The following is a 72,089-nucleotide window of genomic DNA, read 5'->3' on the forward strand; positions in this document are numbered from 1 at the left end:
CTACCCCCCTTTTTTCCCCACTAGGGGGATGTCCTGCTGGGGGGGGTCTGATTGCCGCCGGCTTGCTGCGTTTTGCGGGGGGCCTCTTCAAAGCCCCCCTCCGCAGCGTTTTCGGCGCTCCGTCCCTCTCCCTCCCTCTCCCTCCCCCTGTGAGCTGCACAGGACGGATTTCCGTCCTGCGCATTGAAGGATAGGCTTCAGCCTATCATATGCCGGTGATCCCCGGCCAATCAGAGGCCGGGGATCGCCGATCTGCCTTACGGCGCTGCGCAGCAGCAGCGCCGTATGATGTAAACAGCGGGGATTTCTTCCCCGCCTGTTTACATTTTGCCGGCGAGCCGCGATCGGCGGCTCTCCGGCTGTTTTCACGGAGACACCCTCCGTGAACTGACATGGAAACCATGGTAACCCGCAGACGACCAGTTTACGCCAATCGGCGTTAGCTGGTCGTCAAGAGGTTAAAATACATATACATATATATATATATATATATATATATATATATATATATATATATATATATATATGTGTGTATGTGTGTATGTATGTATGTATGTATGTATGTATGTATGTATGTATGTATGTATGTATGTATTTTTTTATGTGCTGAGTGTGGGAAATAAATGAAAAGAAAAATGACGTGGGGTCCCCCCTCCCGAGCCTCTGTAACCCCTTGTCCCCCATGCAGGCACCCTGAGCTATACCAGCCCGCATGGTCCATGGTATGGGGGGCTCCGGGGGGGGAGGCGCAGCCAAGCCTCCCCCCCCCCGGAGCCCTTGTCCAATCCATGGACAAGGGGCTCTTCCCCACCTCCGGTGCCCCAGGAGGAGGTGGGGGTGACGACTCCCTGGGTCGGGGTTCATGGTGGCATCTGGGAGTCCCCTTTAAGAAGGGGACCCCAGATGCCCACCCCCCTCCCAGGAGAAATGAGTATAGGGGTACAGTACCCTTTACCCATTTCCACAAAGGGTTAAATGAAATAAAAACACAACCACGAGAAAAGTATTTTATTATTCTAAATTAACCATAAATACTTACCTGTACCTTTAAAAAAGTTTTCCCACGCCAATATCCACGGTAAACGATCCAACGAACTTTATCCTCTTATGTTGCGATCTTCAATTAAGTTGATTGAAGATCTCCGACGTCCCCCACATAGCAGACAATGCGTCCTTTTGGACATAGCTGCCGGCTCCTGCTGTCTCTCCCCACCTCCTCACCTGTCACTCTCACCTAGCCTGGTACCCATGGGTGCGCTGAGTGCCAGGCTAGGTGAGGGTGACAGGTGCAGGCAGGTGGGGAGAGACAGCAGTGAGCCGGCAGCTTCACGTCCTGCTCAGGACGCATTCTCTGCTATAGTAACAGTTCTTGAATCATCCGGTTCTTTTTAATGAATCGGTTCTTATTTTTATGAATCGGCTCATTTTACTTTGAAACTTTAAAATTGATTTTCTCAAAAAGTATAAGGTCTTTTTGAAAAAAAAAAATTTCCTCTTATTCCCACTATTCCACTTAACATTCCCAACAATTTTGGTGTTTCTACTATGTAAGGGAACTTTGCTATTAACCGTTAAAGTCGGCGGCCATTAAAGTCTATGGAGCGAATCGAACTTCCGCAAAAGTTCGCCTGCTGCAGGCGAACGCGAACCACCAAAGTTCGCCTGAAACCGGTCGCCAGCGAACCGTTCGCTACACCTCTAATAGCCAGCAACATAAATATGCAGGATTTTTTTTTGTTTTTTTTTTAATGAGGGTAGTGTGCAGGTGCTGTATCCACTAGGTGGGGTAGCTGGTAAGTGAAAAAAGGGTGTGGCCAAGCACTGGAAAATAAACATGGTCATGTAGAGGTGTTATTTAAAGACAGTGGGCCTGCCAAGAAAAACTTTGGATGAAGCCCCCTCTCCTTTCATAAGAAGAAAGGCCAATGTTAGCACACATATGGCAGGGACTAGATCAGTTCCTCATAAGATGTCAGTGTTATATAAATACATAATAATAATATGGTAGGACATTAGACTATAACTGGGGATTAACCCTCCTGGCGGTTCATTAAATCTGCCAAATAGGCAAAAATGCATTTATTTAATTTTTTAATTTTTTTTGGTTTCATGTAAAGCTACCAGAGTGGTAGCTACATGAAACAACACTAGAGGGCGCATGTGTCCCTCTAGTGCGATCGTCGCCAGCATCAATAGCAAACAGGGGAAAGCTTAAATAACACATTCCCCTGTTTGCCTTTTCCTGTCGCCATGGCGACGATCGGAATGACGTGAGGAGGTTCTGACGTCAGACGCCTTCGATCCAGCCCTTAGCGCTGCCCGAAAGTCATTGGTCCGTGCAGCGCAGGGCTCTGGCGAGGGGGAGGGGCCTCTTCCGCCGCTCCGTGCGGGCGATCAAGCTGTACGTGCAGCTAGCAAAGTGCTAGCTGCGCGTACAGCACTTTAAATGGGGCAAATCGCCCCACCAGGGGCTGAGATATCACCTGCGCGGCATAGCCCGAGCTCAGCTCAGGAAGGTTAATTTGTGAGCTCCTCTGAGGACAGTCAGTGACACGACTATGTACTCTGTACAGTACCAGTACTGCAGAAGATGTAAGTGCTATATAAATGCATAATAATAATATGTAGGACATTAGACTATGACTATGGTAGGATTAGAATGTGAGCTCTTCTGAGTACAGTCTGTGACTTGACTATGTACTCTGTAAAGTACTTCAGAAGATGTCAGTGCTGTATAAATACATAATAATAATATGGTAGGACATTAGACTAGGACTATGGTAGCATTAGATTGTGAGCTCCTCTGAGGACAGTCAGTGATATGACTATGTACTTTGTAAAGTTATGCAGGAGATTTCAGCTGCATTTCAGGCAGATTAAAGACTTGTAAAGAGATCTGTGTAGTAGTGCATGCATCTACCAGGTCTCTTTCCACATGCTTGCAGCATGCAAGGAGGCTATCATGCCAATATGGACCAAAATCTCTGAGGAATTAAGGTTGTTCTGAAGGCAAAAATGTGGCTAACTAAGTACTAGCAAGACATACCTAATAAAGTAGCCAACAAAAATTAAATTATTTTGTCAATATGTGTTTGTTTTGGCTCATGCATTAGCCTACCATTTAGTAATCATGAACCCCCCAAAATGGCAAATGCTGGAACAATAACCTCAAAACACTAAATACAGCAATCATGACTGTCAAATAATAAATGCAGCAGTCATTGCCCCACATGAAAAACACAGTAGGCGTTACCCAAATATGAAATGCTTTATCCCACATAGCAAATACAGCATCCATTACTGAGAAGGTCACAGGGCTAATCGAAGGAACAAGAAGATCATGGGGCTAGTGGGGGGAGGGAGAAGGTCACTGAACTTTGGGGAGAGGGAGAAGGGAGTAACCGTCCTGGTCCAGATGTTGTGGACTTGAGGTGTCCGACGTGGTGCTCTACGTGTGCTGGATGGCGTCACGACGCGTTTCGGCGTATCCCCGCCTTCGTCACCTGACGCGTCGTGACGCCATCCAGCACACGTAGAGCACCACGTCGGACACCTCAAGTCCACAACATCTGGACCAGGACGGTTACTGGCCATTGCTATCCTCGAGGTCTCCGGGTTGGTTGCTGATGAAGGGGCTTTTCTAGTCCATTTTATACGCCTGCTACAATTTGTATCTAGTAAGTGCAAACTTGTAAGCGCATTGTTTTTATATATTAAAGGGTAATACACTACGGAGCGCTCCTCCGTCTCTTCTTTTCTTTTCCAGGGGGTATATGTGCCCAGTATATATGTAATCAGGGGTATATGTCCCCAGAATAGGTAGTCAGGTGTCCCCCCAGCATGAGGGGAGCAGCGCAGTGGAAGGATAGCTGTGGGATCAGCCGGGAAGGGGGGCCATCCCCCCCTCCTTCCCTCACCTTAGGGCTCTCCATCCCTCGCTCTTCCCTCCAGAACTAATGTGCGGGCAGCGGGCGGGACATACCTTTCCTCGTTCCGGCGTGAGCACTCCACTGCCGCTAGTCTGGTCTAGACCAGAGCAGCGGCACGCAGATCCGGCGCTGGAACGAGGAAGAGGTAAGTCCTGCCCGCTGCCGGCTGCCCGCACATTAGTTCTGGAGGGGAGAGCGAGGGAGGGAGAGCCCTAAGGTGAGGGAAGGGGGGGGGAGATGGCTCCCCTTCTTCACCGCTGCTCACAGCTCTCCTTACACTGCTCCCCTCCACACATGCCAGGGTGGACGACGTCCACGCTCAGGAAAAAGTAAGTGGACCTCATCCACCTGCGTCCACGCACCACTCGACCCCTGATATCAGCGATACTTTGAGCAGAGCTACGATGAATAATGTGACATCTGGAGGTGAGCATGAGCATCAAACAATTTGTCTGCTGCAACAGGAGCAAATTTTCTTTGCCGATATCAATCGGCCTATCTTAATGTCATCGCTCAGCGCCTACAGCAACTCATACAGCACACTGACGGTGAGCAACGTTACAATCTCTAAAGTCTGTTGTCTTCAGTGGGTGGCCAGATGATAAGGAGCCGGTTCCTGCAACTGTACGGGAATATTGGTCCTTCAGAGATGAGATCAGCATACATAATGGTATCTTGTACAAGGGTCATAGTGCCAAAGTCACTGAGAGCAGAGATGCTATTAGGCATACACTCCAGCCACATTAGAGGTGAAGCATGCTACAGACAAGCTCGTGATACGCTTTACTGGCCTAACATGCAAGGTGAAATCAAATATTTTGTCAGTAATTGTCCTACCTGCAATGAATATGCCCACTTACAACATAAGGAAACCATGATGTTGCATGAGATTCCGACACGTCCATGGCAGATCATCAGTATGGACTTGTTCAACTACGCTGGCAAATAATGCCTGTTATTAGTTGACCAGTATTCAGACTTCTGGGAAATAGATCTTCCTGATTTGTCCACTGAAACCACAATTACCGTATGTTTCAGAATATAAGACGCACTTTTTCTTCCCCAAAAATGAGGGGGAAAAGTGGGTGCGTCTTATATTCCAAAGATGCGGTAAATGTGGCCCCGGAATATACTTACCGGATCCTGTCACCGCGATCCTCTCCTCCTCGTCTGGCTCTCTTCATCCCAGGACGTCTTGTCAGTCACTGTGAAGGTCTTCAGAGGCCCAGCTGCCCGCGCTCCTCTTCGCTGCAGTCTTCGTATAGACTGCAGCCTTGCGATATGCACATGCTGCCGCTGCCATCCTTCTTAGCTACGGCGTCCTCCCCCGATGTCCTCCTTAGTTACGGCGTCCTCCCTAGTTACAGCGTCCTCCACCGATGCCCCAGCTGCCCACGCGCCTCTTCGCTGCAGTCTTCCTATAGACTGCAGCCTTGCGGTATACATGTGCTGCCGCCGCCATCCTTCCTAGTTACAGCGTCCTCCCCCGACGTCCTCCCTAGTTACAGCGTCCTCCCCGACGTCCTCCCCAGTTAGAGTGTCCTCCCCCGACGTCCTGCCTAGTTACAGTGCCTCTGACATCACGTGCACACGTACGCCGCAGATCAACCAGCAGAGGGCACTGTAACTAGGAAGTACGTCAGAGGAAGATGCTGTAACTAGGGAGGATGTCGAGGGAGGACGCTGTAACTAGGTAGGAAGTCGGGGGAGGATACGTAACTAGAAAGGATGGTGGCGGCAGCACATGTATACCGCAAGGCTGCAGTCTATGCGAAGACTGCAGCGAAGAGGAGCGCGGGCAGCTGGGGCTCTGAAGACCTTCACAGTGACTGACAAGACGTCCTGGGATGAAGAGAGAAGGAGACTTCAGCTGAAGAGGAGCGCAGCAGCTGGGACCCTGAAGACCTGCATCCTGAATGACGGACGACCTCTGATGAAGAAAGCCAGATGGGGGAGGAGAGGATTGTGGCGACAGGATCAGGTGAGATGTTTCATCAGGGTTTAGCCAGTGTAGTGTATTTGGTGGTGGCAGAAGGGGTTGGTTAGTGTAGTGTAGTGTAGTAGGTGGTTACATCAGCAGGGGTTAGTTAGTGAAGTGTAGTGTAGTGGGGGCAGCAGGGGTAAGTGAAGTGAAGTGTAGTGTGGTGTAGATGGGCAGTGTAGCTAAGATAGTGACAGTTTAGGGAGAAACGGTCCATAAGATGCCCCTGCACCATAGACGCACCTAGGATTAGTTTATCTTTTTCTCTCTGATTTTTGCCCCCTAAACCTAGGTGCGTCTTATATGCCGGAGCGTCTTATATTCCGAAAAATACGGTAAGCGATGCAAGTATCAGTTTGCCCGTTATGGCCAACCAGATAAAGTGATCTCCGATAATGGCCCTCAGTTTTCAAGCCTGCAATTTAGAAGATTTGCCAATGAATGGGAGTTCGAGCATATTACTTCATTGTCACGTCATCCACAGGCGAATGGGAAAGCTGAAGCAGCTGTAAAGATTGTTAAGAACTTATGCAAGAAAGCATACAGTGATGGTAAAGACTCATGGAAGGCCATCGGGACTCCCTTTGACTTCACGACGTCTATGACGTCGGTTACGTCATCCCGCCCGTCACCATGGCGACGGGGGAAGCCCTAATGGAAATCCCTTTCGGGATTTCCAGACGGGCTTGATCGTCGGAGGCGATCGAAGAGGGTAGGAGGATGCTGCTGCACAGCAGCTGTCATGTAGCTAGCGCTAGGCTAGCTACATGATTTAAAAAAAAAAAAAAAAAAAATAGTGCTGCTTCCTGCCGGGTTTTTTTTTTTTTTTAAACATTTTTTATTGAAAGTTTTTGACATAGCATTCGACCTCAAACAAGGGTAACCATCACTGCAAGATTTGTTGCATTATTAGGTACCATGCATATGCCCATTTGGAAACCCTCCCTCCCCCCCCCCACCCCTACCTCTTGGTCACACTGTGTCTCTAGCCTATTTCAATTCTTATGTGAAGTATTGTCTCAATCTCTGTGATTATTGCTAGATACGTCCCTGAACCCTTAGGTTGCCCAAAGTTCCACTTATGTCTTCTAGACAGTACCATGAGGTGTAGATAAAGTCTCTCATTAAGACTGCTATTTGTTGTGACAAAAGTTGGCTAAGTATAAAACTTTTCCAAGTCTTGAAGAAGTTTTTAGTTTTCCGCTCCTTTGACTGCAGGGTGGCTAGATGTTCCATGTTAAAGATGTACAACAGTTCCTTGTTTACTGAAGAAATGTTTGGGGGAGTAGATTTCAGCCATTTGCACAGGATGGCTCTTCTTGCTGCAATCATAATGATGTGATACAGATTAGAAGGTGGGCTGATGGTTGAGTTTGTTGGAGAGTTGTAGTAGTTAAAAAGCGATAGCATGCATGTTTTATCCAGCTTCTTCTTACACATTTTGTTAGCATACTTTACAACCTTGTCCCAGTAAATTTGGATTATTGGGCAGGCCCACATACAGTGAAACAAATCCGCATTATGAAGAGCACACTTTGGGCAATGAGGACTATATCCGCTAGGTTGTACTGCATATTTTATATTAAAAGCATATTTGCCTCTATGGATAAACAGTAGATGAGAGGCTCTCCATTTTTCATCTGTAATCACCTTTCTAACCACCATGTTCCCTTCTAGAATTTTTTCCCCTGTATTCTGTTCCTGAATAATGTCGTCACATTTTTTCATGGAATTTGTGGCTATCTTTTGGTTGTCTAATTCTCTGATCGCCAAATAGAGATCAGCCAGTGATCTCTCAGTGGCCCCAGGCTTTAGAATAGAATCAAACCTCGTAGGTGAAATGATTGATGTTTGCGAGTGTAGATTACTGTCTACTAGTGAACGGATTTGGGTATAGGGCAAGAAGTCCCCTGATTTTAAGTTGTATTTAATTTTTAGCTCACCAAAAGTCAGCCACCTTCCCTCTTGTATGTTGAACATATTGCCTAAGCTTTTGAGGCCCTTGTCATCCCAGTTGGCAAACTGCTTTTGTTGAATACTGGAGGGAAAATTAGGGTTACCCCAAATTGGGAGGTACTTTGACAATTTGCAAGGTAGATTACACTTTTTCCTAACTGCCTTTCAGGTTGCGGCAGTATCTCTAAAAATTATATTGTCTTTTAACCTGGGAGGCAGCTGCTTCAATGTGGCATGTAGGACACCCGTGAGGGACCAAGGGAGTGCCTGTTCCTGTTCTAATTTGGTATTTGAGTAATGCTCTTTAGAAGTCACCCAATCATAGGAGTGCCGAAGCATTGAAGCTAAATTATAGTCTCTGATGGATGGTAGATTCAAGCCTCCCAAATATTTTGGTAGAGAGAGCTTGGATCTGGCTACCCTGGCTTTTCTTCCCTGCCAAATAAATCTAGTCCAGGCTGCGTTAATATAGTTAATATCCTTGTGTTTAAGAAGTAGAGGAAGCATCTGAAGGGGGTATAGTAGTCTGCCCATTGAGACCATTTTTATTAAAGCTACTCGCCCAGCAAAACCCAACGGAAGATTATGCCACCTATCTAGCTGGGATTTTATACTGTGCAGCAGCGGGGTATAATTAAGATTGTATAATTGGGTGGGGTTTCTAGATATTTTTATCCCTAGATATTTGATGGTATGAGAATTTATTTTTACTCCCAACTGCGCCCAGGTGGAGACGTCTGCTCTGGGCGACAAAGGTAAAAGCTCACTTTTGCTTGGATTGATTACAAATCCAGAGCAGGCGCCCACTTCTTGAATGGTGTCTAAAGCTATGGGTAATTGAGTGCTTGGGTCTGACAAAAATAATAAAATGTCGTCGGCAAATATTGCCTGTTGCACCATCTTATCCCCAATTCTTATCCCTTGCAGTCTTTTCCTTAGGAGAATAGCCAGTGGCTCCAGGGCTAGGTTAAAGAGTAAAGGAGACAAGGGGCAGCCTTGTCTTGTGCCTCTCTTTAAATAGATGTAGTTGGAAAGAAAACCTGGCACCGCTACCTGGGCTTTTGGTTTGGAATACATAGCCTTAAGGGCATTTATGAAATGGCCCTGGAACCCCTGAAATCTCAAGACCTCAAACAGCCAGTCCCATTCTACCTGGTCAAAAGCCTTTTCAGTGTCAATACTGAGCATGGCAGCAAACCTATGTGTTAAGGGATAGGCTCGCACCTGCTCCAGAACCGCAATCACCTTTCTAATGTTTGTCACCGCAGAGCGTTGTCTCGTGAAACCTACTTGGTTCGGGTGAATTAACCTTGGCATAACATCTGCTAATCACTTAGCTAGTATTTTGGACAGCAGTTTTACGTCTAGGTCTATCAATGAGATAGGACGAAAAGAGCTCACCTGCTCAGCATTTCTGCCTTCCTTAGGTATTAACTTTATGTGCGCTAGATGTCCAGTAGAGGGGAATTCACCTTTTGATAATATTGTATTAAAGACTTGAACTAGGACAGGTGATATTTCTTCTTTAAGAATTTTATAATATTTGGAGGATAAGCCATCCGGGCCTGGGGCCTTCCCCAAGGCAAGGGAGGTTATAGCATTTTTAACTTCAGAAAGGGTGACTTCAGCATTTAACATTCCTAGTTCGTCGGTCGTCAGTTTTTTTAGCTGCATTTTTTGTAATAAGTTTTGTATGTCAGTCTTTGGGGGGGATTTAGAGGAATAGAGCTGTTGGTAATACTCTGCAAAAGTATCACAAACCTCTGCTGGGTGGTGAACAAGCGTTCCCCTTCTGTCCCTCACTAGTATAGGTTTTCGTGTAGACAGCGGTTTTTTTGCCATTGAAGCCAGTAGTCTGCCAATTTTCTCCCCATGCCTATAGTAATGAAGCTGTAAGTATGGCCTGTTTGCCTCCTCTCTAACTCTAAGCCATGTATCGCAGTTAATCTTACTCTCTTACCATGCCTTTCTATTAATCGTTGAAGGGTCCTCCCTATATTTTGTGTAAGCTACCCTTACTGACGAGACTGCTGTCTTATATTGCTCATTTGCCTCCCTTTTTTTACTTTTAAGATATGCCATTATTTTACCCCTTATGACTGCCTTAGATGTTTCCCATAAAAGTATAGGGGTATTTCTATGGAGGGTGTTGTCCCACTGATATTCCAGCCACCAACTTTTGAGCAGGCCCATGAAATTCTCATCATTGTATAGTTGTGATGGAAATCGCCAAATAAAGGCGTCTCCCTTTGGCGTGATGTCTAGTATTTCTAGTACGATAGGTGCGTGGTCTGAAATGACCATGTCTTCTATGGAAGCTTTCACTATTCTACTAGACAACGCGTCTCTAGTTAGAAACATATCTATTCGTGAATGCGTTTTATGCCTGTGAGAAAAATGAGTATATTCTCTGGCTGTAGGATTCAAAAAACGCCATGCGTCAATTAAGTTGGTGGCTGTCATTAAGGTAGCGATCCTCTTGTCATGAGGTCTGGCCTGGGCCTTTTTTTTAGATCTATCCTCACCCGTATTTGCAACCGAATTCATATCCCCTCCTACAATGAGGTTTGGAGATGGATTTTTAGAAAGTTTAGACAACAATGAGTCAAAAAATTGCTGATTATTCTCGTTTAGGCCATAGATATTCCATATATAAAAGGCTTCGGTAGCAGTATTAAAACTTAGAGACAACCATCTACCACCCGAGTCTGCGTCACACACAGGGTTCTTCATTTGAAAATTTTTGTTAACAAGAATCATCACCCCCGCAGAATTATTAGTTGCCGGGGCCCCAAAAACCTCTCCTACCCATTTTTTCCACATGTAGTGGAAATTTTCCTCCTTCAAATGTGTCTCCTGTAGGAGACAAATGTCAGGAGACAACCTCTTTAAGTGATTAAGGATTCGTGAACGTTTGCCTGCTGAGTGTAGGCCTTTAACGTTCCATGAGATCACCCGGATGGTGTGACGCAGTTCGTATGGTATAAAGCAAGCATTTTAATCCATATACACAAATTATTAGAGACTTTTCTAACTCGTGACCCACACAGTGTGACCAGTATCCCACCCCCTAACTTCCCATAACCCTCAACCCCTAATTCTTTCCCATTAACCCCTGAAACTATGTCCTCTAATCCTAAATAAGTTGTAACGGTTAGAAACTTGAAACTCACAACCTGATGATCAGTTTGCGGGAAAGAGTCACTTTTCCCATTTGGGGACTCCTCTTCTTCCCCGATGGTGAGTCCTTCTTTTAACTCCGAAGCAGCCTATTCGCCCATCCAGAACCGCTTGTGCTAGAGAAATAAAACAAAGCTCTTACGTTTAAATTTAAATTTTAGAGAACTTTTAAAACGTCCTCAGGAAGGGTCTTCAGCAGGAGGGGTTGCACGTCTATTTGGAGATGTATTTGGAGAGGTATGCATGTTCGACAGATAATCCTTGAGTTCTTCAGGAGTATCGAAGGTATGCTGCTTGCCATCTTGGTCCGTGATGCGCATAATTGCAGGGTATAATAGCATGAACTTAATGCTTCTACTGTTGAGAGTGTTGCAGGAGGAAACAAAGGCCTGCCTTTTCTTGGAGACCTCTGCGGAGTAATCATTAAAGAGTCTCAATGTGCAGTCTCTTAACTCTAGATCTTGTGACTTGTTACAGTATGCCGCCATGAGGTTTGCTTTATCTGCGAAGTCCAGGTATCGGACCATAACCATTCTTGGTAAAGATCTTTTCTGCTTGTTACGTAATGGTCCCACTCTATGGGCTCGCTCTACTTTCAATGGCGCTGTTAGGCCCAAAGCTTCTGGTATCTCCTTTGCACAGATTTCAGGCAACTGAGAAATTGGAATGTCCTCGGAGAGTCCAATTATTCTAATGTTGTTTCTTCTGGACCTATTTTCTAGGTCCTCAATTCTAGAGTGTGCAATTGCATTATCTTTTTGAAGCGTGTCAATTTTAATGTTTTCCTGATGCAAATCGTCCTCGCACTGACTCACTCTCTGCTCAGACTTCTTCAGCCTTTTAGCCTGATGCTGTATATCTTTTCTTATGCCCTGCAGCGCTTGTTTAATGGCCTCCTGTATGGTAGTCTGTAACTCTGGGGCCAGAACTTTTCCCACTTCCTCCGCCAGTTTCCTATAATTTATGTGCACATTTGTCTGCGTACCTCCTCTCCTGGAATCCCCATCTGATTCCCCTTCCGAGCTAGTGTAGTTGCTCTGCACTTCTCCTTCCTCCGTCTGTTGATTTGCTTTGCGCGCTGATCTCCTCGCCGCCATCTTGGGTGTTTCCCCCTCTCGTCCCTGGCGCTGTGGTTTAGTTCCTTGCCGGGTAAGGTATCGTTCCATTTATGGATGTATATTGTGCTCTGGGTTCTCCTCACGTTCTTAGCGGTGCCCCAAGAAGCGGCGGCGGGTTGTGCTGCAGGCAGCAGGTCTGGATGTGCGGCTGACAGCCGGAGCTCCGCTCTCACCCTCTCACCATGCAGGCGCCGGAACCGGAAGTGTCTTCCTGCCGGTTTTAATTACCGGCAGCAAATAAGCTTTTCGAACCTTGTGTTGTACAAGGTGTTCCAGAAAATTTACGATTTAAGAGACAAATGTCAAAGGCTCGTTATGATACATCGGCCAGGGATTTGCCGGAGTTGAATATTGGAGAACAAATCCGTATGAAACCTTTACCTGGGGATCGAACGGGCCATTGGAGAATGGGTACTTGTTTGCAAAAAGTTGCACCACGCTCGTATCTTCTGGACATTGACGGAACTCTTTATCGTCGCAATCGTGTGGATTTACGAGTGGCAGAAAAACCTACATCACAATACCCTATTGATAAGCCAGACTCTCTTAGTACAACAGGGACAAACGTGCCCCTTGACTGTGAGGAATGTAGAGAAGGGGTGCCTCAGACCAATGGTACTGACAGTCCTGAGCAAGCTACTACACCTACCAGCAGTCAAACACGGAGTATGTCAGCAGGAGATGAGAAGAGCCCAGAAACTTTCAAGAGGAGTAAAGGACTCTGTGTACCAGGGACAATTGTCACCCGTAGTGGCCGATGCTCAAAACCACCTATTAGACTTAATCTATAGAATATAGAATCCGTTATTGTTATGGCTCCTCAAATTTAGAATGTTCATTTATTAACACTAAAAAGGGGAAGATGTTATGGATGTTATGTTTGTGCAAGTACAACTCTATGATATATGACTGTGGGGTTTATTTCCTGTTTCCGGTTTCCAGTAATTACTGTTATTTATGTTACTGGCCATTCTGCTAATAACATGGCTCCTGCACAATAGTCATTTGTGCTGTCTTTATTTACACCACATGAAACACCGTCCTCCTCAGTCCCACAGTGGCGGCGAGAAATCTCCCCGAACAGCGGGGATGTAAATATTTACCTTCCTGGCTCTAGCGCAGGCGCAGTATCGGCTCTCCGCTCGGAGATAGGTGGAAATAGCCGATTGCTGTCGGCCCGCTCTACTGCGCAGGCGCAAGTCTCCTGCACCTGCACAGTAGAGCGGACCCGATGGAGATCCGCTATATCCGCCTATCTCCGTGCGGAGAGCTGCAACAGCTCCCACGTTGGAGCCAGGAAAGGTAAATAAATCAGTGCTTATCAAGGGCTTGTCAGGCTTGTCGAGGGAGGATTGCCGGACACTTCGGGGGAGTCTGCGCTGGACTGCCTGCAGCTACAGGGGTGGAGGAAGCTTCATTGGGACCCTGAGGCTTCCCCCTCCCGATGTGAGTACCCCGCAGGGGACCTTTTTTTTATACAGGTTCTCTTTAAGGCTAGAGGGGTTAAGGTTAGTTTTTCACTGGAGCGGTTAAGGTTAGGTGTCCACAGGGGTTCAGGTTAGTTGCCCACCGGGGGGGGGGGGGGGGATAAGGTTAGGCACCACCATGTTGGAGGTTAAGGTTAGGCACCCCCAGGGGGAAGTTAAGGTTTGGTCTTAAACATTCAGTGTGAGAGTAGGGAGCGGTTAGTTTATAGTGAAATATTACTGATATTTCATTGTATCAATTAAGTAGTGGTATATCGGTAAATTTACCAATATTCTACTACCGCTGTTTCCTGCGCCCTTTCAACTGATTTTTTTCAGTTCATGCCACACTCAAATTAGTATGCGGTGCTTTTAAATGTACACCAACAAGGGGCCACCCAAAGCCATAATCAAAAAGAATTGAGGCTTTCTTCTGTTGCCCTCGCAAGAGTAAATCCTGTAGGTCATTATGAAGTATCGATTGCAAGTTTTTTTTAAGATAATTAATAAATAGATAAAATACTGAACCAGGTCCAGATCATCTTGACACGATATTGCCCATATTGTTATACACATTGCTGTGAATGAGAAAGCTGCAGTAAAATTATTATTAGGTGTACCGTACTGAAAGCTTCAATGGCATTTGACATGAACCAGACTTAAAGAGCTACTGGTGATTTCCTACTACTGGAAGCACATACCAAACACTGTTTTCTTAAATAACATCTATCAACATTGAAATCATGGATTCCATTATACAATGTTAATATAGAAATGTAAACTGACTGTCACTCTATCAGCTCTGTAAAGGAAATGAAGACTATTTCTGGATCAAAATTCCCTTCTTATTTAAACTAGTATGCCAGCCTGGCTTGTTTCCATATAATCATCCAAAGCAGATATGTTCAAAGGAAACAAGTTGTACTAGCACGTCAGTAGCAGTGAGATGGCATATGAGCAAGCAGATATTTTAGTATGACATCAGACGGTTAGCTTTTTAACAGTCTCACAGTACTACTTACTCAATATTTCATTTGCGCGTACTTTAGTCAATGGGAACTAAGATAAGAAATATCTACAAATATAGAATAATTAAATGCAACGCATGTTATGAAAAGTATCTGCACATTGATACTGTCCTTTGTTCCCCTTTTCTGATATTTTCACTGTTAGATAATTTTATGTTTTATTTATTTCTTGATGAGGAAAATAATGCCAACAGACAAGTAATGGTAAGTAGTGTTGGTGTTAAAAGGATACCCGAAGCAACGTGACATGATGAGATAGACATGTGTATGTACAGTGCCAAGCACACTAATAACTATGCTGTGTTCCTTTTTTTCAATTCTCTTTCTGAAAGGTTTAAAAATCAGGTATGTAAGTGACACTTCCTGTCTGAGTCAGGACTGGGTCAGACTACAGTGTAACCCTAAAGTGATAAGGAATTACAGTTGTAAAACACTTTCCTAGCAAATGGTTTCTCAGAGCAGGAAAGAGATAAAAAGAGTCAGTGGTTCATATATTTTTAGCTCTGGCATACTTCAATGAATGTGTCATTGAGCAGAAACAATGAAACAGTTACATTTTAAAGAATTAGATTTAAATATAAAATACATTTGTGGGATATCTAAAAAAAAAAAAAAGTAATTTCTAGGAGAAGGAGAATAGATGTAATTGTTTATCTTATCAGTTTATTTTCACCTCGGGTGTCCTTTAAATTTGGAACATCATTCTGAATTCACTCGACCTGAACACCACAATTCAGCACCAAACCTGTGAACAGGGTCAGGGGACATCCACTTACTTGTGCTTCACAGCGCATTTCTTATAACTCCATGCTTCCTCCTTCGGAGAAGTATCAGAGTTACGTGAAATGCACCATGAAGCACAAGTTAGTTAATTAATGCCCCCGGACACTGTTAACAGGTTCAGTGCTGAATAAGGCTGAGTTGTGGTGTGCGGGTGATGTTCTGAATTCCAGCACCAACACTAATGGCTAGGATTACAATGTGTACTATTTAATCTTTATTAATTTTTTTCTTACCACTTTTTTTCAGTCTCACTTTATGCTGAAGCTCCCCTCATATTATAAAGGAAAAATCTTAGATGCATTAAATAAAAGTCCTTCACCAGTTATATCAGATATGGGTAATAATTTAGTAATTTGTGAATAACGAATAACTATTTCCCCATGTGTATAATTTGCTTTGCTATAATAGAAAAAATGGGCTCGTCATTTTTTTTTTTTTTTGTCATGCTTATAACAATAGCAGCAATGCATTTCTTTTACATGTAGAACCCAACTTTTATGTAAACACTAGGGATGTAAGGCCCTTCAGAGTACCTGCTCACAAATCAGCTCCAATTCCCCGATCTAACACCACACGCTTCACCCTATGTGGCGCGTCCCCGCTTGAACAGGAGGTGAGGAAGTAACACCTACCTGACTTCGGTTACACCCAGGCCTTAAGTGTGCAAAGTATTGGAGCTAAATGCAGGGTGAGCAGATAAACCTCCAGGCCAAACAAGACACACAGAATATATCGAGTCCAGAACAGTCCAGGGTCATACACGTGAGATCAGATATGCAAGGTACAGAGCAGTAGGCAATAAGCAGAGTCTAATAACAATTCGAGTCAGGGCAGGCGGCAGGCAATAACAGAGTCCAGTAACAATCCGAGTCTAGGCAGGCGGCAGACAATAACAGAGTCCAGTAACAATCCGAGTCTAGGCAGGCGGCAGGCAATAACAGAGTCCAGTAACAATCTGAGTCTAGGCAGGCGGCAGGCAAGAATGGTCGAGGTACAGGCAAAGGTCAAAATCCAGGAATCCAATAACACAGAAGTATAACAGCACCCAGGCAACTAGCAAAAGCTAACGCTATCACGGGCAATGACAGGAAGCACTCAGCAGGCTTATATTCTACATGCAACCAATCAGTGGCCGGCTACATGCACCCAACAGCCAATCACACACAGGCATTAATCAGCTGACAGTGAGGTCAGCTGAAACAGATGACCACAACAAGCCAACTGACCCACCCAATACTGACCAGCAAACCTTTCTGACAGTTTTAGTCATAGCACAGTGGTCAAACTCACCACCTCTGATGTGGGAGACCAGGGTTCAATCCCAGGCAGGGTCAGAAATTATTATTTCATATTTAAATAAAACCCCTGCTAAGTGTCAGCTGACTACCTCAGTCGTCGCCTCAGACCATACTGCGGCCGAGAGGAGCGAATCCTTACAGTACCCCTGCCCTGAGGAGTGGTCTCCAAACACTCCAACCTGGGTTTATCTGGAAATTTGCTATAGAATACTTTAATAACCTCATCAGCGTGAACATCTTTGGCCAGAACCCAAGATCTCTCCTCTGGTCCATAACCCTTCCAGTCAATGAGAAACTGAAGGGATTTCCTGACAACACGAGAATCTAAAATTCTCTCGACCTCGTACTCCGGATTACCATCAATTTCTACAGGAGGAGGGGGACTGGACTGATCACTCTTTGCTGCAGACTTTAAAAGAGAAACATGAAAAGAATCCACACCCCGAACAGACGAAGGCATCCTAACCCTGTAAGTAACTTTATTGATTTGTTCAATCACTGGGTACGGACCAATAAATTTAGGACCTAACTTAGATGAAGGTTGTCTTAAAGGGATGTTTCGTGTGGACACCCATACCAAATCCCCTGGGGCAAAGACTGGTTCCGGAGTACGATGATGATCAGAAATTTTTTTTTGTCGTTTTGTAGCAACCTCAAGATTAGTTTTTACCTGTTGCCAGACAGATGTCATATGTAAAAAACAATTCTCCAAACTTGGAAGATCAGATGGAGGACCAGAGAGAGAACAGAACTTGGGATTCCGTCCAAAAACAACCTGAAAAAGGAGACATTTTAGTAGAAGCATTAATTAAATTATTCATGGCAAATTCTGCGAAAGGTAAATACTCCGACCAATTTTCCTGCTGACTGGCTACAAAACATCGTAAAAACTGTTCCAACGATTGATTCACTCTTTCTGTCTGACCGTTAGACTCAGGATGGAACCCAGAGGAAAATGACAGAGTGATTCCAATTCGATCACAAAATGCACGCCAAAATCGTGACACGAACTGGACCCCCCTGTCAGATACAATATTCTCAGGTATTCCATGTAATCTGAATATGTTCTCAATAAATAAAATTGCCAGATCTTTGGCTGTAGGCAGCTTGGCAAGAGGTACAAAGTGACACATTTTGCTAAATCTGTCTACCACTACCCAAACTACGGTATAACCTTGAGAAGGAGGCAACTCAGCAATGAAGTCCATAGAGATTTGAGACCATGGCTTAGACGGTATGGGTAATGGCAGAAGAGACCCTTGAGGAGATTTACGTACTGCTTTACTCCTGGCACACACAGGACAGGCTTTTACAAATTCCTGAGCATCCCTTCTTAAGGAAGGCCACCAAACATGTCTCTTTAAAAGATCAATAGTTTTAGTCTCCCCAGGATGACCCGCACTCTTGGAATCGTGAAATTGTTGGAGAACCTGCAACCTAAGGTTAAGCGGAACAAACAATTTATCAGACGGTTTTCCTGCAGGAGCTTCACTCTGGCAGGCCCTCAAACTCTCAGAAAGAGTCAGAGTGATATTTGCGGACACAATACAATGGGAAGGTATAATGGATGTATCAGACTTAGACAGCACACATGACTTCTCAAAACAACGGGATAAGGCGTCTGCCTTGACATTTTTAGAACCCGGTTTGTACGTAATTCTGAAATTAAAGCGTGAGAAAAATAATGACCAGCGTGCCTGACGAGGATTCAACCTCTTAGCATTTTCAATATATTCTAAGTTCTTATGGTCGGTGTAAACGGTGACTGGATGCATAGCCCCCTCTAACCAATGACGCCACTCCTCAAAAGCCAGTTTTACACCCAATAATTCCCTGTTTCCAATATCGTAATTTTGCTCAGCAGCTGAAAACTTTTTAGAGAAAAAAGCACAAGGGTGAAGTAGTTCAGGAGTACCTGCAAATTGAGACAAGACAGCTCCCACCCCCCGTTCAGAAGCATCCACTTCCAGGAAAAAAGGGCGCTGCACATCAGGATGCACCAGGATGGGGGCGGAGCAAAAGGCCTCCTTGAGAATTTTGAAGGCCTTAAGAGCAGAAGGTCCCCAATTACAAGGATCCACTCCCTTCTTAGTGAGATCAGTCAATGGAGCGACCTTGATGGAAAAACCTCTGATACATTTCCTATAAAAGTTAGCAAATCCTAAAAATCTCTGTAAGGGCTTCAAATCAGTAGGTTGTGGCCACTCCAGGACTGCTGACACTTTAGCTGGATCCATGGCCAAGCCAGAATCAGACATGACATAACCAAGGAAAGAAACTTCATTTCTCTCAAACTCACATTTTTCCAACTTAGCATATAAGGAATTCTCCCTTAATTTTTGAAGAACCTGTTTTACATGCCTACAATGTTCAGGTAATGAAGAAGAAAAAATGAATATGTCATCAAGATACACAACAATAAATCGACCCAAAAATTCACGGAAATATCATTTACGAAATCCTGGAAAATGGCTGGGGCATTACATAAACCAAATAGCATTACCAAGTATTCATAATGCCAGTCTTTGGTGTTGAAGGCCGTCTTCCACTCATCATCTTGCCTAATCCTGATTAAATTGTACGTTCCCCTAAGATCCAACTTGGTAAAAATGCGAGCCCCTGCCACCTGAGTAAACAAATCGTCATAAAGAGGTAAAGGATACCGATTTTTTTACTGTAATTTTGTTGAGACCCCTGTAATCAATACAGGATCTAAGACCACCATCATTTTTTTCTACAAAAAAAAACCCGGCACCTGCTGGAGAGGTCGAAGGACGAATAAATCCCTTCTCCAAATTTTCTTTTATATAATCTTTCATAGCCTGATCCTCAGGACCCGAAAGATTATACAAATGACCACGTGGTGGCATGGTTCCTGGTAAGAGATCAATAGGACAGTCATAAGACCTGTGGGGAGGTAGTTTGTCAGCAGCCTGTGGACAGAAAACATCAGCATATTCATGATACACATAAGGTAATTTATCATCAATAAGGACTGCATTCAATTGCACATTATTGAGACAATGATTAACACAATGGGTTGACCACTTGACTAGTTGTCCTGTCTGCCAATCAATAATAGGATTATGAAGCTTCAACCAAGGAAACCCCAAAATGATTGGACTGGAGGGAATGTTTAGCACAAAAAAATTTAAACGTTCTGAATGAAGTACCCCAATTTTTATCGAAATGTCTGGCGTGACAGAAATTGGTTGACCGTCCTGTAAAGGTGTATCATCAATGGCAGTCACATAGTTTTTTAGGCGAGGCTGAAACAGGAATACCGAGTTCCTGGGTCAAAGACAAATCCATAAAGTTACCAGCAGCGCCACAATCAATAAATGCCTTCCCCTGATAATCTTTCTTATCCCCTCTGACACTAATGGGCAATAAGACACGTTCATATATGAGAGGAAATACCTGCTCGCCTAGATGGGTTTCCTCGACCCCACCTAAGCACTGATGTTTTCCGGCTTCCTTTTAACTGGACACACTCGAGCAAGATGCCCTGCCAAACCACAGTACAGGCACAACCCCTCTGTACGTCTCCTTAACTTCTCAGCAGAAGACAATTTTGAGGAACCTATTTGCATAGGCTCCTCGTGGATGGAAGATGAAGTGGCTCCAGAAGGGCTTATAGATGAGGTGGAGACAACTGAAGTAGACCTTCCTTGACATCTCTGACGAACTCGACGGTCAATTCTGATGACCAGCGTGATGGCTTCTTCAAGAGAAACTGGAACTGGGTGGCTTAACAAAATGTCTTTGATAGTGTCGGAAGTACAGACCATCGCTGAAAATCAGAGGCATATTCTTCGGCTGACCTGCGACCCTATCGGAGATCTCTGATCTTTTGAACGGCTGTGGTGAAAATGTCAGGATCAGCATATAATACAGACATTGCTTTAAAAAATTCTTCCACTGAAGATAAGGCGACATGCTCCTGTGGCAGACCAAAAGCCCAGGTCTGAGGTTCCCCTTGCAATAAGGAGATAACCAAAGCCACTCTCTGAGACTCAGAGCCGGATGCAATAGGCCGAACCCGGAAATACATCAGACAGGTGTTCATAAAATTGCTGAACTGCTCGCGGGAACCTGAAAATTTCTCTGGTAATGGCAACTTGGGTTCCACAAAAGACCCCGGAGGCAGAGGTCGAACTGGAGAGGTGGAGGAAGAAGCATCAGAAGGTGCAGAAGCTTGATTATGTCCTTGTAGGGTAGTAACCATCTGGGTCAGCTGATTTACAGCTCCTGTTAACTGTAAAACTTGATGACGTAGCTCCTCCATGTATATATATTTTTTGGGCCCGTGATCATGTAAGGCCCTTCAGAGTACCTGCTCACAAATCAGCTCCAATTCCCCGATCTAACACCACACGCTTCACCCTATGTGGCGCGTCCCCACTTGAACAGGAGGTGAGAAAGTAACACCTACCTGACTTCGGTTACACCCAGGCCTTAAGTGTGCAAAGTATTGGAGCTGAATGCAGGGTGAGCAGATAAACCTCCAGGCCAAACAAGACACACAGAATATATCGGGTCCAGAACAGTCCAGGGTCATACACGTGAGATCAGATATGCAAGGTACAGAGCAGTAGGCAATAAGCAGAGTCTAATAACAATCCGAGTCAGGGCAGGCGGCAGGCAATAACAGAGTCCAGTAACAATCCGAGTCTAGGCAAGCGGCAGGCAATAACAGAGTCCAGTAACAATCCGAGTCTAGGCAGGCGGCAGGCAATAACAGAGTCCAGTAACAATCCGAGTCTAGGCAGGTGGCAGGCAATAACAGAGTCCAGTAACAATCCGAGTCTAGGCAGGCGGCAGGCAAGAATGGTCGAGGTACAGGCAAAGGTCAAAATCCAGGAATCCAATAACACAGAAGTATAACAGCACCCAGGCAACTAGCAAAAGCTAACGCTATCACGGGCAACGACAGGAAGCACTCAGCAGGCTTATATTCTACATGCAACCAATCAGTGGCCGGCCACATGCACCCAACAGCCAATCACACACAGGCATTAATCAGCTGACAGTGAGGTCAGCTGAAACAGATGACCACAACAAGCCAACTGACCCACCCAATACTGACCAGCAAACCTTTCTGACAGTATTAGTCATAGCACAGTGGTCAAACTCACCACCTCTGATGTGGGAGACCAGGGTTCAATCCCAGGCAGGGTCAGAAATTATTATTTCATATTTAAATAAAACCCCTGCTAAGTGTCAGCTGACTACCTAAGTCGTCGCCTCAGACCATACTGCGGCCGAGAGGAGCGGATCCTTAGAAGGGATGCTCAAAAAATTCTGTGGAATTCCGTTTTCCGCAATTCGGGCCGGAATTTGATGATTCCGTTCGGCCGCAATGGAACGGAATTGCTATATCGCTATAGCGGAATTTCCGTGAAATGATGCGAATTTCTGCGGAATGCAATTTTTTTTTTCCAACAAACGAATTTCTGCAGGAAAATAGGAATTTCAGCTCCAGAGACTTCAAAAACCACCCAAACTTTCCTCCTCCCTTCCTCCCTCCTGACTTGTCCTGTCTTGTCTTCCAGGGATTTGTAGGATTTCAAAAGCCAACTCACATACATTGGCCAGGAATTGATCCCAGGTCAACTGCTTGGAAGGCAGCTCTCCTCACCGCTAAACCACCACCAACGCTACATGCTGAAGCCAGCCTAGCATGTACCATTGTGATATACCCAAGAGGAAAATGAGCTTGCTTAGGGATTTGTAATAATAATAATATAATAATCTGAACATTTGTGTAGCGCTTTTCTCCTGTCGGACTCAAAGCGCTCAAAAGCAGCAGCCACTGGGACGCGCTCTAGAGGCCACCCTGCAGTGTTAGGGAGTCTTGCCTTGAACTCCTTACTGAATAGATACTTGACCTAGCCAGGATTTCAACCCTGGTCTCCTATGTCAAAGGCAGAGCCCTTAAACAGTATACTATCCAGCCACCATTGTAGGATGTCAAAAGCCAACTCACATACATTGGCCAGGAATTGAACCCAGGTCAACTGCTTGGAAGGCAGCTATCCTCACCGCTAAACCACCAATGCTACATGCTGAAGCCAGCCTAGCATGTACCATTGTGATATACCCGAGAGAAAAATGATCTCTCTCTCTCTCTCTCTCTCTCTCTCTCTCTCTCTCTCTCTCTCTCTCTCTCTCTCTCTCTCTCTCTCTCTCTCTCTCTCTCTCTCTCTCTCTCTCTCTCTCTCTCTCTCTCTCTCTCTCTCTCTCTCTCTCTCTCTCTCTCTCTCTCTCTCTCTCTCTCTTTCTCTCTAGGACTTGATGCCAATGAACTGAATTTTCAGCTTAAAATTCCGCTGGATTGAAAAAGCAATTCCGTTCCGACCAAACAGAACAGAATTACTATTTTCCACCCAGAATTGCGGAAAATACAATACCTCGGAAAGCGGTGACCATCCCTACAAGAGAGAGAGCTACAAATCCCTAAGCAAGCTAATTTTTATCTTGGGTATATCACAATAGTACATGCTAGGCTGGCTTCAGCATGTAGTGTTGGTGGTGGTATAGCGGTGAGGATAGCTGCCTTCCAAGCAGTTGACCTGGGTACGATTCCTGGCCAATGTATGTGAGCTGGCTTTTGACATCCTACAAATCCCTGGAAGACAAGATAAGAGAGGAGGAGGAGGAGGAGGAGGAGGGAGGAAGGGATACCTCATGCTGGAAGAAAAAAGACCAGAGGAACAGCAACTAGGTGCTATAGGCTATCATTTAGCATAAAAAAGGTCTCATTTGTGATTACTTTAATTTCTCCGCCGGAACGCGGAATTCCACGGAAATTCTCAAAATTGCACGGAAATGCCATAGCAATGGAATTTAGCGCTGGTGGAATCCGCAAATTCCGGCAGAACGGAATTAGCTGGTTCCGATCATCCCTAGTAAACACAATCCTGTTGTCTCTGGAACTGTTAACCAAAAAACAAGGTTCTGTACTTGGGAAGTTTAATGCATGATAAAGATTTTACATAGTTTAGTTTAAAACAGAGACATCCATCCATCAGGTTCAAACATTCACTTGTAGGATGAGATCCCTGCACTTTGGCCCAATAGGCTGCCGGACCTGGCAGGGTCCAGAGTGGAACAATTGAAGCAGCCATTCGTTTTGGGGTAGCCCAAGTAAGTTAGTTGTGCATGCTACAGCAGTAGCGAGTCCACTTTGAAAATGTTATTTGCGCTGCCCCACTAAGCTGCGCTGCTTGAGCAGTGTAACTTAGTGAATCAACCCCTACTGATTTGTATATGAGCCAGATGTAGCCATCAAAAAAGCCAAATCTGGCTTCCAAGCCATAGTTTCCCTACTCCTGTACTAGGCCATTATTAAATGAATTGAAGAGTGTTGGGCCCAGTACCGATCCCCGTGGGTCTCCATTACTAGCAGTTACTTATTTTAAACCTGATCCATTGGCCACAACTCTTTGCCTTCTGTCCATTAGCCAGTTTCTTCTCCATGTTTACAGATTCTCCCCCAGTCCCCAGATTTGAAACCTATAACTTTTGAAGAGCAAATATGTATAACAATGTTATTTCTATTCAATGCCTATTTTATTAACACTTCATGGATTACTGTTTTAACATGCGGTTGACATGGAGTTATGTGTCTTTCTGCTGTGTAACCTAATTGGTTCATTAATGTATTTAGTAGTCTATTAGAAAAAAAACACCACTGATGTCCAAAATAAAAATAATGTGCATGTCATAGACTATGGCACTGTATAACAAAATAATTCTCATCTGATGACCAGTCTTATTCACACATCCTCAGCAAAAACTGCATGACCTGGTTGTCACTGGCCAGTAATAAATACCAGTAGCACCTCATGCTCACTTGCGTATACATAAATTTCATAACTTTTAGGCTTGGTTAACATCTCTATCTGATAGCTTGTAATAATATCAAAAGTTCCCACATGCTCTGCAGACCACTCAGTGACTAACTGTTTTTGCTGATGTTGAAACCACATGTCCTGAAAACATGCACAATGAATGAATATTGATTCTTGTGGAAACTCAGGTCATAAATGCAAAGCGCATTGGGTTGGATCCAAAGTAAATGCTAAAGTTTATCTGCACTGAACCCATACAGTCAAGAAATAAGATGTATAAAATAATTGTTCACTACTATCACAAAATATATGTTTATATTTTGTAATCCAGAAGAATGCCAGAGTATAAAGTAATACAAATACTGTTTAGACACACTTGGGAAAAACAGACTTGAACATAAGGAAGTGGATCAACTACAAGGAGCTAGTCAGTTTTCCCTTGACCTAACCAGGGACAAATTGCATGTTTTCCATATGTGAAAGGGAAGCGTATGAGAATATTTCAACAAGGGTGGAGTTACTAAAAGAAATGTGTGTATATATATATATATATATATATATATATATATATATATATATATATATATATATATACCGGTCTATATATATATATATATATATATATATATATATATATATATATATATATATATATATATAAAACCGCTCCCCCTTATCAGCATTCCTGATAACTATATCCTTATTAGCTTTCAGGGAAGCGATTGCAGCCCTCTCCCCCGGGGACACATTCCGGGGTCTCCACGATCTACACTCATCACTGAGACGTGTCAAGTCCCTCTCCACCAACTCCTGGAAGGTCTCAACCGCACGCGTTCGGACCTGTACTGGATAGAATGATTTATTGGCAATCTAGGTAGGCAAATATTTTCCTTTCGCACTAGACCATCAAATTCCGCATGCAATTGGTCCAGTTGAAGACCAATCTGCAGGTCCTTAAATGTAGGGAAGCTACCAGGCACCGCGACCTCCTCCGGTGGACATGAACAGGCCCCACTATTAGTGTTGGGCGAACATCTAGATGTTCGGGTTCGGGCCGAACAGGCCGAACATGGCCGCGATGTTTGGGTGTTCGACCCGAACTCCGAACATAATGGAAGTCAATGGGGACCCGAACTTTTGTGGTTTGTAAAGCCTCCTTACATGCTACATACCCCAAATTTACAGGGTATGTGCACCTTGGGAGTGGGTACAAGAGGAAAAAAAAAATTAGCAAAAACAGCTTATAGTTTTTGAGAAAATCGATTTTAAAGTTTCAAAGGGAAAACTGTCTTTTAAATGCGGGAAATGTCTGTTTTCTTTGCACAGGTAACATGCTTTTTGTCGGCATGCAGTCATAAATGTAATACATATAAGAGGTTCCAGGAAAAGGGACCGGTAACGCTAACCCAGCAGCAGCAGCACACGTGATGGAACAGGAGGAGGGTGGCGCAGGAGGAGAAGGCCACGCTTTGAGACACAACAACCCAGGCCTTTCATGAGGTCAAGAAGCGTGCGGATAGCATGCTTTGTACCGCCATGCAGTCATAAATGTAATAAAGATAAGTGGTTCAATAAACAGGGACCACGCGGCAACGCTAACCCAGCAGCAGCACACGTGATGGAACAGGAGGAGGCGCAGGAGGAGAAGGCCACGCTTTGTGAGACACAACAACCCAGGCCTTGCATGAGGACAAAAAGCGTGCGGATAGCATGCTTTGTACCGCCATGCAGTCATAAATGTAATAAAGATAAGAGGTTCCATAAACAGGGACCGGCAACGCTATCCCAGCAGCAGCAGCAGCAGCACACGTGATGGAACAGGAGGAGGCGCAGGAGGAGAAGGCCACGCTTTGTGAGACACAACAACTCAGGCCTTGCATGAGGACAAAAAGCGTGCGGATAGCATGCTTTTTACCGCCATGCATGCAGTCATAAATGTAATAAAGATAAGGGGTTCAATAAACAGGGACCGGGCGGCAACGCTAACCCATCAGCAGCAGCACACGTGATGGAACAGGAGCAGGCGCAGGAGGAGAAGAAGGCCATGCTTTTTGAGACACAACAACCCAGGCCTTGCATGAGGACAAAAAGCGTGCGGAAATAGCAGCAATGCTTTTTGCCGCCATGCAGTCATAAATGTAATACAGATGAGAGGTTCAAAAAACAGGGACCGGAAACGCTAAACCATCCCAGATGTTCATTGGTCATGTTACTTGGTTGGGGTCCTGGAGTGTTGCGTAGTCGTTTCCAATCCAGGATTGATTCATTTTAATTTGAGTCAGACGGTCTGCATTTTCTGTGGAGAGGCGGATACGCCGATCTGTGATGATGCCTCCGGCAGCACTGAAACAGCGTTCTGACATAACGCTGGCTGCCGGGCAAGCCAGCACCTCTATTGCGTACATTGCCAGTTCGTACCAGGTGTCTAGCTTCATGCCCGGTTTCAGGTCCAGCGGTGCCAGCCACAAATCCGTCTGTTCCTTTATTCCCCTCCAAATTTCCTCCCCTGTGTGCTGCTTATCCCCAAGGCAGATCAGCTTCAGCAACGTTTGCTGACGCATGCCAACAGCTGTGCTGCACTGCTTCCACGATCCTACTGCTGCTGGTGCTGGGTTAGCGTTTCCGGATGAGGTACAGCTTTGAGATGCGTTGGAGGAGAAGGAGTCAGAGAGGTAGGTGCTGCTGTTGTTATCCAGTGGGAGGGACGGCGGTGCAGCTGTTTGCGGCGTGGGCAACACCCGCGCCGTAGCAGGTGAGGAATCGCTGCCAGGCTCCACAAGGTTCACCCAGTGCGCGGTAAGGGAGATGTATCGACCCTGGCCGAACGCACTCGTCCAGGTTTCAGTGGTGAGGTGAACCTTGCAGGCAACGGCATTCTTCAAGCTTCGGGTTATTTTGCTGACCACGTGCTCATGCAACTCAGGCACTGCAGAGCGCGCAAAGTGGTAGCGGCTGGGAACCACGTAATGTGGGATGGCCACTGACATCATGCCCTTGAAGCTGTTTGTCTCCACCACTCGATATGGCAGCATTTCGCAGGCCAGAACCTTGGCTATGCTGGCTGGCTGTTACTTCCACGGCCCGGGGGTCATTTGCTGGCAATTTCCTCTTGCGCTCAAATATCTCAGAGACAGACAACTCAACCGTAGGGCTGCACACCGAAGGGCTGTTGGTTGTTGTGTTTGATGAACACTGGGAGACCTCAAGAGCACTAGTCCGGAAAGTGACAGTGTCAGCATCGTCTGATGTTTGTGAATGTTGTGAACCACGCAATGGCTGGGCTACTGCTGCCGCTGAGGCGGGTCTGGTGGTGAGTCTGGTGAACCCAAGGGAGGCAGTGTTGCTGGTGGTACCCTGTCCTGCCGCGTTTGCCCACAGAGTGGGATGTTTGGATAGAATGTGGCGGCTCATGCTGGTGGTGGAGAGGTTGTTAATACTTTTCCCCCTGCTCAGGCGGGTCTTGCACACCTTGCAAATCGCCATGGTAACATCCTCAGTGCAGTCTTCAAAGAAAGCCCAGACTTTGGAGCACCTGCCTTGCTGGCGATTTCTGTTTGCGCCTCTTTTGCCTCTCACTTGAACTTCCATGCTTGCGGTGCCTGAAATTGCGCGCCGCCTACCTTGTGGCACAAGGCGAACTCGTGCAGCAGTGGGTTCCTCAACAGACTCATCTGTGCTGCTGCTACGACGGCGATGTTCTCGTTCACAAACAAAATCTGGGTCTATGTCCACATTGTCCATACCCTCCTCTTCCATCTCCTCAAACTCGTCATATGTCATTGTGGGGGGCCGCCGCCGTGGAGTAGAGCTCCCCAGAACAACCTCTGCGCAGCTCACTCCAACGTCGTCTGGTTATCTGGCAGTTGTGTGCGTGGTGTCGCTGCCGGTTGTGTCAGCTTTGTGCCCACTGGCTCCTTGTAACTGGCTGAGGACTCGGACCTCGTGCGTGATGTGCTGGTGCTGCTTAACCCACTGCTGGACGCTTGAGAGGTCATCCAAGTAATTATCTGGTCCTGTTCTTTTGGATCTGTGAGGGTTGTTGTCCTGGACAACATGGGCGGTATTGAGTGGGTTTTCTTGGGTGCTCCCCTGTGGCCTGTACGTGAACCGTCAGGGGAAACACCTCTTCCCTTGCCCCTCCCTCTTTCACCGGATTTCTTCCTCATTTCACTTATCCTTAAAGTACACGCTGACTGGCAGCAGTACAGTGGCAGTACAGAAATGCTATACAGTGGTGGGTGAGCGGTGTACCACTATTGTCAGCAGCGACACAGAGCACAATGCTATACAGTGGCGGGTGAGCGGTGTACTACTGTTCCCAGCAGACACAGAGTGGAAGTAAACACAATGCTATATAGTGTGGCTGAACCGTGTACACAGAGTGGCATTAAACACAATGCTATATAGTCTGCTATATAGTCACCCCGAACAGGGTGATGTTCTGCAGAACCCGAACAGTGGCAAACACTGTTCGCCTAACACTACTGGGAGGGAACGCAGATTTTAGTACCTAAACACACGATACAACATGTTTTCCGGGGTTGGACTCTGAGGCACATACAGATGGTCCCGATCATCATCCTCTTCATACAACTCTTCTCCTGAGTCTGACCCACCCACCACCTCTGCCACCCCAACGTCGCCAGACACAGACCCCTCATCGTCCTCAACATTAACTTGGGATGCTGGCCTGAGCCAGACCTCCTCCTCCACATCAGGCCCCATCATCTCCTCAATGGCAGCCCTCATTAATCGCTCTGGCGACGGACCGATGGACACAACGTTCTCCTCCGGGGAGGGCTGCTGCTGACCACTGGCTGCTGGGGTGGATGTTATAGCTTGCGTGGGGCGTTGGCTGTTGCTGTTATTGGGAGTGCTGCTCACAGCGGAGGTCTCTGGGGAACTCATGTTGAGCTCATATAGTGGTTGACGGTGAGTGGAGTATTACTGATCCCAGCAATATACACACTGACTGGCAGAGTACGCAATGCTATATAGTCTGGCTGAGCGAGCGGTGTACTACTGTTCCCAGCAGAATCAGAGTGGTAGTAAACAATGGTATATAGTCTGGCTGAGCAGTGTACACAGAGTGTCAGTAAACAATGGTATATAGTCTGGCTGAGCGGTGTACACAGAGTGTCAGTAAACAATGCAATATAGTCTGGCTGAGCGGTGTACACAGAGTGTCAGTAAACAATGCTATATAATCTGGCTGAGCGGTGTACACAGAGTGTCAGTAAACAATGGTATATAGTCTGGCTGAGCGGTGTACACAGAGTGTCAGTAAACAATGGTATATAGTCTGGCTGAGCGGTGTACACAGAGTGTCAGTAAACAATGGTATATAGTCTGGCTGAGCGGTGTACACAGAGTGTCAGTAAACAATGGTATATAGTCTGGCTGAGCGGTGTACACAGAGTGTCAGTAAACAATGGTATATAGTCTGGCTGAGCGGTGTACACAGAGTGTCAGTAAACAATGGTATATAGTCTGGCTGAGCGGTGTACACAGAGTGTCAGTAAACAATGGTATATAGTCTGGCTGAGCGGTGTACACAGAGTGTCAGTAAACAATGGTATATAGTCTGGCTGAGCGGTGTACACAGAGTGTCAGTAAACAATGGTATATAGTCTGGCTGAGCGGTGTACACAGAGTGTCAGTAATCAATGGTATATAGTCTGGCTGAGCGGTGTACACAGAGTGTCAGTAAACAATGGTATATAGTCTGGCTGAGCGGTGTACACAGAGTGTCAGTAAACAATGGTATATAGTCTGGCTGAGCGGTGTACACAGAGTGTCAGTAAACAATGGTATATAGTCTGGCTGAGCGGTGTACACAGAGTGTCAGTAATCAATGGTATATAGTCTGGCTGAGCGGTGTACACAGAGTGGCAGTAAACACAATGCTACATATAGCGTGGCTGAGCGAGGTGCACAGTGGCAGTACACACAATGCTATATTAGTCAGGCTAAGCCGTGTACACAGAGTGTCAGAAAACACAATGCTATATATAGCGTGGCTGAGCGAGGTGCACAGTGGCAGTACACACAATGCTATATATAGCGTGGCTGAGCGAGGTGCACAGTGGCAGTACACACAATGCTATATATAGCGTGGCTGAGCGAGGTGCACAGTGGCAGTACACACAATGCTATATTAGTCAGGCTAAGCCGTGTACACAGAGTGTCAGAAAACACAATGCTATATATATAGCATGGCTGAGCGAGGTGCACAGTGGCAGTACACACAATGCTATATATAACGTGGCTGAGCGAGGTGCACAGTGGCAGTACACACAATGCTATATATAGCGTGGCTGAGCGAGGTGCACAGTGGCAGTACACACAATGCTATATTAGTCAGGCTAAGCCGTGTACACAGAGTGTCAGAAAACACAATGCTATATATATAGCGTGGCTGAGCGAGGTACACAGTGGCAGTAAACAATGCTATATATAGTGTGGCTGAGCGAGCGGTGTACTACTGTTCCCAGCAGCGACACACAATGACTGGGGGGGACCCTGGCTAGCGTGGCTGGAGAGCGAACTACCCTGCCTGCCTACCCAAAGCTAAACCCACAGACAAATGGCGGAGATATGACGTGGTTCGGGTATTTATTTACCCGAACCACGTGACCGTTCGGCCAATCAGAGCGCGTTCGGGCCCGAACCACGTGACCCGTTCGGCCAATCACAGCGCTAGCCGAACGTTCGGGGAACGTTCGGCCATGCGCTCTTAGTTCGGCCATGTGGCCGAACGGTTTGGCCGAGCACCGTCAGGTGTTCGGCCGAACTCGAACATCACCCGAACAGGGTGATGTTCTGCAGAACCCGAACAGTGGCGAACACTGTTCGCCCAACACTACCCACTATCCCCACAATTGAACTTAGAGAAATGTTTTTTTAAGCATAATGCTACGTGTGGACCTGTTCACATCCACTAAAGTGCCGAAGAGGTCAAAGTGCCTGGTGGGAGCAAAGGACAAACCACATGACAAAACAGAGCACTCATGTTCACTAAGGGCATACACCTAATTACAGCAGCGCTCCAGACCTGTTAAGCTAAGAGTCAAACCTGTGAGAACCAGACAAAAAGTCCATACATAGGGCAATCAAAAGTCCATATATTTTGCCTCAGAGGTACTTCAGATCCTCTCTTTGTTCCGACTCCACTTTAGGTCAACATGCCATATAAAAAGAGAGAGAAAGAAGAGGGTAGATAGTGTAATACTTTTATGAAAATCAGTGTCTACCACCACCTTCCCCCTTAACAAATGACCACTGGAACTCTTCTTTAAAACACACCACGAGTGAGCACCTTGACACACCCCCGTGTCTGCACTCACCCAGAAAACCTCCTTCAGTCTCCTTCAGGTAGGATTTACAGCATATAGGGGATTTAATAGGTAGAAACCACAAGCCTCCTTTTCATCAGTTGACTGTGGGACTAAGAAAATCTTGATAGTGTAAAACCTTTTATTGTAAAAATTATAAAAACCAGATTGCACTCACACTTTGCTGACTTGTCAAATAGCAATATAACAGTGTTGGGTCCCCGGGTAACCACTCTGCCAACAGCCGCCTTAATCTCCGCATCTTCAAGCGTGTGTGCCAGTATTTCCTGGTAATGCCGACAGCGTCTAGCGCAGCTCCGCCCTACGCGTTTCGTCAGAGGTCTGACTCATCAGGGGCTGACGTCAGACGCTCTGTCGGCACTTTTTATACTAAACCTTTCAACAAACTTTATTGCGCCTATCTACAAACATGCATTCTAAGTACAATGCGCCCTTTCTGGCGCATCAAGTCATGACGCGTGTCAACAAGCTCTATTGTACCTCTCCTCCCAAAAGCACACTCTAGATATAGTGCGCCCATTACGGCGCATCGTATTGTGACGTGCATACGGCACGCCTCCATATTCCCATATGCGTTACCAAGCACACACATATCTACGTCACGGCGCCAGCGGCACATGTGACATGTGCGCTCCATTCCCAATGAAATCAGGAAGTTTCCTCTGCGTTCCAGCTCAAAAATAGAGATTACAAAACCAGACTAAGTGTAAAATCTAAAAAAATTAAAAACAAGGAAAAAAGGGGAGGCAAAAATGTAAACAAGGAATAAGGAAAAAGATAAAAGTTTTCTTATATAAAAATTATTTCATATAAGAATTCAAATTCCCACAAAGAGCAAACCTACCAACACCGCATACCTCAGCGAGTGTATAGCAGAGTCGCCACTTAAATTGCATTCGTATACAGTCAATCCCCATAATTCTCCTCCCATCCTCCCCTCCTTATACATTACATATACATAGTATACAACAATTTACATAATCCATCCTCCATTAATCTTAGTCATTTCTTATAAAGCAATTTACGTCAAAATCAACATTTAAGCCCGCTGGTGTCAGTGTATCCAAATTAAAGATCCATAGGCCTTCCTTTTTCGAGATTTCCCTGGTTCTGTTACACCCCCTCCAGGAGCATGTTAATTTTTCCACCCCACAAAAAACATCTGACTTGGATCACACTGATGTTTCAATTTGAAGTGCAGGGACAGGCTGTGCTGCTCAAACCCTTTTTTAATATTATTTATGTGCTCCCCTATTCTTTCCTTTAGGGTTCTGGTAGTGCAGCCTATATACTGTAGGCCGCAGTTACACCACACCACATATACTACCGGGCACTAGCACACGTGATAAATTGTCTAATCTTAAACATTCACCCTGGACTGTATACTTACCTTCCTCCCACTGTTAGCCTCCTTACATCCCTTACAATTTCTACAGGGGAAGAAGCCAGGGGTCTGCCACCCAATGAGCTGTTTTTGTATTGGGGAGACACTCAACTTGGAGCTAGTAGATTTTTTAAAGACGGGACTTTTCCATATATAAAGGATGGCCTCTCTGGGAGGCAGTTTTTTAAAACATGGTCACTCTGTAGTATGCCCCAATGTTTATGGAAAATGTTCTCCATCTGTTTGAACTGGGAAGAGAACTCTGTGATAAAGGCAAAGGGCTTCTTGTTTTCTCCCCCGTTCTTTCTGTCCCCAAAGACCAGTGCATCACGGTCGACTCCTGCCACCTCCTGCTGTAACCCATCTAGCCAGCTTTCCTCATATCCCTTTTCCACGAATCTTCCTTTAATAATGTCAGACTGTTCAAAAAATGGGCACTAAGGGCATAGTTGGATAAATGTATCACATTACTTATATTGAGGCTTTTAGATATAGTAAAGTAGGGAAGGGATTCATTTGTATTCACCAAGCACGACTGGGCCATGCCTGGAATTGAATTTAAAACATTTCAGTGACACGCATGCAACTGTAACGATTGCGGAATTATTTCCAAGGTCAGCGCACAAGATGTGCGCTGACACTGCGGAAATCCTCCACAAGCGTACGAAACAACAGAACCCAGCTTTGGTGTAATGCACTTGTAGAGGAAAATTCCCACCGGCAGATGGAGCTGTGGAGTGCAGAGGAACAACCCCTCTGCACTGCCACAGATGCCAGGTGGAAATTGTACGAATTGCAACAATGCAGGGCAAGATAGCCCTAAGAGAGAGAGAGTGAGCACAGCGACAGAATGTATGTGTGTCCACCAATCTAGTCGCCACCCGGCGATGGTAAACACACAACAGCGAAAACCAAGTGGGAACGCAATCGCAAGAATGACGATTGCTAATAGCGACACCAGACTGAGTAATACAGAGCAAAGGAACAGAATAAAGACAGAACTGATAACAAACTGTAATCCAACACACAGGGGTAGACAGGACTAACTACACACGGTCACCACACGTTAGGCGCAATAGCGAGAAAGCGCGTGCACGGCACGGTCGCCACACGAGAAGCGCAATAGCGACAAAGCGTACCAACCCTGACTAACCAAAGAAACATGAAAACAAAAGAGAACGTGAACGCTTGCTAAACGGTTACCTCACCGAGACAACAGCAAGCGTTCGTTCCAGACAGACAGACAGATGGAGCAGCCAGTAGCAACCGCTGCTCTGGCTACACTCCTAAGGCAGAATCCAGATGGAACCACCGCCTCTACCGCTAGGGCGAATGCGATCCAAACAGACAGACAGATGGAGCAACCAGTAGCAACCACTGCTCTGGCTAAACTCCCAGACAGAGTACAGAAGGAACCACCGCCTCTACCGCTAGGGCGAATGCGATCCAAACAGACAGAATGATTTCCTGTCGACCGCCGCGGGCGACAAGACAATCGCAACAGATAGACAGTACAAAGCAATACAGGTATCAAACAACCTGACTATGCTAACAGGAATGCTAGGGCACTCCCAAGGAACTACTCTAAGATAGCAATATTAGCAAACAGTAAGCAAAGGGCTGAGACTCCAGGTAAGTTAGCAGGAACAAACCATCATGACCAGCAAGGGATTCTGGGAGGAAATGGTATTTATACTGCAAGCCATCAAAGGAAGCAGCTAAGCAATTTGCCTGCCAAGTGGATGCAAATTCCTCACCAGAGCAGCAGCTCAGCAAGTTGCAGAGTGAAGACAGGTCTCCTTTCCAGGGACCTGCAGCATTCAGACTTATAAAATGGTCAAAAAGCTGTCTGCCTGTGCAGACAGCAGAGCAGATCATTACAGTACCCCCCCCCCCTCTAGGGACGGCTTCCAGACGTCTCTCAAAACTGATATTTCCAAACAAAAAATCTGACTGAACACTCCTGAAGGTCGGGACAGCCCGACAAGGCTCAGAGTCAATCTTCCCGAAACCGAACCCATCGGAAGCAGAAGCCACCGAAACATGCCCATCAGTACTTCAAGCCTCAGCGTAACACCCATCAGAACTGTGAATGCCAGCGAAGAACCCATCGACACTCTCCGAGCAATACCCACCACCTTCCAGGGACCGTCCAAAAATACCAAACCTACCACAATACCTATTCGAAGTGTCCCTTACAACAGAGAAGCCACTGTTGATCCCATCCAGAGTACCAAGAAAAATTTCTACCAGGATCTCCCAGAACACTTTGAAGCTCCACAGAGATCTCAAGAGGCCAGAACATTCACCAGGCTCACATGGAACCTATGACAATTCCGGATTCAGGCTTACCAGGACAACCATTAAGATCATGGCTTTCAGGGACCACTTCTGGGCATGCAGGCAGGCAGGCAAAATCAGAACATGTTTCCACCGAGGAACCATCTGAGCATGCTGGTAACCGAGACACACTTGGGCATTCTGGCTCACAGAGCGCATCGGGGTACACTAGCAAAAGAGAAACCTCAGGACATGTCGAGGAACTGCCAACCTCAGAGTCCGTCACGACAAGACCAAAACCAGGACCGGGCAGAGAATCATCACGAGTAGTGGTCACAAGTACTGGTCTTTCAAAAGAAGACTTGGACTCAGACTTAGAAGTCTCTGTGACTGTAATTGTATCCAACCAGAACTCATTATTGACTACGCATGACTGAAGCTCCACAAGAGCTGCAAAAGTAGTCAGTATAGCAGCAATGCCTACTGAAGTGGGCAACACCTCAGACGGCCCTGCGGGGCAGGAGACACCTCCCAAAAGCTCTGCACCCTTTGGGAGGAACTCGGAAACCTCCAGAACATCAAACAAAACCTCAGGAGCATAATTTCCCATATTTTCTGATAAAGAAATCAAGGATTCTGAACTATCCATGTTACAGGGCCGAACATCAAATACATTCTGCGAACAGGGCAGATGTCCCAGGGATGGTTTTACCATGCGCTCGGACTGAATTTCATCTTCATGAACAGGATGCACAGGAATATCTAGTGAAACCAACACTGACTCCCTGAGTCTAGTTTCACTGCAGGCAGAACCCTTCATAGCAGTCAAACCAGACTGCAATTCTGAAATGGCAGAAAAACAGATGAAATTAGCTGCAATACCTAGATGAGCCTCTGGGCTCCCTGCAGGAGATTTATTGCAAGGTAACATTGACTCATCCAGAGTACAGGGTGGAAAGTCAGTATTTTCCTCAGAGCAAGAAAGGGACTCACAAATGTCAGTGCAAGTGGACATCATGGTTTCATTCATGGTATAGGGCAGGCTCACAGGAACACCTGAGAAACAGGCATTAGATCGCACAGATTCAAACTCCATACAAGCAGAAGAAATTCTCTCAGAATTCACACAGGTGTCAACAACAGTGGTACACCCATTCATTTCAGATCGCTCAGTGTCAAAACTCACTTGCTTTACCCCAGAAAGGCAGGAACAATCATCTGATAACTGTGTCTCTTTATTGGGGTCAATTGGTTGATGTGTGTGCAATTCATCCAAAATCATCTGCCATACACAAATCACCAGATCCACAACACACTCGTCACACTCATCAGATTCAATCAAAGTGTACACAGAATCGATACAAGCATTAAGAATCTCTTTGCTTTCTGCGATGTAAAAATCGCAAAACGCATTCCAATCAAACTCGAACTCCTCAATCAAAGCCCCAATCTCCCACGGAGCGAATAGAGGGTCAAACAACCCTCTATCAAGGAAACACTCATACGGGTTGAGATCAGGAACATGCATAGATTTTCTTACTGCTTTAATATAGTGTATAACTCTGCCTAACATAGGATTCACATATGCTTTTGCTTGAGGTAATGAAACTGTAACGATTGTGGAATTCTCTCCGTGATCAGCGCACAGGATGTGCGCTGACACTGCGGAAATCCTCCACAAGCGTATAATTTGAGGGAACCCAGCAAAAGGTGCAACGCACCTGTAGAGGGAAATTCCTGTCGGCAGATGGAGCTGTGGAGTGCAGAGGAACAGATCCTCTGCCCTGCAACAGACGCCAGACAGGAATTGTACGAAGGGAAGAAACGCAGAGCAAGCTAGCCCTGAAAGAGAGAGATCAAAGAGACAGAGGGTATGTGTGTCCACCAATCTAGTCGCCACCCTGCAACGATGAACACACAACCATGAAGACCAGGTGAGAAGGCAATCGCCAGAGATGGCGATTGCTAACAGTGACACAAGACCGAATAAGCACAGATGAGGAATGTATGTATGTCCACCAATCTAGCCACCAACCTGCGACGGTGGACACACAACAGAGGAAACCAAGTGAGAGCGCAATCGCAAGAGAAGCGATTGCGAAAGAGAATGAGCACAGAGACAGAATGTATGTATGTGCCCCAATCTAGTCGCCAACCCGCGACGGTGCACACACAACAGCAGAAACGAAGTAGGAACGCAATCGCGAGAGAGGCGATTGCCAGAGGTGACACAAGGCTTAAGCAAGACAGGGCATGAGAGTAGCAAAGGCACAGCAATCATACAATGAGAAGATAAGGAAAATAACGAACGCTAACTAAACGCGAACACCGCACTCATTCGCAACAGCGAACGCGTTTCCTGCGTGGTCTCCGCGTGTTAAGCACAACAGAGACAAGCACGCCTAACTAACCACCGACAGACAAACATGAAACAGAGGACGCGAGCGCTTGCTTAACGGTTACCTCGCCGAGCCTCCAGCAAGAGTTCGTATCAGACAAGACAGATACACAAAAACAGGAATAAGTGAGAGATACGATCCACTGCTCTTTCCGCCAGAGCAAGTGCGATCCCAGTATAGCAAGAGAGCTTAGCAGGATCCACTGCTCTTTCCGCCAGAGCGAGTGTGATCCAAGTATAGAAACAGAGCAAGCTGGATATACTGCTCTTTCCATCAGAGCAAGTGCGATCCAAGTACAACAGACAGACAGAAGAGGCAATACAAATAATACAATCCTGACTGCCCTAGCAAGGATGCCTAATGCAGTCCCAGGAATTACTCTAAGTTAATCTTCAAACGATAAGCATGGCTGACACTCCAGGAGTGTTTCACAGGACAAACCCTTATGACCAGCGAAGGTCTGTGATATCACATGGTATTTATAGTACAAGCCTCCAGAGGATGTGGCTAGGAGATTTGCATGACAAACGTATGCAAATTCCCCAGCAGCAGCAAGCTGCAAAACTGACAAAAGGTCTCTTTTCCAGAGACCTGCAGAATGCAGACCTGAACAGTGGTCAAAAAGCTGCCTGCATGCGCAGGCAGCTGAGCGGATCATTACAGAAACCTGAGAAAAATCGTACAAATTGAAAATTCCCTCTACACTGGGAATTTCGGTTTGGCTGGTCATACTGTAACGATTGCGTAATTATTTCCGAGATGTGCGCTGACACTGCGGAAATCCTCCACAAGCGTACGAAACAACAGAACCCAGCTTTGGTGTAATGCACTTGTAGAGTGAAATACCCACCGGCAGATGGAGCTGTGGAGTGCAGAGGAACAACCCCTCTGCACTGCCACAGATGCCAGGTGGAAATTGTATAAATTGCAACAATGCAGGGCAAGATAGCCCTAAGAGAGAGAGAGTGAGCACAGCGACAGAATGTATGTGTGTCCACCAATCTAGTCACCACCCAGCGACGGTGAACACACAACAGCGAAAACCAAGTGGGAACGCAATCGCAAGAATGGCGATTGCTAATAGCGACACCAGACTGAGTAATACAGAGCAAAGGAACAGAATAAAGACAGAACTGATAACAAACTTTAATCCAACACACAGGAGCAGACAGGACTAACTACATGCGGCCACCACACGTTAGGCGCAATAGCGACAAAGCGTGTGCACGGCACGGTCACCACACGAGAAGCGCAATAGCGACAAAGCGTACCAACCCTGACTAACCAAAGAAACATGAAAACAAAAGAGAACGTGAACGCTTGCTAAATGGTTACCTCACCGAGACGACAGCAAGCGTTCATTCCTAAGGCAGAATCCAGATGGAACCACCGCCTCTACCGCTAGGGCGAATGCGATCCAAACAGACAGACAGATGGAGCAACCAGTAGCAACCGCTGCTCTGGCTAAACTCCCAGACAGAGTACAGAAGGAACCACCGCCTCTACCGCTAGGGCGAATGCGATCCAAACAGACAGAACGATTTCCTGTCGACCGCCGCTGGCGACAAGACAATCGCAACAAATAGACAGTACAAAGCAATGCAGGTATCAAAAAACCTGACTATGCTAACAGGAATGCTAGGGCACTCCCAAGGAACTACTCTAAGATAGCAATATTAGCAAACAGTAAGCAAAGGGCTGAGACTCCAGGTAAGTTAGCAGGAACAAACCATCATGACCATCAAGGGATTATGGGAGGAAATGGTATTTAAACTGCAAGCCATCAAAGGAAGCAGCTAAGCAATTTGCATGCCAAGTGGATGCTAATTCCTCACCAGAGCAGCAGCTCAGCAAGTTGCAGAGTGAAGACAGGTCTCCTTTCCAGGGACCTGCAGCACTCAGACTTACAAAATGGTCAAAAAGCTGTCTGCCTGTGCAGACTGCAGAGCAGATCATTACAGCAACCTATAAGTTTGGAGGAGAGAATAAAGACCAGTACAAGGGAAAATAAGTCCCTTGAAAAACAGTTCTTTATATCCAGTAAATATGTATGGCAGAGGTAATTACCTGAAACCTGGGAAGGAGAACATAGTCACCCACAGTTGGTCCGCAGCACCTGCCATAGCACACAATCATATCACCATAGCACACTATAATTTCCTGAAAATACCATCATACTACATCATACTAATCATGTGGAATGACTAGCCTATTGGCTGACAGAAGGCCAGAGGATTCATTGGCATAAAGAATAATGATGTGGTCTCTAAGATTTAAAGAAACTCTATCAATTAAAATGACTTTTTCTTAAATACTTTTAATTCTCCCTCTTCATTAATCACACAGCTCACAAATATACTTCACTGTGTCATAGCATGCAGGAGACATGAGGAGGAGGCTGATCTGAGGAGGTCCAAGATACGTAGAAAAACAATGGTGTGTGGCACTTCCTATGAGGCTTACATGTGAGCTGCAAAGGTCACCCAGGTAAGTACATTCCGAGGCCATGCAACACTGTACGCTGCTAGTTTTGACAGTCACTTGGACGTGTGCTCTGTATAAAAGAAGGAACAACTAAGTATAATCTTGCTTAGAAGAAAAAAGACAGGGCAAACGTGCACCTTCCGTCCCACAAATTTTAATAGAGTGATATGACAGTCAATATTCATCGTAGCATTAAACAGTCAGGTGCAAATCCAGTGTAAGAACAGTGTAATTCCATACATAGCTTACATATCCGGTGGTAGCAAGGTCATCAGTGAAGGAGATGGGTGATAGGCACTAGGCGGTGGAGTGACGGCCGTTTCGCGTCGGTATGACGCTTGGTCACGCACCTGTAGCTGGCTAACCTATACTGAGGCACCTATAGCTGGCTAACCTATACTGATGCACCTATACATGGCTATCTATACTGGTGGTACCTATACCTGGCTACCTATACCCTTCCTCATCATGTACCTCCGATAGCTTCCTCAGTGTCTTTCTTCCATGTCCTTCAGCGGATTTGCTACTCCCTCTGCTGTAACATGTTCCCCAGCGATCGGTCTTGATCATTCAATATTTAAAAAAAAAGTAAGTACAAACAAATGCTTTAAAATTATTAGATTTTTATCCTGGGGAAACTGAATGCCAGGGAGGTTAACCACTTGATGACCCAGCCTTTACCCCCCCCCTTAAGGACCAGCGCTTTATTTGCTGATCTGTGCTGGGTGGGCTCTATAGCCCCCAGCACAGATCAAACACCAGGCAGAGCGACCAGATCACCCCCCTTTTTTCCCCACTAGGGGATGATGTGCTGGGGGGGTCTGATCGCTCTTGCCTGCATGTGGCTGGCGGGGGGGGGGCACCTCAAAGCCCCGTCCACCGCAGGATTCCCCCTCTCCTCCCTCCCTTCCCCAGAGATCGGAGGCTGCACAGGAACGAATCTGTCCTGTGCAGCCTCTAACAGGCTCCTGCCTGTCATGTGACAGCGATCCCCGGCCGCTGATTGGCCGGGGATCGCTGATCCAGTACAACGCTGCTACTGTTAGCAGCGTTGTACAAATGTAAACAAAGCGGATTATTTCCGCTTGTGTTTACATTTAGCCTGCGAGCCGCAATCGGCGGCCCGCAGGCTATTCACGGAGCCCCCCGCCGTAAATTGACAGGAAGCAGCCGCTCGCGCGAGCGGCTGCTTCCTGATTAATTAGCCTGCAGCCGGCGACGCATATCTGCGTCGCTGGTCCTGCAGCTGCCATTTTGCCGACGCGCGTTATGAGTGCGCGATCGGCAAGTGGTTAATAACCATGACAAACTACATGATTAGGTCTACTCTTTGGTAAACAAACAACCCAAACTTCTATTTTTATGCACTTGGCACGGATCAAATCATAATAGCAGGATGAACCTTTCATTCAGCATTTTCTGTTAGGAACTCTTTGCAATAGTAGGTTTTTATATACACATACATACAAAATAAATAGAAAATAAATCTTTGTAAAGTATAGAGGTGACCAAAATGCAATCGATTATTTCTCAACAACTGGCAGCTTTATATTAGTGGTCAGGAAAGGCTAGGTAAGCTGCCTACAGAGCAGGTGACAATGAGCATGTAGAATGGACTATGCTTTCCTATGGGTCCATTTACATTCTCTTTGCACTGAACATAGGAGTGTCCATTACACTATTGCAAAGAGCATCCCTAGCCAACATAATAATTAGTGGGCAGCTAATGCCTTTAGGATATGGTATGCTTCCACCTCACAAACAGTGTGCACATCTGTAGGGGACCACCACAGTGGGTACAACACATTCAGTGTGATATCCACTCTGGCTAGTCTGGACTGGCATAGTATGACACAGCCCTAAAGCTGGAATGAAGGTCCCCCCTGTGAATTAGCTGGCCATGTAAAAGAATAAAAATATACCAAATCTATACTTACAAAACTAAACATCGTCTTCAATGGTACAATAACACCGCTGTGTAACTACTTCCAAGTATTAGTGTCTATCATACCAGCCCAAGATTCCTCACACTGTTTGGCTTGCATGTGAAAAACTGAAGCACTGTGTGACAACCCCAATATTCTTTTCTTTTTTTTTTTCTATTATTAGACCCCATTAACTATTCTAGACCCCATTGTGCTGAACAATCACATTTGTCTTGATAGAAAAAAAAGAACTTTAACCCAGGATTGAAATTAATTTCCCTTTTCTCAAATAGTTCATCAAGAGGATTGTATGGCTGATATTGTGGTGAAGCCCCTCCCACAATTTGATGTCATGACCATGGTACTGACAGTTTGCTTTCTGTGAACCTCGTTGCATTGTAGGAAATAATGGCTTTTTCCAACTGCCAAGCAAGCAGCATCTCCCTCTGCGCATAAAACTCTCAGTAACATTCTGAACAGATCACCTGTCACCACCAGTGATACATTTCAGAATGTAAATCAGAGCGATTATAGATTTTACAATAAGCAAACACTGACAATAATCTAAAAATTAATATTGTAAAAAATAAGACATTTTATCCATTATAATTTATGTCATTTTCACTACAGTACCTCTCTAAAGCACACCTAAACTGAGAAGAATATGGAGGCTGAGATCTGAAGACTGAAGACTGAGACTGAAGTCTGACTAGATTAGCTACATGCTTGTTTCAAGTGTGTGATTCAGACTCTACTGATGCCAGAAAGGTCACCAGAATGCCAGGCATTGGCAATTGGTATTGTTTAAAAAGAAATAAATATGGCAGCCTCCACATCACTCTCAAGTGTTCTTCAATTATCCATTTAATATTTTCATAATTTACCATTTAGTATTGTCATAAGTACCCATCGTGCAAACATTAACTAAAATGACAACAAACTTATTTTTTTTAATTGTCATTCACTAAGGCTACACAATGCTAAATGAAATTAAAACTATATTCAATTCACTGAAATGACACTCTACCCTATATACATACCGAGTAACAAGCTTAAGTAGAATATTCTTATTTTACGTCAGCTATTTGGACTTGAACGTGAATGAGGTTTCTTTGTATTCATTTCTTTAGCAGATTCCTGAACTTCCCATCTATTTTATACTAAATATGTTTCTGCTGCTGAATCCTTTTTTTTCTTTTTTTTTTTTTTCTTTCAATAATAGCTTTGGCAGTCTCTCCATAGCCAAAATGATTTCTTTTCCGATTGCTTGTCAGTTGGGACAGCCTCCTTGGAATGTGTAGTGCTACTTCCCTTACCTCCTCTTAACGCTGCAAACCTCTATGGACTTCCAATCTCCCTTTCCCATTCCCCCACCCAATCAATTTCTTTCCAGTTTTCCATTTGGCAGCCCTAGTAAAAAATGTTATAATTCTCACACCCTTCTCCCCCAGCCGTCAGCTGAAAAAACAACCTCACTGTACAACCAAATTCCCACTGATATCCTTTAGTATATCCAACACTTCTATTGATTTAAATCCACTATCAAATCTCCTTGAGATTTATACCAATTATTATTATTATTAGTAAAAGAGGGGTTGCATATGACAAAGCTAACTAATATTGTTGTATTGCTTTACATACATTTACAGACTGTTTCCGAATTGTCTTTAGTTGCTTAAATTAAAATAAGCATTAAGCATTTGCATAATTAAAGTTAACATGTATCTGAAATCATGCTTCACATGTCCATTTCTTCTCCCTTTTCACCTTTCTTTTCATCCTTGAAGATCACCTTTCTTCTCATCCTCTCCTTGCTCTCTCTTTTATCGCTTTTTCTTCTCCTCTACTCCCACCTTTCCCTCTTGTTTCCTTCTCCTCTTCTCCTACTCTTTTTGGTTTAACAAGCCCCCCCCCCCCCCCCCCAACACTTTGAAATACTTTTGAAAGGTCAAAGGTATTTTTTACTAAATCTCTGTGTCTCTTTTAAAATGGCGTTGTTTAAAGATATCAAGCATATTTTGTTTCCTCATCCCCTTCGACACCCACTTTGAGCCAAAGAGGACTTTGGGGGTTACTGTTTACAGGGGTGTAACTAGAAATCACTGGCCCCCTTCAAATCTTTGGATGCTCCCTAACCCCCCCCCCTCCCCCCGCACACATGGTGTACAGAAGATACATACAGAAAACCTACAGATGAGTGTGCTCCCAGCCTCAGCTTAGTACACGCATTATGTCGATCCTTGATGAAGCAGAAGATGAGACTCCTCCAGCATCACTACAGTACAGAGTACTTGGGGAGGGGTAGAGAGACTGGGGCTAGGTGCTGTACACAAGGCCCAGCTGCACACTGAATCACTGAATAGGGACTGTCTACAAATCTTTGTCTGCAAAACTTTGCATGATTCCTTATCAGTGGCTGAGCAGATGCAGTCATAAGAACAACTGAGCAGACAGCAGAAAGTTTTTTTCCTCTCTGTGCCCTTAGTTGTCAGTGTCTCAGGACAGGGAAAAGAAACTTCTCCCCCCCCCCCCCCCCATGGGGCCCACTGCTGCTTCTGGGCTTTCCTGCAGCTGCATCCCTTACAAGGTCTATTGTTACGCCCCTGACTGCTTATAAACGTCTTCAATGGGAGACTTTTTGTATATTTGTATATATTCTAATGTTTCATGTTTTTTCTGTATTTTTATTATATGTTGACATGATAAACTTGAATAAAAAGATTTAATACAAAAAACATAAAATAAATCATGCTTTACATGAATCTGGGTGCAGGTCACCGAGTGTAACCAGCACGTTGCTTAAAAATATGTCCATTTCACCCATAATTATACAAAAACCTCCAAAGTTTCATATTTAGATTCTGGAGTCAAGCAAACGTAAATGTTAGAACGTGAGAGAGTCAGAGAGCAGTGAGTATCTGACATCATTATATATCGCAAGAAAAGCACACAGAGGATATGGCTTTCCCATTGGGGTGAGGTAAAGCTCAATTTTAGACTCAGTTTTAAATACACCATTTAATGGCACAGTAAGCAAAATGCCCACATGTTACCTGCATGTGCCAACTAGTGTTGGGCGAACAGTGTTCGCCACTGTTCGGGTTCTGCAGAACATCACCCTGTTCGGGTGATGTTCGAGTTCGGCCGAACACCTGATGGTGCTCGGCCAAACCGTTCGGCCACATGGCCGAACTAAGAGCGCATGGCCGAACGTTCCCCGAACGTTCGGCTAGCGCTGTGATTGGCCGAACGGGTCACGTGGTTCGGGCCCGAACGCGCTCTGATTGGCCGAACGGTCACGTGGTTCGTGTAAATAAATACCCGAACCACGTCATATCTCCGCCATTTGTCTGTGGGTTTAGCTTTGGGTAGGCAGGCAGGGTAGTTCGCTCTCCAGCCACGCTAGCCAGGGTCCCCCCCAGTCATTGTGTGTCGCTGCTGGGAACAGTAGTACACCGCTCGCTCAGCCACACTATATATAGCATTGTTTACTGCCACTGTGTACCTCGCTCAGCCACGCTATATATATAGCATTGTGTTTTCTGACACTCTGTGTACACGGCTTAGCCTGACTAATATAGCATTGTGTGTACTGCCACTGTGCACCTCGCTCAGCCACGCTATATATAGCATTGTGTGTACTGCCACTGTGCACCTCGCTCAGCCACGTTATATATAGCATTGTGTGTACTGCCACTGTGCACCTCGCTCAGCCATGCTATATATATAGCATTGTGTTTTCTGACACTCTGTGTACACGGCTTAGCCTGACTAATATAGCATTGTGTGTACTGCCACTGTGCACCTCGCTCAGCCACGCTATATATAGCATTGTGTTTTCTGACACTCTGTGTACATGGCTTAGCCTGACTAATATAGCATTGTGTGTACTGCCACTGTGCACCTCGCTCAGCCACGCTATATATAGCATTGTGTGTACTGCCACTGTGCACCTCGCTCAGCCACGCTATATATAGCATTGTGTGTACTGCCACTGTGCACCTCGCTCAGCCACGCTATATATATAGCATTGTGTTTTCTGACACTCTGTGTACACGGCTTAGCCTGACTAATATAGCATTGTGTGTACTGCCACTGTGCACCTCGCTCAGCCACGCTATATATAGCATTGTGTGTACTGCCACTGTGCACCTCGCTCAGCCACGCTATATATAGCATTGTGTGTACTGCCACTGTGCACCTCGCTCAGCCACGCTATATATAGCATTGTGTGTACTGCCACTGTGCACCTCGCTCAGCCACGCTATATATATAGCATTGTGTTTTCTGACACTCTGTGTACACGGCTTAGCCTGACTAATATAGCATTGTGTGTACTGCCACTGTGCACCTCGCTCAGCCACGCTATATATAGCATTGTGTGTACTGCCACTGTGCACCTCGCTCAGCCACGCTATATATAGCATTGTGTGTACTGCCACTGTGCACCTCGCTCAGCCACGCTATATATAGCATTGTGTGTACTGCCACTGTGCACCTCGCTCAGCCACGCTATATATATAGCATTGTGTTTTCTGACACTCTGTGTACACGGCTTAGCCTGACTAATATAGCATTGTGTGTACTGCCACTGTGCACCTCGCTCAGCCACGCTATATATAGCATTGTGTGTACTGCCACTGTGCACCTCGCTCAGCCACGCTATATATAGCATTGTGTGTACTGCCACTGTGCACCTCGCTCAGCCACGCTATATATAGCATTGTGTGTACTGCCACTGTGCACCTCGCTCAGCCACGCTATATATAGCATTGTGTGTACTGCCACTGTGCACCTCGCTCAGCCACGCTATATATAGCATTGTGTGTACTGCCACTGTGCACCTCGCTCAGCCACGCTATATATAGCATTGTGTGTACTGCCACTGTGCACCTCGCTCAGCCACGCTATATATATAGCATTGTGTTTTCTGACACTCTGTGTACACGGCTTAGCCTGACTAATATAGCATTGTGTGTACTGCCACTGTGCACCTCGCTCAGCCACGCTATATATAGCATTGTGTGTACTGCCACTGTGCACCTCGCTCATCCACGCTATATATAGCATTGTGTGTACTGCCACTGTGCACCTCGCTCAGCCACGCTATATATAGCATTGTGTGTACTGCTACTGTGCACCTCGCTCAGCCACGCTATATATATAGCATTGTGTTTTCTGACACTCTGTGTACACGGCTTAGCCTGACTAATATAGCATTGTGTGTACTGCCACTGTGCACCTCGCTCAGCCACGCTATATATAGCATTGTGTTTTCTGACACTCTGTGTACACGGCTTAGCCTGACTATATAGCATTGTGTGTACTGCCACTGTGCACCTCGCTCAGCCACGCTATATATAGCATTGTGTTTTCTGACACTCTGTGTACACGGCTTAGCCTGACTATATAGCATTGTGTGTACTGCCACTGTGCACCTCGCTCAGCCACGCTATATATAGCATTGTGTTTTCTGACACTCTGTGTACACGGCTTAGCCTGACTATATAGCATTGTGTGTACTGCCACTGTGCACCTCGCTCAGCCACGCTATATATAGCATTGTGCTTTCTGACACTCTGTGTACACGGCTTAGCCTGACTAATATAGCATTGTGTGTACTGCCACTGTGCACCTCGCTCAGCCACGCTATATATAGCATTGTGTTTTCTGACACTCTGTGTACACGGCTTAGCCAGACTATATAGCATTGTGTGTACTGCCACTCTGTGTACACCGCTCAGCCAGACTATATAGCATTGTGTTTACTTCCACTCTGTGTCTGCTGGGCCTGGGAACAGTAGTACACCGCTCACCCGCCACTGTATAGCATTGTGCTCTGTGTCGCTGCTGGGAAAAGTGGTACTGTATAGCATTTCTGTACTGCCACTGTACTGCTGCCAGTCAGCGTGTACTGTAAGGATAAGTGAAATGAGGAAGAAATCCGGTGAAAGAGGAAGGGGCAAGGGAAGAGGTGTATCTGTAATCATGCTTCACATGTCCATTTCTTCTCCCTTTTCACCTTTCTTTTCATCCTTTTCATCCTTGAAGATCACCTTTCTTCTCATCCTCTCTGTGTACTGCCACTGTGCACCTCGCTCAGCCACGCTATATATAGCATTGTGTGTACTGCCACTGTGCACCTCGCTCAGCCACGCTATATATATAGCATTGTGTTTTCTGACACTCTGTGTACACGGCTTAGCCTGACTAATATAGCATTGTGTGTACTGCCACTGTGCACCTCGCTCAGCCACGCTATATATAGCATTGTGTGTACTGCCACTGTGCACCTCGCTCAGCCACGCTATATATAGCATTGTGTGTACTGCCACTGTGCACCTCGCTCAGCCACGCTATATATAGCATTGTGTGTACTGCCACTGTGCACCTCGCTCAGCCACGCTATATATATAGCATTGTGTTTTCTGACACTCTGTGTACACGGCTTAGCCTGACTAATATAGCATTGTGTGTACTGCCACTGTGCACCTCGCTCAGCCACGCTATATATAGCATTGTGTGTACTGCCACTGTGCACCTCGCTCAGCCACGCTATATATAGCATTGTGTGTACTGCCACTGTGCACCTCGCTCAGCCACGCTATATATAGCATTGTGTGTACTGCCACTGTGCACCTCGCTCAGCCACGCTATATATAGCATTGTGTGTACTGCCACTGTGCACCTCGCTCAGCCACGCTATATATAGCATTGTGTGTACTGCCACTGTGCACCTCGCTCAGCCACGCTATATATAGCATTGTGTGTACTGCCACTGTGCACCTCGCTCAGCCACGCTATATATATAGCATTGTGTTTTCTGACACTCTGTGTACACGGCTTAGCCTGACTAATATAGCATTGTGTGTACTGCCACTGTGCACCTCGCTCAGCCACGCTATATATAGCATTGTGTTTACTGCCACTGTGCACCTCGCTCATCCACGCTATATATAGCATTGTGTGTACTGCCACTGTGCACCTCGCTCAGCCACGCTATATATAGCATTGTGTGTACTGCTACTGTGCACCTCGCTCAGCCACGCTATATATATAGCATTGTGTTTTCTGACACTCTGTGTACACGGCTTAGCCTGACTAATATAGCATTGTGTGTACTGCCACTGTGCACCTCGCTCAGCCACGCTATATATAGCATTGTGTTTTCTGACACTCTGTGTACACGGCTTAGCCTGACTATATAGCATTGTGTGTACTGCCACTGTGCACCTCGCTCAGCCACGCTATATATAGCATTGTGTTTTCTGACACTCTGTGTACACGGCTTAGCCAGACTATATAGCATTGTGTGTACTGCCACTCTGTGTACACCGCTCAGCCAGACTATATAGCATTGTGTTTACTTCCACTCTGTGTCTGCTGGGCCTGGGAACAGTAGTACACCGCTCACCCGCCACTGTATAGCATTGTGCTCTGTGTCGCTGCTGGGAATAGTGGTACTGTATAGCATTTCTGTACTGCCACTGTACTGCTGCCAGTCAGCGTGTACTGTAAGGATAAGTGAAATGAGGAAGAAATCCGGTGAAAGAGGAAGGGGCAAGGGAAGAGGTGTATCTGTAATCATGCTTCACATGTCCATTTCTTCTCCCTTTTCACCTTGCTTTTCATCCTTTTCATCCTTGAAGATCACCTTTCTTCTCATCCTCTCTGTGTACTGCCACTGTGCACCTCGCTCAGCCACGCTATATATAGCATTGTGTGTACTGCCACTGTGCACCTCGCTCAGCCACGCTATATATATAGCATTGTGTTTTCTGACACTCTGTGTACACGGCTTAGCCTGACTAATATAGCATTGTGTGTACTGCCACTGTGCACCTCGCTCAGCCACGCTATATATAGCATTGTGTGTACTGCCACTGTGCACCTCGCTCAGCCACGCTATATATAGCATTGTGTGTACTGCCACTGTGCACCTCGCTCAGCCACGCTATATATAGCATTGTGTGTACTGCCACTGTGCACCTCGCTCAGCCACGCTATATATATAGCATTGTGTTTTCTGACACTCTGTGTACACGGCTTAGCCTGACTAATATAGCATTGTGTGTACTGCCACTGTGCACCTCGCTCAGCCACGCTATATATAGCATTGTGTGTACTGCCACTGTGCACCTCGCTCAGCCACGCTATATATAGCATTGTGTGTACTGCCACTGTGCACCTCGCTCAGCCACGCTATATATAGCATTGTGTGTACTGCCACTGTGCACCTCGCTCAGCCACGCTATATATAGCATTGTGTGTACTGCCACTGTGCACCTCGCTCAGCCACGCTATATATAGCATTGTGTGTACTGCCACTGTGCACCTCGCTCAGCCACGCTATATATAGCATTGTGTGTACTGCCACTGTGCACCTCGCTCAGCCACGCTATATATATAGCATTGTGTTTTCTGACACTCTGTGTACACGGCTTAGCCTGACTAATATAGCATTGTGTGTACTGCCACTGTGCACCTCGCTCAGCCACGCTATATATAGCATTGTGTGTACTGCCACTGTGCACCTCACTCATCCACGCTATATATAGCATTGTGTGTACTGCCACTGTGCACCTCGCTCAGCCACGCTATATATAGCATTGTGTGTACTGCTACTGTGCACCTCGCTCAGCCACGCTATATATATAGCATTGTGTTTTCTGACACTCTGTGTACACGGCTTAGCCTGACTAATATAGCATTGTGTGTACTGCCACTGTGCACCTCGCTCAGCCACGCTATATATAGCATTGTGTTTTCTGACACTCTGTGTACACGGCTTAGCCTGACTATATAGCATTGTGTGTACTGCCACTGTGCACCTCGCTCAGCCACGCTATATATAGCATTGTGTTTTCTGACACTCTGTGTACACGGCTTAGCCTGACTATATAGCATTGTGTGTACTGCCACTGTGCACCTCGCTCAGCCACGCTATATATAGCATTGTGTTTTCTGACACTCTGTGTACACGGCTTAGCCTGACTATATAGCATTGTGTGTACTGCCACTGTGCACCTCGCTCAGCCACGCTATATATAGCATTGTGCTTTCTGACACTCTGTGTACACGGCTTAGCCTGACTAATATAGCATTGTGTGTACTGCCACTGTGCACCTCGCTCAGCCACGCTATATATAGCATTGTGTTTTCTGACACTCTGTGTACACGGCTTAGCCAGACTATATAGCATTGTGTGTACTGCCACTCTGTGTACACCGCTCAGCCAGACTATATAGCATTGTGTTTACTTCCACTCTGTGTCTGCTGGGCCTGGGAACAGTAGTACACCGCTCACCCGCCACTGTATAGCATTGTGCTCTGTGTCGCTGCTGGGAATAGTGGTACTGTATAGCATTTCTGTACTGCCACTGTACTGCTGCCAGTCAGCGTGTACTGTAAGGATAAGTGAAATGAGGAAGAAATCCGGTGAAAGAGGAAGGGGCAAGGGAAGAGGTGTTTCCCCTGACGGTTCACGTACAGGCCACAGGGGAGCACCCAAGAAAACCCACTCAATACCGCCCATGTTGTCCAGGACAACAACCCTCACAAATCCAAAAGAACAGGACCAGATAATTACTTGGATGACCTCTCAAGCGTCCAGCAGTGGGTTAAGCAGCACCAGCACATCACGCACGAGGTCCGAGTCCTCAGCCAGTTACAAGGAGCCAGTGGGCACAAAGCTGACACAACCGGCAGCGACACCACGCACACAACTGCCAGATAACCAGTCCTATGAATTACCTCAGGACACAATGGGGTATTCGCAGGAGCTATTCCCAGCCCAACAAACTTCCACCTATGAAAGGTCAATGGAGGAACAGCCAGAAATGTTGTGCCCGGATTCACAACCATTAACTGTGGGAAATGCACCGCGCACTGAAATACAAGGCGAGTCCGAGGAGGACTCGGAAACCCAAATCCCAGAGCAAGTTGGGCAGGAGGGGTTGCAATTGCAGGAGGTCGGCCGACAAGATCTGGAAGACGACGTTGGAGTGAGCTGCGCAGAGGTTGTTCTGGGGAGCTCTACTCCACGGCGGCGGCCCCCCACAATGACATATGACGAGTTTGAGGAGATGGAAGAGGAGGGTATGGACAATGTGGACAGAGACCCAGATTTTAATTGTGAACGAGAACATCGCCGTCGTAGCAGCAGCACAGATGAGTCTGTTGAAGAACCCACTGCTGCACGAGTTCGCCTTGTGCCACAAGGTAGGCGGCGCGCAATTTCAGGCACCACAAGCGTGGAAGTTAGAGTGAGAGGCAAAAGAGGAGGAAACAGAAATCGCCAGCAAGGAGGCAGGTGCTCCAAAGTCTGGGCTTTCTTTGAAGACTGCACTGAGGATGTTACCATGGCGATTTGCAAGGTGTGCAAGACTCGCCTGAGCAGGGGGAAAAGTATTAACAACCTCTCCACCACCAGCATGAGCCGCCACATGCTATCCAAACATCCCACTCTGTGGGCAAACGCGGCAGGACAGGGTACCAGCAACACTGCCTCCCTTGGGTTCACCAGACTCACCACCAGACCCGCCTCAGCAGCAGCAGTAGCCCAGCCATTGCGTGGTTCACAACATTCACAAACATCAGACGACGCTGACACTGTCACTTTCCGGAGTAGTGCTCTTGAGGTCTCCCAGTGTTCATCAAACACAACAACCAACAGCCCTTCCGTGTGCAGCGCTACGGTTCAGTTGTCTGTGTCGGAGATGTTTGAGCGCAAGAGGAAATTGCCAGCAAATGACCCCCGGGCCGTGGCAGTAACAGCCAGCATAGCCAAGCTTCTGGCCTGCGAAATGCTGCCATATCGAGTGGTGGAGACAAACAGCTTCAAGGGCATGATGTCAGTGGCCATCCCACGTTACGTGGTTCCCAGCCGCTACCACTTTGCGCGCTCTGCAGTGCCTGAGTTGCATGAGCACGTGGTCAGCAAAATAACCCGAAGCTTGAAGAATGCTGTTGCCTGCAAGGTTCACCTCACCACTGACACTTGGACGAGTGCGTTCGGCCAGGGTCGATACATCTCCCTTACCGCGCACTGGGTGAACCTTGTGGAGCCTGGCAGCGATTCCTCACCTGCTACGGCGCGGGTGTTGCCCACGCCGCAAACAGCTGCACCGCCGTCCCTCCCACTGGATAACAACAGCAGCACCTACCTCTCTGACTCTTTCTCCTCCAACGCATCTCAAAGCTGTACCTCATCCGGAAACGCTAACCCAGCAGCAGTAGGATCGTGGAAGCAGTGCAGCACAGCTGTTGGCATGCGTCAGCAAGCGTTGCTGAAGCTGATCTGCCTTGGGGATAAGCAGCACACAGGGGAGGAAATTTGGAAGGGAATAAAGGAACAGACGGATTTGTGGCTGGCACCGCTGGACTTGAAACCGGGCATGGTTGTGTGTGATAATGGGAGTAATCTCATTCGCGCTTTAAGGTTGGCTAAGCTGACACACATCCCTTGCCTGGCGCACGTGATGAACCTAGTAGTTCAGCGGTTCCTGAGGACATACCCAGGCGTGGCCGATCTTCTGTTGAAGGTGCGTCGAGTGGCCAAACATTGTAGAAATTCCAGTACTGCTTCGGGGGCACTCGCCAAGATGCAGGAGCGCTTCAATCTCCCCCACCATCGCTTGCTGTGTGATGTCCCTACGCGCTGGAATTCTACGCTGCACATGCTAGCACGCTTTTGTGAGCAGAAGAGTGCAGTGGTCCAGTACATGACGGCGCAGTACCGAGGCGCATCCGGACAGCTGCCAAGCTTCTGTGGATCCGATTAGGCCAACATGTTGGACCTCTGCCAAGTCCTCCAAAATTTTGAGCAATCCACGTTGCTTGTGAGCAGTGACAACTCTTCAGTCAGCATTACCATACCACTGCTGTGTTTACTGAAGAGGTCAATGTTGAAAATCAAGGAAACAGCTGTCATGATGCAACTGGGGGAATCTGAAGGAGAAAACGATCAGCGTGATGGTACCAACATCAGGCCATCCGCCTCAGGGAACGCTGGCCCCAGCAGCTATGACGAAGAAGAGGAGGAGGAACAGCTGGAGTTGGAGCAGGAATTTCATGCCACCACTGACGAGGGCCAGAGCGGTGCACGTTGGACTTCCACAATTCAGCGCGAATGGTCAGCAGAAGCAGACCAGGAGGAAGGTGACGACTATGATGCATCACAACAACTATCACAACGCTCACAAGAGGATGATGAGGATTCTGGTAGGACTCTGGCACACATGGCTCAATTCATGCTAGACTGCATTGAACGTGACCCACGCATTGTGCGCATTCTGGACAACACCAATTACTGGGTTTATACCCTTCTGGATCCACGGTACAAACACAATGTTCCAAAACTGCTTGAAGAAAGAGTCAGACAGGTCAAAATGGAAGAATACCAGCAGGCCCTTGTGGAGACTTTAGAGAGGAGATTGACATCCTCCCCCTCCTCTAGCCAGTTGTACGCCGACAGACTGACTTCCACAAACCCAGGACGACCAGGAGGGCAGCAAACAACGCAAGCCGCAGCTAGTGCCCAAAAGGGAATGGTATCGGCAGTGTCCTTGGAGTGGGAAAATTTTCTGACACCCATGCAGCAGCAGCCCACTGAACAGCAAGCGTGCAGATCCACCTCCAACACCGATCGCCTGGAGAAGATGGTCAAGGACTACATGTCAGATGACGTAGCTGTGTCGAACAATCCATCTGCACCCTTCAACTATTGGGTATCGAAGCTAGACACCTGGCACGAACTGGCAATGTACGCAATAGAGGTGCTGGCTTGCCCGGCAGCCAGCGTTATGTCGGAACGCTGTTTCAGTGCTGCCGGAGGCATCGTCACAGATCGGCGTATCCGCCTCTCCACAGAAAATGCAGACCGTCTGACTCAAATTAAAATGAATCAATCCTGGATTGGAAACGACTACGCAACACTCCAGGACCCCAACCAAGTAACATGACCAATGAACATCTGGGATGGTTTAGCGTTTCCGGTCCCTGTTTATTGAACCTCTCATCTGTATTACATTTATGACTGCATGGCGGCAAAAAGCATTGCTGCTATATCCGCACGCTTTTTGTCCTCATGCAAGGCCTGGGTTGTTGTGTCTCAAAAAGCATAGCCTTCTCCTCCTGCGCCTGCTCCTGTTCCATCACGTGTGCTGCTGCTGCTGCTGGGTTAGCGTTGCCGGTCCCTGTTTATTGAACCACTTATCTTTATTACATTTATGACTGCATGGCGGTACAAAGCATGCTATCCGCACGCTTCTTGTCCTCATGCAAGGCCTGGGTTGTTGTGTCTCACAAAGCGTGGCCTTCTCCTCCTGCGCCTCCTCCTGTTCCATCACGTCTGCTGCTGCTGGGTTAGCGTTGCCGCGTGGTCCCTGTTTATTGAACCACTTATCTTTATTACATTTATGACTGCATGGCGGTACAAAGCATGCTATCCGCACGCTTCTTGTCCTCATGCAAGGCCTGGGTTGTTGTGTCTCACAAAGCGTGGCCTTCTCCTCCTGCGCCTCCTCCTGTTCCATCACGTCTGCTGCTGCTGGGTTAGCGTTGCCGCGTGGTCCCTGTTTATTGAACCACTTATCTTTATTACATTTATGACTGCATGGCGGTACAAAGCATGCTATCCGCACGCTTCTTGTCCTCATGCAAGGCCTGGGTTGTTGTGTCTCACAAAGCGTGGCCTTCTCCTCCTGCGCCTCCTCCTGTTCCATCACGTCTGCTGCTGCTGGGTTAGCGTTGCCGCGTGGTCCCTGTTTATTGAACCACTTACCTTTATTACATTTATGACTGCATGGCGGTACCTCATGCAAGGCCTGGGTTGTTGTGTCTCACAAAGCGTGGCCTTCTCCTCCTGTTCCATCACGACTGCTGCTGCTGGGTTAGCGTTGCCGCGTGGTCCCTGTTTATTGAACCACTTATCTTTATTACATTTATGACTGCATGGCGGTACAAAGCATGCTATCCGCACGCTTCTTGTCCTCATGCAAGGCCTGGGTTGTTGTGTCTCACAAAGCGTTGCCTTCTCCTCCTGCGCCTCCTCCTGTTCCATCACGTCTGCTGCTGCTGGGTTAGCGTTGCCGCGTGGTCCCTGTTTATTGAACCACTTATCTTTATTACATTTATGACTGCATGGCGGTACCTCATGCAAGGCCTGGGTTGTTGTGTCTCACAAAGCGTGGCCTTCTCCTCCTGCGCCTCCTCCTGTTCCATCACGTCTGCTGCTGCTGGGTTAGCGTTGCCGCGTGGTCCCTGTTTATTGAACCACTTATCTTTATTACATTTATGACTGCATGGCGGTACCTCATGCAAGGCCTGGGTTGTTGTGTCTCACAAAGCGTGGCCTTCTCCTCCTGCGCCTGCTCCATCACGTGTGCTGCTGCTGCTGCTGGGTTAGCGTTGCCGGTCCCTGTTTATGGAACCTCTTATCTTTATTACATTTATGACTGCATGGCGGTACAAAGCATGCTATCTGCACGCTTCTTGTCCTCATGCAAGGCCTGGGTTGTTGTGTCTCACAAAGCGTGGCCTTCTCCTCCTGCGCCTCCTCCTGTTCCATCACGTCTGCTGCTGCTGGGTTAGCGTTGCCGCGTGGTCCCTGTTTATTGAACCACTTATCTTTATTACATTTATGACTGCATGGCGGTACAAAGCATGCTATCCGCATGCTTCTTGTCCTCATGCAAGGCCTGGGTTGTTGTGTCTCACAAAGCGTGGCCTTCTCCTCCTGCGCCACCCTCCTCCTGTTCCATCACGTGTGCTGCTGCTGGGTTAGCGTTACCGGTCCCTTTTCCTGGAACCTCTTATATGTATTACATTTATGACTGCTTGCCGACAAAAAGCATGTTACCTGTGCAAAGAAAACAGACATTTCCCGCATTTAAAAGACAGTTTTCCCTTTGAAACTTTAAAATCGATTTTCTCAAAAACTATAACCTCTTTTTGCTAAAAAAATTTTTCCTCTTGTACCCACTCCCAAGCTGCACATACCCTGTAAATGTGGGGTATGTAGCATGTAAGGAGGCTTTACAAAGCACAAAAGTTCGGGTCCCCATTGACTTCCATTATGTTCGGAGTTTGGGTCGAACACCCGAACATCGCGGCCATGTTCGGCCTGTTCGGCCCGAACCCGAACATCTAGATGTTCGCCCAACACTAGTGCCAACAAGGCTTCTGAAGCTGATCATTCTGTTTTTTAGGGTTTGGTCACATGACTTGAATCCACTCTGCTTAAAGAAAACCTAAAGTGAGAGAAATATAGACGCTGCCATCTTTATTCTCTTATAAACAGTGTCAGTTGTCAGACTTCTGTGCTGATGCTCTGCCTCTAATGCTTAGAGAGGAACTTTAAGCAATGATTGAGCTTCACCTTAATCAGTAGCTGATACCCCCTTTCCAGGGCCGGGCCGAGGTAAAGGCGAGAGAGGCTCCAGCCTCAGGGCACAGTGTAGGAGGGGGAGCACAACTCCCTCAGCTATCATGCCCCTATTGTGTTTATAGCAGAAAGAAATAAGAAAAGGAGATACCTGGCAGTGACTGTAAGCCAAATAGGTAGAGATTAAGGTATTGGGGGCCCCGGGTGCCTCTTAATCTAATAGCAATCAGTGCATGAAGGCTGGGGTGAGAGGGATGGAGGGGCGCACTTTGGTGTCTCAGCCTTGGGTGCTGGAGGACCTTATCCCGGCTCTGCCCCTTTCCCACTATTATTATTATAATATTTAGTATTTAAATAGCCAACATTTTCCACAGTGCTTTACAGAGTCTTGTCACTTAACTGTCCCTCAGAGGGGCTCACACTCTAATTCCTACCATAGTCATATGTCTATGTATGTATCGGTGTAGTGTATGTATTGTAGTCTAGGGCAAATTTAGGGGGAAGCCAATTAACTTATGTATTTGGGATGTGGGAGGAAATGGGAGTTCCCGGAGGAAACCTATGCAATCACAGGGAGAACATACAAACTCCTTGCAGATGTTGCCCTGGCTGGGATTCTAACTGGGGGCCCAGTGCTTCAAGGTGAGAGCGCTAACTATTATGCCATCGTGCTGCCCCACTAGAAATCTTTACCTTTTCTCGAATAGATCATTGGGGGTTCTGTGTGGCGGATATTGTGGTGAAACAATTCCCACAGTGTGATGTCAGGAGGACCCTGGTCCTGACAGTTTGCTGTCTATGAACCTCGTTGCATTGTGGGAAATATCAGCTTTTTCCAAATGCCAAGCAAGTAATATCTCCCTCTGTGCAAAGAATTCTTAGTAAGAACCAGGGCCAGATTTTGGCCAAGGCCGCCTAGGCCATGGCCTAGGGCACCACAAGGGAAAGGGCACCAAAGCAGCAGACTAAACGGGTGCAGCATTTGCAAGCTTGCAAATGCAGCATTGCATAGAGATTGGGCAAGCGCCTGACCGCGGTACTCTGCTGCTAGCCGCCTCTGCAGCAGCCACCTTGCTCTCTGTGCAAGTTTGCATTGTGGCCAGCGGCTATGGACTTGGGCAGCATTGGAGATGGAAAGGAAGAGGAAGCTTCGGCACTGGAGACGAGCGGAGAAATGAGTCGCTCATTTCTCCGCCCCCTTCCTCACAGTTGGCTGCTGCGGTGTGAAGGCGAGCTGGCTACCTATACTAGAAGGTGGGGGGGGTGGGTAAAGGAGGGAATAAAGAAGTCATCTGGCTACCTATACTGGAAGGAAATGGGGGGAGGAGTCAACTGGCTACATATACTAGAGGGAAGGGGGAATCTGGCTACCTATACTGGAGGGAAAGTGGGTAGGAGTCATCTGGCTACCTATACTGGAGGGAAAAGTGGGAGGAGTCATCTGGTTACCTATACTGGGGGGGGGGGGTCATCAGGCTTCCTATACTAGAAGGAAGGGGTAAGGGGTCATCTCACTACCTATACTGGAAGGGGGGCGGCTGGTGACAGTGGCCTAGTGCGGTAAAGAGTAGAAATCCGGCTCTGGTAAGAACATTCTGTAAAAATCAGCTGACAGACCTAAAGATGTCACCACCAGTGACACATTTCATAATGTAAATCAGGGAGAGGCTAGATTTTACAAAGGACAAACACTGACTAAATAGTCTATAAATGAATATTATTTAAAAAAAAGCTATTTTACTAATTATGTTAAAGTGGACCTGAACTCTTGCACAGAACAGAAGGAAAACATAGAGAAATGTACCCTGTATGCACTTTAGTTTAGCCTGTCTAATTCTGTCTAATTCCCATCTAATTAGCCTGTCTAATTCCCATCATCTGTGACTAATCACAAAATGTAATTTGATCTCTCCCCGTGTCACATGACTGCCAATGGCAGAGATGGCAGATAAGCTCAATTGCTGAAAAATGGGTGTGGCCATGACATTGTATGGGCGGAGCTAACATAATGATGTAAGCATTTCAGCAGAAAATAAACGCAATGTGTGTAACATTTCAGCAGGAAATAAACGCAATGTGGGCAACATTTCAGCAGGAAATAAACGCAATATGGGCAACATTTCACCAGAAAATAAACGCAATGTGTGCAGCATTTCAGCAGAAAATAAACGCAATGTGTGCAACATTTCAGCAGGTAATAAACGCAATGTGGGCAACATTTCAGCAGAAAATAAACGCAATGTGGGCAACATTTCAGTAGGAAATAAAAGCAATGTGGGCAACATTTCAGCAGAAAATAAACGCAGTGTGGGCAACATTTCAGCAGAAAATAATGGGAAACATTTCAGCAGGAAATAATAGAACAGTAGTGGGAAACATTTCAGCAGAAAATACACGCAATGTGGGCAGCATTTCACCTGCAAAAAAAGAATTTACTCACCTGACAGAAGTCCCCTCACCCGGCCAGCCTCTGGTGTGCAGCTTTCCGGACAATCTTGCTCCTGCATATCTCCAGCACTGAATGGAATAGCAGGGCTACAGGAAGATGGCACCTGAAGCCCTGTACTGGAGACACAAATAGTCTCCAGTACAGGGCTTCAGACACCATCTTCCCGTAGCCCTGCTCTGCCTGCTGGAAGACTATGCAGGAGCGGGGTTGCGGGCTATGAACTGGCACGGCGTCTATTAGACGCCGCGGCCAGTTAAATGCAATCGGACGGTGGCCAGAGTCCCGAGGCCGGGACATCCTGCTGCTAAAAGTGGGACGTTTCCCAGGACATAGTACAGCCTGGGACAGAGGACCCCGTATCTGAGACGCGTCCCGGCTAAAGCGGGACGGCTGGTCACCATAACACTGGGAGACCAGGTGATTTTTCTATTCAGTTCAGAAGAACACACAACATACAACCATTCTCCCCAACCTACTGATCACTACTTATCCCAAAGACAAAAAGATAGTGATAGTGCTAGTACATAATCTTGTAGCATTCCACTCCAAATCCATTCTACATTGTAATAGTGCCCAAAGCAAATATCCAATCCCTTCCCCTTCCTATGCCGAGACACACTAAATAAAATTGCAAATTGGATATTCTTACGGAATAGTAGTATCAACTTTGAGGTAGTATCCGCACAGATCTGTCGTGTCCTTCACTTCTGCATGCCATTTCTGCCCAGCTGGCATGTGGAAGTGAAGGACAAGTATACCATGTGGTACCCCAGCAGGCAAAGCGAGGGGATGAGGCTGTGCACACGGCAGCAATGAGTCCAGAAACACGACCTGACACGCTGGACAGAGCCCACCAGCGGCCCATTAGTGGGGGAAAGCCTGTGGCAATATTATGCATGGCTGATTTGTTGAGCTCATGGAACTGTGGAGGAAAGCGTGAAGGTATCTGAGAGGGATCCAGAGAGTGCCAGCGAGGTGGGGGACGGCCCGGTAATAGTCCCAAGGCACCCATTGACCCAAGACAGGGTCTTACCGGAAGGTGAGTGCTGCACAAAGGGTGTGGTGGTGGTACTAGTCGCCTGTTTTGTTACAGCAAGAGGTGGTTTTTCCTTCCCGTTGCAAGCTGGCTCCGATTTCATTCACATAGAACCTGCTGCTTTGATGCATACAACATTGTGAACTGTGCTGCGCTAATCAAATTGTACTGTTGACTCTGAAGATAAGGGAAATTTTACTGTGATTGCATGCGGGGGATCTGTAAGAGGCGTACGTACAAAAAGGGCGCCTGGACAAAAAGGGCGCGGGGTGTAAACTCTAAATAATAATTAATCATTAATAGGGTTTATAAAAATAGTGTGCTATATTTCGTTTACAAATAAAGTTTAACAAAACTACAAATCATTAAATAATGTTTATAAAATCGGAAATTGTGAAAACGTTAATCTTCCCTATTTCTAAAGTTAAACTTATAATTACGTTTATTAAAAAAACAATAATATATGTTTAATTGTTATAATTGTATATTATTGTGAATAACCTTCATTTATGGTTTGTTCTTATAATAAAATCTGAAAATATTCTATATAACGATGATATAAATATAAGTACGTTCGTAATAAGTGTTGTAAAACATTAGTAATTATTACTAAAATTTGACTAAAACTATACCTAAGCCTACTCTTACACAGAACCCTCCCTGTACCTATCCCTAACCCCTAGACCCCCCTGTTGGTGCCTAAACCTAAGACCCCCCTGTTGGTGCCTAAACCTAAGACCCCCCCTGTTGGTGCCTAAGTAACCCTCCCTGTACCTACCCCTAACCCCTAGACCCCCCTGTTGGTGCCTAAACCTAAGACCCCTCTGTTGGTGCCTAAACCTAAGACCCCCCTGGTGGTGCCTAAACCTAAGACCCCCCTGTTGGTGCCTAAGTAACCCTCCCTGTACCTACCCCTAACCCCTAGACCCCCCTGTTGGTGCCTAAACCTAAGACCCAACTGTTGGTGCCTAAACCTAAGATCCCCCTGGTGGTGCCTAAACCTAAGACCCCCCTGTTGGTGCCTAAACCTAAGACCCCCCTGTTGGTGCCTAAACCTAAGACCCCCCTGTTGGTGCCTAAACCTAAGACCCTCCTGTTGGTGCCTAAACCTAAGACCCCCCTGGTGGTGCCTAAACCTAAGACCCCCCTTTATTATGTGGATAATAATGTTTTACAAATTGTGACTCCAAAAAATATATTCCAATTTACATTACGTACTGATCGCTTTATTTTGTGAATAATGTTTTAAAAACAGTAAGGGATAAAACTTTAAATAAAAAAATATATTGCAATTTACATTACGTACTGATCGCTTTATTTTGTGAATAATGTTTTACAAACAGTAAGGGATAAAACTTTAAATAATGTTTTAATTATTTAAATTAGATAAATATATTTAGTATTTTCATAAATGTTATTCGGCACGGGTGCATTTTATAAACGTAAATCAACACAAGCTCAGTTATAAATCATTAAACAGCTCCGGGAGCCGTTTGTAAACTTTATTTAGCTCCGGGCGCCGTTTGTAAACTTTATTTAGCTCCGGCGCCCTTTTTTCCTGCTCGGCGCCTATTAAACGTTATTTATTATGGGAGTGAATGGCGGCGCCCTTTTTGTCCACTAGCGGCCTGCGCCCTTTTTTCCCAGCTCCCTGTAAGAGACTGTTTACACCCCCAGTGCTTGATTCACAAAAGGGTGCTAACTTAGTTAGCATGCCTAAAAGCTACTTAGCACATCTAAAGCCCTTTGGGACACGCAAAGTTTCACGCACTAAGTTACCGCGGGCAAAGTTTAGGACTAAACCGCCACACCGGGTGAGCCTAAAACATCGCACTGGGTGCGCCCGAAACTGCGCACCGTGCGACGTTTCGGGCACACCCGGTGCAACATTTTAGTCGCACCTGGTGCGATGTTTCGCACGCACCATGCAGCACTAAACTTTGCGCGCGATCAATAAATCTTTGGACGTGCTAACTGCTTAGCACCCTAGTTAGAGCGCCCAAAGCTTTTAGGCGTGCTAACTGAGTTAGCAACCTTTTGTGAATCGAGCCCCTAATTTTAGTGTATGTGTAGTGCTTCCTCATTGCAATTATCCTCTTATTGCAATTAATATATTGCCGGAGAGAGAAAGATTTCCCCCAGGGTAGAGACAACTCAACGTGCAGGGCAGTGACATGCACAGTAATTGCAAGTAGGAAAACCACATCTAAAGAGCCCACCGTGGTGAGCCTCATGGGACATCCATTATGGGCACATGAATGGAACAAACTCAGGGACAAGAAGGTAGCCAAGGTGGGCACTCATCTATTGGAAAAATCACATCCTGTCTGTAAAATCTTAAATAACTTCTTATCCGATTAGAGTAAAGGGATACATTTTTTCACAAATATCTATTACATTGTTATATTGTTGATTATATGACGTAATGAAGTAAACTGAACACCTATCTCTTTTTCTGTTTTCTATTACTGTAGTTAGAAAGTAAGTAATTTCTATCCCTAATGACAGCCTTGTGCTGGGCTCATTGCCCCAAATTCCCAGAATATCCCCACCGACTGAATCCTTCTCTCAAAATAGAAAATTTGTGTGCAGTGATAGTGTCAGCTCCTCCTTGCCCTAATAAGTACCGAGACGGGTACCCCTCCCAATGGTATGCTTGGGATGGCAAGGCCTGCAAGATAGTGTTCACTGCACATGGCTTCCTATAAGTCCTTGTATAGATCTTACCCATATCAGGGGAACTAATCAAAGTGAGGCCCAAGAAAGCTATCTGTGTTGGATGTTATGAGTACACAAAAGACAAATTCAGCTCATTGTCATTCAAGTAGGTCACAAATTCCTCCGGGGAATTACACCAAGGGCGAGGGTGTAAAAATCGTGCCCCCTCTGTGGACTCCCAAACCATACTATGCCCCCAGTATAGGTAGTCAGGTATGGGTGCCCTCAGTATAGGTCGCCAGGCATAGGTCCCCCCCAGTATAGGTAGCCAGCCATAGGTGCTCCCAGTATAGGTTAGCTAGGTATAGGTGCAGCCAGTATGGGTTAGCTAGGTATAGGTGCCTTCAGTATTGGTAGCTAGGTATAGGTGCTGCCAGTATAGGCTAGCTAGGTATAGGTGCTGCCAGTATAGGTTTGCTAGGTATAGGTGGCTTCAGTATAGGTTAGCTAGGTATAGGTGCAGTCAGTATAAGTAGCTAGGTATAAGTGCCACCATTATATGTTAGGTTGGTATAGGTAGGTTGTAGGTTAGCTAGCTATAGGTGCTCCCAGCATAGGAAGTTAGGAATAGGTACCTTTAGTATACACCCACCTAAAGGATTATTAGGAACACCATACTAATACGGTGTTTGACCCCTTTCGCCTTCAGAACTGCCTTAATTCTATGTGGCATTTATTCAACAAGGTGCTGAAAGCATTCTTTAGAAATGTTGGCCCATATTGATAGGATAGCATCTTGCAGTTGATGGAGATTTATGTGATGCACATCCAGGGCACGAAGCTCCCGTTCCATCACATTCCAAAGATGCTCTATTGGGTTGAGATCTGGTGACTGTAGGGGCCATTTTAGTACAGTGAACTCATTGTCATGTTCAATAAACCAATTTGAAATGATTTGATGTAACGATTGGTGTCAGCAACACAGATTTTTCTGATTATTGGTGATCTGCAGTATCCCCAATAATACAGATGTTATACCCGATTATGTGTGATCTGCAGAATCACCAATAATACGAGAATAGCTAGACACAGGACACCCAATGTGATATAGTGTTTGGTGCAACAGTAATCAGAGAAGTTATCTCCCGTGGGGCGGGAGATACAGACACTACTGCAGCCAAGGATTCCCTGAGGAGCATGAAACCAGACTGCACTGTAGCCAGTGGACCCCTGAGGGGTAGGGTCCCACTGACTGGCCTGCAAAGAGGACAGTTGGTGGAATGAGTGATTATGATGGAACTGCAGCCGAGGATTCCCTGGGGAACAGGGAATCAGATGGTATTGCAGCCAGTGGATACCTGAGGAGCAGGAACCACTGACAGGGCTGCCGGAGATATAACTGGTTGAATGAGACATATGATTAGGCTGCAGCCAGGGACTTCCTGAAGAGTAGGGAATCAGACTGTACTGCAGCCAAGGATTCCCTGAGGGCAGGGAATCAGACTGTACTGCAGCCAGTGGACTCCTTGGTGGTAGAGACCACTGGCTGAGCTGCAAGATGGTCTCCTGAGGACCAGGTGACCCTAAACCTAAGCTTGCAGCTGGTGGACACCTAAATAGCAAGTCCACAAAGGATCGGCACCACACGGTATATGTATTTCCAATAGCTCTTAAACTTTTATTGCATAGTTAAAAAATGACAGGCAGCGACAGCCCGCTGTTTCGGCCTAGAAGGCCTTTATCAAGTTGCCAAAAGTGTCAAATACAAACACATATTCCACATCACCACTTATATATCTCTAACTCCGCCCTTAGGACGGAACACCTTAGTGTGTGCAAATGGGGAAGCAGACCAAGTGCGGACCTGATGGGAGACTAAGTAGGCGAAAATGTAACCGCTCAAAAAGAGTATATAGAAAATTCCAAAATTTAAACTCACCAATCAGGGCTGTAATCCACGGCAGAAACCGTCGGCTTCATCACCCCAAGGCAGCTCATATGTGCGCATCACGAACAGCGCGCCGCCGCTATGCAATCAGCGGCGGCGTCCGCTGTAAACATTGCCGGTCATGTGACTGAACACATGGCCGGCTGTAACCAATCACCTGCGCCCAAGCCTCAGCCAATGGGGGACAGCCGACCTCGGACCAATAGAGGCGGGGGGTGTGTCAGTAATGCGGAGACACGGCTCACGCAGCCCAGTGCCAGCCATAGTGTCTCCTAGCAACATATAAACACAGACACAGGACTCACCCAGTCAGGATAGATAGGATTGTAAGTGATCCAGACACATCTATCTTGCGCAAACGTGAGTTGAATGAGAAATTTAGGGCGCGTGGATATACCGAATTTCAGGAGTGTAGACAACGTCGTGCCCATAGGAAAAATACTGTACCTAGGTTGCCATTCATTTCCACCTATAATACCTGCAGTGACAATGTGAGTCGAATTATACGTCGTCACTGGTATATTTTGAGGGATGGCTTCCCAAGGGTACCAGAATTTAGGTACCCACCCCTTATGTCGTTTCGCAGGGCTCCTACCCTGCGTGACAAGTTACGGGTAAAAAAGAGAAGTGTGTCTGGTGACCTTCCAATCAATAGGGGTATGTATCCATGTCTTACATGCCACATGTGTAATAGTGTCATCCGGGGCAAAGATTTTTGTCATTCCACCACAGGTAACAAATATGAAATCAGGAGCCGCTTTACTTGCGATTCCCGATATGTTGTTTACCTTTTAAAGTGTCCCTGTGGTTTTATTTATGTAGGGATGAAAACTCAGCGCCTTAAGGATCGCATTTCATCCCACAAAACTGCAATTAGGGGTAAAAGTACTAAGCAGTCGGTTGCTGAACACTTTACAAGATGTAAACATAGTGTCTCACAGTTAAGGGTTATGGCAATAGATGGGGTCCCCTATGACTGGCGTGGTGGTAACCGCCAGAAGGAATTACTGAGGAAAGAGGCTGGCTGGATTAAGAGACTGGGGGCCATTGGTCCAGCAGGACTTAATAGGGAGTGTGATTTAAGTTTTTGTATTTAATATTTATTATATCTATTGCATTAAATTTTGCTAGGTAATCGCATGTTAACTTTGATCTAGATATGTATTTGGGCTTTCATCTTTTATTGATATGTGTTTTTATCTTTTTTTTTTTTTTTAGGTGCATCTGGGGATCGGTGCAACATCAGATTGTAATCCTCCGCAGAAAACCTTTGACTCGGCGAGGCTGGCTGGGTGAGTGCTGTGTCTGTGTTTATATGTTGCTAGGAGACACTATGGCTGGCACTGGGCTGCGTGAGCCGTGTCTCTGCATTACTGACACGCCCCCCGCCTCTATTGGTCCGAGGTTGGCTGTCCCCCATTGGCTGAGGCTTGGGCACAGGTGATTGGTTACAGCCGGCCATGTGTTCAGTCACATGACCGGCAATGTTTACAGCGGACGCCGCCGCTGATTGCATAGCGGCGGCACGCTGTTCGTGATGCGCACATATGAGCTGCCTTGGGGTGATGAAGCCGACGGTTTCTGCCGTGGATTACAGCCCTGATTGGTGAGTTTAAATTTTGGAATTTTCTATATACTCTTTTTGGGCGGTTACATTTTCGCCTACTTAGTCTCCCATCAGGTCCGCACTTGGTCTGCTTGCCAATTTGCACACACTAAGGTGTTCCATCCTAAGGGCGGAGTTAGAGATATATAAGTGGTGATGTGGAATATGTGTTTGTATTTGACACTTTTGGCAACTTGATAAAGGCCTTCTAGGCCGAAACAGCGGGCTGTCGCTGCCTGTCATTTTTTAACTATGCAATAAAAGTTTAAGAGCTATTGGAAATACATATACCGTGTGGTGCTGATCCTTTGTGGACTACAGATTGCTTTGACCCTACGGTACAGGGGTGAGGATCTGGGCACACACTTCTCTACCATGGAGCATTAAGTGGGTGCTCCTGGATACATGCTTTCACCTAAATAGCAAGTGTCACAGATAGTGCAGTAAGGCTGACCACCCAAGGTGTGGGTGACAGCTAGAAAGGTCAGACAAGCAGAGTCGCCAACACACGGACAGATAAAGTACAGAGACGGAAGACTGATTCGGTATCCAGGTACAGGCAATGTCAGCAACAGGTAATCAGATATGTAGAGGTACCGAATCAGTGAGCAGGAGAGTGGTCAGGAAAGCCAGAGATCATAACAGGTAACAGAATATAAATAAAAATCCTAGTCTTAGGTGTGAGGTCCTTGGTCTCAACATCTGGGAACTAGTCTTAACAGATAAACAGTAGCAATGTAGTAATATCCTAGTCTTAGGTGTGAGGTTCTTGGTCTCAACACCTGGGAACTAGTCTTAACAGATAAATGGTAGCAATGTAGCAATATCCTATCTTAGGTGTGAGGTCCTTGGTCTCAACACCTGGGAACTAGTCTTAACAGATAAACGGTAGGCAATGTAGCAATCTCCTAGTCTTAGGTGTGAGGTCCTTTTTCTCAACACCTGGGAACTAGTCTTAACAGATAAACAGTACTTTCAAAGTAACACCGGAATCTGACTAACTGTGAATTCCTTGCTCCGGCTGGTTCTAACACACTGTAAGATCTGACTGGGGTCTGAGTGCTTACACGTAATTATCGCAACAGCAGACAACTTGCAACTGACAGGCAAGTCCTATATATACCTAGAGCACTCTGCAGCGCCACCCCAGTCACTCAGCCAATCCGGAACCTAGCTGGAGTCAGCTGATCGGCATGATCAGCTGACTCCCCTTCTGCTAGCATAAAGGTCCTGTCGCCTGGCGCGCGCGCATGTAGCTCTCAATCTGTGTGCACTAGAAGGACCAGGGGAATCAGCAGCATGTTGCTGCACGGCAGAAGCCGCCGGCTTGGACGCGGAGATAGCCGCCATGCCGCTTGACCACGCGGCGGAATCTCCGCTATCCATTACATTTGAGCTTTGTGACATGGTGCATTATCCTGCTGGAAGTAGCCATCAGAGAATGGGTACATGGTGGTCATGAAGGGATGGACATGGTCATAAACGATGCTCAGGTAGCCTGTGGCATTTAAATGATGCCCAATTGACACTAAGGGGCCTAAAGTGTGCCAAGAAAACATCCCCACACCATTACACCACCACCAGCCTGCCCAGTGGTAACAAGGCATGATGGATCCATGTTCTCATTCTGTTTACACCAAATTCTGACTCTATTGAGACTCATCAGACCAGGGAACATTTTTCCAATCTTCAACTGTCCAATTTTGGTGAGCTCGTACAAATTGTAGCCTCTTTTTCCTATTTGTAGTGGAGATGAGTGGTACCCGGTGGGGTCTTCTGCTGCTGTTCACAAATGCTTTGCTGCATACCTCGGTTGTAACAAGTTATTTCAGTGAACGTTGCTCTTATATCAGCTTGAATCGGTCGGCCAATTCTCCTCTGACCTCTATCATCAACAAGGCATTTTCGCCCACAGGACTGCTGCATACTGGATGTTTTTCCCTTTTCACACCATTCTTTGTAAACCCTAGAAATGGTTGTGCGTGAAAATCCCAGTAACTGAGCAGATTGTGAAATACACAGACCTGATACACAGCCAAATACTCTGGCACCAACAACCATGCCACTCTCAAAATTGCTTAAATCCCATTTCTTTCCCATTCTGACATTCAGTTTGGAGTTCAGGAGATGGTCTTGACCAGGACCACACCCCTAAATGCATTGAAGCAACTGCCTTGTGATTGGTTGATAACCGCATTAGTGAGAAATTGAGCAGGTGTTCCTAATAATCCTTTAAGGGAGTGTAGGTAGATAGGTATAGGTGCCTTCAGTATAGATAGCTAGGTATAGGTGCCTTCAATATAGGTAGCTAGATATAGGTCCTTACAGTATAGGTGCATGCAGTATAGGTATCTAGATATAGGTGCCTTCAGTATAGGTAGCTAGGTATAAGTGCCTTCCGCATAGTTAGCTAGGTATAGGTGCCTTCAGTATAGGTAGCTAGGTATAGGTGCATGCTGCATAGGTAGCTAGATTTAGGTGCCTTCAGTATAGGTAGCTAGGTATAGGTGCCTTCAGTATAGGTAGGTTGGTATAGGTTTCTTAAGAATAGGTAGCTAGGTGTAGGTGCCTTCATTATAGGTAGCTAGGTATAGGTGCAGCCAGTATCAGGTCCTGTTAATCAGGAAGTAGAGAGTGTATAAGTGGCTATGCACAGAGGAGACCAGTGGCAAGTTATCGGCACTTGAGCGGAAAGGGAGGTGAGTTGCTCATACGGTCTCCCACTGCAATTACTTTGCAAAAAAGGGGGAGCACGGTATGGGGCCCTGGGGAGAGGGAGAGAGAAGTCGGGTCCCCCTCCCCACAGCTGAGTCCTAGTGAGGCTGCGGCTCCCCCTGCACCCCGCTCACAGCTCCCCAGACGGAGCCCCACCTGGCCCACCCCTAAAAAACGGAGTTGCCCCCACCAACTGAATTGGATTGCTCAGAGTGGGAGCTGTTTCCCCAGCATTGGTGGACTGATGTGCAAGCATTCTTGCCATCGAATGAGGAAGTGGAGCAAGGCAGACTCTCAGATGACAGTCCTCAAGTCACCATGAGGTATGATGTCCCCGCTGTTGCAGCCTACTGTGAGTTTGAAGCTGTAACCAATGATGAGGGTGTTGGATGTCTCATGGGTGCCAACAAGAGAGGAACAGGAGGAGGAGATGGAAAAGGGTAAGAAGCAGCAAGCGGTGGCAGGAGACAGGAGGCAAACAACAGGGTGTGACATCACCTGGGGTCTTCACCACAGAGTCAACGTTCCATCACTCAGATATAAATTGATGTTGCCAAGTAACTCCCTTGTGCAACGGAACTACTAACCCATCAGCTTTTACCATACCATGGTAGAATCTGAGACACGCTGGACCTGCACTGCTGCCAGCTCTGCAGACACAGGCCGATGGGTGGCTGACCCCACACAACCTCAGTTTTGGAAAAGTTGGAATATGCCACATTATTTGGCTGGCGCCTGCCAGAGATACAATTTTTTTACAAGGAAATAAATTCAGTAAAATGTAAAAATGTGGCCTGTTTATTGATTAGCGTGCAGTGTTACAGTGTCACATTAACACACCGGTGTCACCTTACTGTAAGTCACTGTCAGGTGATATTAGATAGTCAGCAGGGGCGTAACTAGAAAACACTGGGCCCCCCTGCGTAACTTTATATGGGCCCCCTAAAAACCCCGTTGTCGTCCCCACACACATTTCTTCTATCAATTACATTAGCTTGTGTGATAAAATGTCGATGTTTTCACACATACAGATACAGATGGTGTGCAGAAAACGCATACAGAAAACCGACAGATAATAAGACTCAGCTTATTATGGAGCAGAACTGGCTCTGTAGACTTCTCCAGCATCACTACAGTACACAGCACTTTGGGAAGGGTAGGGAGGTTGGGGACTAGGTGTTGTACACAAGGGACTGCTGCACACTGAACAGGGACTGTCTACAAATCCTTGTCTGCAAAACTTGGTATGATTTATCAGTGGCTGAACAGATGCAGTCATTATAAAAACTCTGCAGAGAACAGAAAGTTTATTTTTTCTCTCTGTGCTCTAAGTTGTCAGTCTCTCAGGACAGGAAAAACAAACTTCTCCCCCACAGGGTCCCCCTGTGGCTTCTAGGGCCCCCTGCGGTTGCATCCCTTGCAGGGTCTATTGTTGATAGTCAGTGGGTTCTTTAGAAAAAAAAAATATTAAATACAGTGTCATGGACATAATTGAATACAAGGAAGAAATTCCTGTAATCGCCCATGATGCAGCAGGAACCTGTATGTCTAAGCAGAATCATAAACTCTCTGGAAGATATTGACATATTGCAAAAGGATCTGGACAGGATGGCTATATGGGCTCATAAATGGCAGATTAAATGCAATGTTGAAAAATGTAAAGTCATGCATTTTAGTCGTATCAATGGTCTAGCACCAGGGATGGGATTCTGAGTAGTTACGAGGTTGTAACTACTCAGATTAGAAATTGTAATTAAGTTTGATTAATGCACATGTGACCACGTTAACTTACCCAGAAGTCAGTGGATCCTATGCATCTCCTTCCTCTCACATGCGACGTATGGGATGCATTTCACGACTCACTACTGCA

General features: G+C 46.3%; 1 long non-coding RNA gene across 1 annotated transcript; it reads left to right on the forward strand.

Annotated features, from left to right (window-relative positions):
- Positions 1 to 13,443: 13,443 nt before the first annotated feature.
- LOC137517532 (uncharacterized) lies at positions 13,444 to 43,260 on the forward strand. Its single transcript, XR_011020559.1, has 4 exons — positions 13,444 to 13,610; positions 25,303 to 25,469; positions 40,388 to 40,500; positions 43,053 to 43,260. It is a non-coding gene; the product is annotated as an uncharacterized lncRNA (long non-coding RNA).
- Positions 43,261 to 72,089: the final 28,829 nt, after the last annotated feature.

Source organism: Hyperolius riggenbachi, chromosome 5 (assembly GCF_040937935.1).
Source record: "Hyperolius riggenbachi isolate aHypRig1 chromosome 5, aHypRig1.pri, whole genome shotgun sequence".
Taxonomy (NCBI): Eukaryota; Metazoa; Chordata; class Amphibia; order Anura; family Hyperoliidae; genus Hyperolius; species Hyperolius riggenbachi.